The sequence below is a fragment of the Coregonus clupeaformis genome, chromosome 19, assembly GCF_020615455.1.
Source record: "Coregonus clupeaformis isolate EN_2021a chromosome 19, ASM2061545v1, whole genome shotgun sequence".
Classification (NCBI taxonomy): domain Eukaryota; kingdom Metazoa; phylum Chordata; class Actinopteri; order Salmoniformes; family Salmonidae; genus Coregonus; species Coregonus clupeaformis.
The window spans coordinates 46870277-46940267 of NC_059210.1; the positions used below are offsets into that span (position 1 = coordinate 46870277).

At 47.1% G+C, this 69991-nt stretch overlaps 1 protein-coding gene and 1 long non-coding RNA gene across 2 annotated transcripts; both read left to right on the forward strand.

Moving 5' to 3' along the window:
• Positions 1-18485: 18485 nt before the first annotated feature.
• On the forward strand, positions 18486-57205 carry LOC121531216 (genetic suppressor element 1-like). Its single transcript, XM_041836471.1, has 15 exons — positions 18486-18595; positions 25465-25635; positions 26185-26387; positions 40193-40365; positions 40576-40770; positions 41401-41562; positions 42009-42214; positions 48103-48394; positions 51016-51644; positions 51749-51861; positions 51950-52232; positions 52804-52917; positions 53016-53648; positions 53825-53928; positions 56402-57205. The coding sequence occupies exons 2-15, from the start codon at positions 25467-25469 to the stop codon at positions 56537-56539; spliced, it is 3414 nt and encodes a 1137-aa protein (XP_041692405.1). The 5' UTR covers positions 18486-18595; positions 25465-25466; the 3' UTR covers positions 56540-57205.
• Positions 35064-37311, forward strand: LOC121532177. The gene is made up of 3 exons (XR_005994250.2): positions 35064-35131; positions 35764-36802; positions 37049-37311. It is a non-coding gene; the product is annotated as an uncharacterized LOC121532177 (long non-coding RNA).
• Positions 57206-69991: the final 12786 nt, after the last annotated feature.

A 69991-nucleotide genomic window follows, 5' to 3' on the forward strand; every position in this document is an offset into this window, starting at 1 on the left:
AATACTTTCCAAAGGCACTGTATACACACACATACAAACACACTCAGGAGTATAGAATTACACAATGTGTGTCAGTGCGCAGTTTATCAGCATGTGCATGTGTGCGCACACTCATGTGATCTCTCACCACATCTTTCCGCTTCTGACTTCATTGGCATAATCTGCATAACGAGCCTGGTTGTAATTGCTCCATCCCACCCTCCCTCCTCCTCTCCCTGCTCCCTGCTCCATCCCACAATCCCTCCTCCTCTCCCTGCTCCATCCCACCCTCTCTCCTCCTCTCCCTGCTCCATCCCACCCTCCCTCCTCCTCCTCTCCCTGCTCTATCCCACCCTCCCTCCTCCTCATCTCCCTGCTCCATCCCCCCTTCCCTCCCCCTCCCTCTCCCTGCTCCACCCCACCCTCCCTCCTCCATCCCACCCTCTCCCCTCCTCTCCCTGCTCCATCCCACCCTCTCTCCTCCTCTCCCTGCTCCATCCCACCCTCCCTCCCTGCTCCATCCAATGTAATTGGCCATGGCCAGGTATAGGAGATCATGTGGTTTAGTAGGAGATGATAATGATGTCACTAATTGGCCAGACCATAAAAAGCTGCTCCTCTACATCTACCTCTCATCTGGAGAGGAGGAGGGAGGGTGGGTTTGAGCAGGGAGAGGAGGAGAGAGGGTGGGATGGAGGAGGTAGGGTGGGATGGAGCAGGGAGAGGAGGAGGGATTGTGGGATGGAGCAGGGAGAGCAGGAGGGAGGGTGGGATGGAGCAGGGAGAGTGAGGCGGAGGGTGGGATGGAGAGTGAGGAGGGAGGGGGGTAGGATGGAGCAGGGAGAGTGAGAGGGAGGGTGGGATGGAGAGGGAGGAGGGAGGGGGGTAGGATGGAGAAGGGAGAGTGAATGGGAGGGTGGGATGGAGAGGGAGAGGGAGAGGGAGGAGGGAGGGAGGGTAGGATGGAGCAGAGAGAGTGAGGGGGGAGGGTGGGATGGAGAGGGAGGAGGGAGGGAGGGTAGGATAGAGCAGGGAGAGTGAGGGGGAGGCTGGGATGGAGAGGGAGGAGGGAGGGGGGTAGGATGGAGCAGGGAGAGTGAGAGGGAGGGTGGGATGGAGAGGGGGAGGGAGGGAGGGTAGGATGGAGAAGGGAGAGTGAGGGGGGAGGGTGGGATGGAGAGGCAGGAGGGAGGGAGGGTAGGATGGAGCAGGGAGAGTGAGGGGGAGGGTGGGATAGAGAGGGGGGAGGGAGGGAAGGACGGAGCAGAAGGAGAGTGAGGGGGAGGGTGGGATGGAGAGGGAGGAGGGAGGGAGGGTAGGATGGAGCAGGTAGAGTGAGGGGGAGGGTGTGATGGAGAGGGAGGAGGGTAGGATGGAGCAGGGAGAGAGTGAGGGGGAGGGTGGGATGGGAGGGAGAAGGGAGGGAGGGTAGGATGGAGCAGGAAGAGTGAGGGGGAGGGTGGGATGGAGCAGGGAGAGTGAGGGGGAGGGTGGGATGGAGAGGGAGGAGGGAGAGTGAGGGTGAAAGGGAAAAGGAAAGGGAGGAGAGAGGGGAGGAGATGTTTGAGGGGGATGAGACAGGAGTGGAGGGAAAGAGGGAGGGAGAGGGGGAGGTAGGGAGGGACGGGAAGAAGAAAAGGACAAGGGGAGGAAGATGGATGGAGAAAGGAGACGAGATGAGAGAAGAATGGGAAGGAAGAGAGGAGGGAAAAGGAGAGAAGAGAATATAATTAATCCCTCTAATGTACTGCTGTTGTCATGCAGAAAAATCTATCTGCATAAAGACCATAATACAGGGATCCATATTTTTCTTAATCACTCTCTCTCTCTTCTTCATCTCACACACACTCCTTCGTTCCCTCTATCTTTATCTCTGTGTGTGTGTATGTGTGTGTGTGTGTGTGTGTGTGCGTGTGCGTGCGTGTGTGTGTGTGACATTGCCACTGTATCTGCTGCTCAGACAAACAAAGGAATGTAATTCTCTTTTTATAGGACACGGACAGTCCTCTTCAAAAGAGCAGAGCAAACACACACCCACACACACTCCTCCCCTTTATTCTCCCTTAGCCCCAGGAGTAAGCTGTGTGTGTGTGGAGGGCAGGGGTGTGTGGGGAAGGGCAATGAACAGGATTAGAGCTCATCTAACAGCAGTGTGTGTGGCAGTGTGTGTGTGTCGCTTGAAGATAAACAGCACAAGCAGCTAAACCCATTAGTTGAAACAAAGACTGTTGAAAATATCAAGAACTATCCCTCTCTCTCTCTCGCGCTCCCTGCTGATGTTTAGGCTTAGGTACGTATCGTTTTTGTGTGCTATAGGGCAACAGCATTTAGATTTAATTGATATTTGTGGTCCTGGCAACTGGACCTTTTTTGGAACACCTTTTTTGCTGCTGTAGGCCCTCCTTGGTTGGTGACAGAAGCACCCGATCATCAGCAAACAGTAGACATTTGACTTCAGATTCTAGTAGGGTGAGGCCAGGTGCTGCAGACTGTTCTAGTGCCCTTGCCAATTCGTTGATATGTATGTTGAAGAGGGTGGGGCTCAAGCTGCATCCCCGTCGCACATCATGGCCCTGTGTAAAGAAATGTTTGTGTTTTTTGCCAATTTTAACCGCACACTTGTTGCTTGTGTACATGGATTTTACAATGTCACATGTTTTTCCCCCAACACCGCTTTCCATCGATTTGTATAGCAGACCCTCATGCCAAATTGAGTCAAAAGCTTTTTTTAAATCAAAGCATGGGAAGACTTTGCCTTTGTTTTTGTTTGTTTGTTTGTCAATTAGGGTGTGCAGGGTGAATACATGGTCTGTCGTATGGTAATTTGTAATTGGAGAATCCAGTGGGTTCTTGTAGTCTTTAATAAACCGGGCCGGTTAGGGCGGCAACGGTGGAAGTCCCGAATTAGATTGAGGTCCAGAACGTCCCCAGCCGGAACCCAGCTCCTCTCCTCAGGACCATACCCCTCCCAGTCCACCCGGTAATGGAGCCGTCCCCCCATGGAACCTGGAGTCCAGCAGGTCCCTCACCGCATTTGCTGGACTCCCGTCAATGTCCAGGGGCGGAGGAGGCGTACCCCGGGGGACGGCATCCGCAAGAGGACCAGGAACCACCAGCCTGAGGAGAGACACATGAAAAGTGGGTGAGACACAGTAGTGAGGGGCGAGTAGCAGCCGGTATGATACCTCATTTATCCGCCGGAGGACCTTAAACGGCCCCACAAACCGGGGGCTCAGTTTCTTGCAGGGCAGGCGGAGAGGGAGGTTTTTTTTGGCAGCCAGACACGTTCCCCAGGCTGGAATACAGGGGCCTCACTGCGGTGGCAGTCGGCTTGGTCCTTCTGCTGACAAATGGCCCTCTGAAGATGGACATGGGCGGCGTCCTAGGCCTGTCCGGCCCAGTGGAACCACTCATCGACAGCGGGCGCGTCGGTCTGGCTGGGTGTCCAAGGGATCAGAGCCGGCTGGTACCCCAGGACGCACTGGAAGGGAGTGAGCCCCGTGGAGGAGTGAACAAGGGAGTTCTGGGCATATTCTGCCCAGGGAAGAAACCTCGCCCACTCACCCTGCCGGTCCTGACAGTGGCAACAAAGAAACTTCCCCAGCTCCTGGTTCATGCGCTCCACCTTCCCATTCGACATCGTCTCGGAAGTGAGGCTGGCCGTTGCCCCAATCTTCTCCAGGAAAGCCTTCCACACTCGGGAGGTGAATTGGGGGCCACGGTCCGAGACGATGTCCTCCGGAAGTCCATAATGCCGGAAGACCTGTTGGAACAGGACCTCAGCGGAGAGCAGAAGGAAGACAGTTAGTGGCAGAAAAACGGCATGATTTGGAGAACCGATCTACGACCACCATGACTGTGGTGAAGCCGTCAGAACGTGGAAGGTCGGTGACAAAGTCTATGGACAGGTGTGACCAAGGTCGCTGAGGCACTGGGAGAGGAACTAGTTTGCCTGCCGGGGCGTTCCGAGGTGTCTTCGTTTGGGCACATACGGAACAGGAGTTGACGTAGCGGGAGACATCAGAAGCCAAGGTGGGCCACCAGTATTTTTGGGCTAGAAAATGCAGGGTGCGCGTAATACCAGAGTGCCCTGCCGTAAGGGTGGTATGCGCCCAGATCAGCAGGCGGTCATGGACACTGGTGGGTACATACACATGCCCTGGAGGGGCGTTGGCAGGTGCTGGGTCCTCCTGTGCCGCCAGGTGGATGTGTTTGTCCACATCCCAAACGACAGGAGCAACGATGAGAGACGAGGGCAGGATAGAACCCCCCAGATCCTTCCTTTCTCCGGTATGGTGCATCCTGGAGAGTGCGTCAGCCTTCACATTCAGGGATCATGGGCAGTAGGACAGAATGAATTGGAAGCGAGTGAGAAATTGGGCCCACATGGCTTGACAAGAGTTCATCCGTTTCGCTGCCCGTATGTGCTCCAAATTCCGGTGGTCAGTAAGAATCCGGAATGGATGGACTGCGCCCTCCAGCCAGTGTCTCCATTCCTCCAGAGCGAGGACCACTGCCAACAGCTCCCTGTCTCCAACTCCATAGTTCCTCTCTGTGGGGGTAAGCTTTTTAGAGAAAAAGGCACAGGGAAAGGCACCCACGCCCTCCTCCGATGCGTCCACCTCCAGGATGAAAGGACGAGATGGATCTGGGTGTTTTAGGATGGGCGCTGTGGTGAACCTCTCCTTCAGCCTCTTGAAGGCAGCGTCAGCCTCAGGGTTCCAGGCCAGCTTCTGAGGCCCACCCTTAAGGAGAGAGGTGAGCAGGGCGGCTATGGAGCTGAAGGACCTGATGAAACGCCGGTAGAAATTAGCGAAGCCCAGGAAGCTCTGTAGGCCCTTGATGGTAGTAGGAACTGGCCATGACCTGACGGCGTCCGTCTTCACTCCTTCCATGAACACCCCCTGAGGACGGATCCGGTATCCCAGGAAGGAGATGGCCTGTTGGTGGAATTCACATTTCTCCCCCTTCACCAACAGGCTGTGTTCCCTGAGGCGGAGTAGGACAGCTCAGAAGTCCCTGACGTGCTCCTCGAACGTAGCCGAGTAGATCAGGATATCGTCGATGTACACCACCACCTGAATACTCAGCATGTCCCGGAACACGTCATTGACGAAGGACTGGAACACAGAAGGTGCGTTGGCGAGGCCGTAGGGCATGACGCAGTATTCATAGTGGCCTGAGGTAGTGCTGAATGCCGTCTTCCACTCGTCTCCTTCACGGATTCGGATCAGGTTGTAGGCACTCCTCAGGTCCAACTTGGTAAAGTACCGGGCCCCTCATAGCTGCTTGATGGCCGACGGAACCAGAGGGAGGGGGTACGGGTACTTGGTGGTGACTGCGTTCAGCCCCCTGTAGTCAATGCATGGTCTCAGTCCTCCATCTTTTTTGGCTACGAAGAAGAAGCTGGCGGAGGCAGGAGAGGTAGAGTGTCTGATGAACCCCTGTTTCAGGGTCTCCGCCACATACTTCTCCATGGCCTCAGTCTCCGCCATGGAAAGGGGGTAAATGTGACTCTTCGGGGGGTGTTGTCCCTCCAGCAGGTCAATGGCGCAGTCCCAGGGCCTGTGAGGAGGGAAACACGTAGCCTTTAATGAAGAGAAGACATCGGAGAGATCTGCGTACTCACGTGGAATGTTGGGCTGGAGGGGGTACACTGGACTCTCCACTGACATGGAACAACAAACCACCGGCAGGCAGGTCTTCCGGCATGAGGTGGACCAGGCTGTGATCCTCTTGGTGCTCCAATTGATGGTGGAGTTGTGTAGTCTGAGCCAGGGCAATCCCAAGACAATCCGGTGAAGGGTTGACGTGACGATGTGGAATGACAGCTGCTTGTGGTGCTCTGGTAGTGTTGGGAATGGTGATGGGGAGAGTGACGTGCGTAATGGTGCCTGATCCAAGGGGTTTATTGTCCAGTGATGTGACGTATAGCGGAGATGGTAGTGGCACGGTGGGCAACCCCCATTCATAGACCAGCTCCCTATCTATAAGGTTCCCCGCTGATCCGGAATCTATCATTGCGGTAGAAATGGAAGAGAAGGAATAACCAGTCACCGTTATGGGAACTAAAAACTATGGTTTTGTGATAGGGGCTGACGTAACACTCACGGAGCAGCGACAGGAGTCATACCGCCTAGATAGGGAGCCGCCAGGAGATCTGTGGTCCGTGGTGGTGTAGGGGGTGCTGCCCACCTCCATGGGTGAGGACTCGGAAGCAGGGCGGCTTCCATAGCTCAGATGGGGTGAGCGTCGAGGCACCGGGAGGTGTTGGGAACACCGTCTCTCTCTCAACATGTCGTCAAGATGGATGGATGTGGTGATGAGGGTATCAAGGTCCATCTCGTCGTCCCGACATGCGAGTTCTGTCTTGTTGTCCTCCCGTAAGCCTCTCCTGAAGGCCGTGCGCAGAATACGCTCATTCCAGCCGGAAGACGCCGCTACTTTGCGAAAGCTCAGAGCGTACTCAGACGCGGGCCCCTCTCTCTGTTGTAGATGGAGGAGACACTCACCCCCGTCCTTTCCCTCCGTGGGATGATCAAACACCGTCCTGAACCTAGCGAGGAAGGTGGGGTAGGGAAGTGCCACTGCCTCCTCTCCTTCCCAGACTGCCGTGGCCCAATCCAGCGCCTTTCCATTAAGAAGCGAAATCACCAGCGCTATCCTGGCTTGGTCAGATGGATATGCCCCAGGCTGACGCGCCAGATAAAGGGAAACCTGTAGCAGGAAGCCGCTACATTAAGTAGTTTAACATCATAGTGCTCCGGTAGGGTCGAGGGTTCCTGCAGGAGTTGTAACGATCCCGGCAGTCTGAGTCGGGTCCTGTCTGGTGACTAGTGTTTCCTGTTCGTAGTCTCCAGTTTCCCGAGGGTTCGGGAACGCTCCGGGGAGCTCTCTTGTTTTCCGCACCTGCATCCCGTCAGCAATCTGCACACCTGGCCCTCATCATCACCCTTTTTAGGCTCTGGCCAAACATCCAGTTCCTGCCGGATCGTTAGCCATGAACAGTAGGTGTTCTGTGTATCAGTTTAGAGAGTTCTAGCGTGAGTTTTGTTATTTTGTACTTTGTTGAGTTTTTGTGTTCTTACCTCCGTTTTTGTTCCACCTGCAGTCACACGTCCGGAACCTTCACCCCACCTCTGCCTGATGGTCGGCGGCTGCCGAGCCATCACTGGACCCAGTACTGCACCCCCAACTACTCAACCACGCCGCCCGCTCTGTCCCTGGATTATTCTGCACCTTTTGTCGTATCTAATAAACCCTCACCTTCGTTCAACTCTCCTTGTCCTGGTCTGCTTTTGGGTTCTGGCTGAGGGAACTGTGACAGAACGATCCGGCCAAATATGAACCCAGCGGACCTGGACTCTGTTCGCCATGCCATTACCCAGCAGGAGAAGATGTTGGGCCATCATAGCATGGTACTACAGGAGATCGCGTTGTCAGTTCGGAACCTTTCTACCGGCCTGACGGAGGTCCAGAACCAACGCCAGTGTCCGGTGGAGGACTCACTACCGGTTTCACCCATCTCGCCTGCCGCTTCTGAAGTTGTGTCCCTCCGTGAGCCCAAGGTTCCGACGCCGGAGAAATATGAGGGGAGCTGGGAAGATGCCGTTCCTTCCTTATGCAGTGTGGATTAGTGTTCGATCTACAGCCCTACTCTTATGCCACTGACAAGGCTAGGATAGCCTTTTTGATTGAGTTGCTGCGTGGTCGAGCGCTGGAGTGGGCTTCAGCCGTTTGGGAACGACAGGATCCCTGCATGGCTTCATACCAGGGGTTCACGGCCGAGATGAGGAAGCTCTTCGACCATTCCGTCCGAGGGAGGGACGCAGCTAGGCGTCTGTTTTCTCTTCACCAAGGAACTCGCAGCGTGGCCGACTTCGTGATCGAGTTCAAGACGTTGGCTGTGGAGAGTGGGTGGAACGAGAGTCTTTGCAAGCGGCCTTTTACCAGGGCCTGTCGGAGCAGCTCAAGGATGAGTTGATCTCCTATCCGAGCCTAGTGACCTGGACAGCTTGGTAGCCTTGTCTATTCGGGTGGATAATCGAGTCCGAGAGCGAAGGAGGGAGAAGCAATGGGGTCCGTCCAATCGATCAGCTTCTCAGTTCCCAGTCGGGTCGGGTGGTGGACCAGAACACGTCGATCATTCTCCACCACTAAGGATTAGTGGAGAGGACCTCTCTCCCGATTCTGAACCCATGCAAGTGGGGCGGCACGGGTTAACCAAGGAGGAGCGTCAACATAGACGTAAGACCAACTGCTGCCTCTACTGTGGTCGCTCGGGACATTACATCTCCACTTGTTCCCGGCGGTCGTCAAACTGTCCGGCTCGCTAAAGTTGGGAGGACTTTTAGCGAGCCAGTTTCAACCTCTCAGTACCTCTGTCAGACCCCGCTTCCCGGCTACCCTTGTGAACAGGAATCAGAGCTTAGCGCTTAACGCTTTTATCGATTCAGGTGCCGATGGAAGCTTTCTTGATGCCGAGTTGGTGGAACAGCTGGGGCTTTCCAAGGAGCAATTGCCGGAAGCCATTGAAGCGACCACTCTGAACGGCAGTAGTCTGGCACGTATCACGATGAGGACTGAACCGGTTAAGATGCGGTTGTCGGGGAATCATTCTGAGATGATTTCATTTTTCATTCTGCCGTCTTCCCATGTTCCTCTGGTCCTTGGATACCCCTGGCTGAAGGAACACAATCCCACGTTCGATTGGGTGACGGGCAAGGTAACGAGTTGGAGCCTTGATTGTCATGCTAACTGTCTCAAGACTGCCTGCCCCAATTCGGTTCCCAGTCAGGTGATTGAGGCTAAACCCCCAGATTTGTCCCTGGTTCCCGAGACATATCACGATTTGGGGGAAGTTTTCAGTAAGCAGAAGGCTCTGTCACTTCCTCCCCACCGACCATATGATTGTGCCATCAACCTGGTTCCTGGAGCTGTCTACCCCAAGGGAAGGTTATACAGTATCTCCCGACCTGAACGTGAGGCGTTGGAGACCTACATCAAGGAGTCCCTAGCTGCTGGTCTCGTTCGTCCCTCGTCATCACCCCTGGGGGCAGGATTCTTCTTTGTGGGAAAGAAGGATGGCTCTCTTCGACCGTGTATTGATTATCGGGGGTTGAATGACATCACGGTCAAGAACAAGTATCCCCTGCCCTTGATGAGTTCTGCCTTCGACTCCTTACAGGGTGCTACAGTGTTCACCAAGCTAGACCTACGCAATGCGTATCACCTGGTCCGGATCAGAGAGGGGGACGAGTGGTTGACGGGTTTCAATACACCGATGGGTCACTCGAGTATCAGGTGATGCCGTTTGGACTGACCAATGCTCCAGCGGTATTCCAGAGTATGGTGAACGACGTCCTGAGAGATATGATCGGTCTCTTCGTGTTTGTTTACCTGGATGACATTCTGATCTTCTCGAAGGAACCTTCCGACCACGTCCAGCATGTCCGGCAGGTTCTGCAGCGATTGTTGGAGAATCGCCTGTTCGTGAAGGCCGAGAAGTGCGAGTTTCATGCCCACACTACATCCTTTCTCGGGTACATCATCTCCAGGGGTGAGATTAGGATGGATCAGGAGAAGGTTAGAGCGGTTCTGGAATGGGTCCAGCCCGGCACGAGATTGCAACTCCAGAGATTTTTGGGGTTTGCGAATTTCTACCGCAGATTCATCCGGGATTACAGCCGTGTGGCCGCTCCATTAACTGCCTTGACTTCCAGTATCAGGACCTTCAAGTGGAATCCGGAGGCGGATCGAGCGTTTCTGGATTTGAAGAGGCGATTCACCAACGCACCGATTCTCTCTCAACCGGACACGGCCCGTCAGTTCGTCGTTGAAGTGGACGCGTCTGATGTGGGAGTTGGCGCTATCCTGTCGCAGCGATGCTCCACGGACAGTAAACTCCATCCCTGCGCCTACTACTCTCGTCGCCTTTCGCCTGCAGAGAGGAATTACGATGTGGGTAACCGGGAGCTTCTCGCGGTGAAACTTGCCTTGGAGGAGTGGCGCCACTGGTTGGAGGGGGCGGAGCAACCGTTTATTGTCTGGACTGACCACAAGAATCTTGCTTACGTGCAATCGGCTAAACGTCTCAACTCCCCGTCAGGCCAGGTGGGCGTTGTTTTTCGGACGATTCAAGTTTGCCCTGACGTTCCGACCTGGATCTAAGAACGGCAAGGCGGACGCCTTGTCCCGGATGTTCTCCAAGACGGAGGAGAGTGGGTCCAAGACCGAGACTATTCTCCCCCGGAACTGCGTCGTGGGAGCAGTGATGTGGAAGATTGAGGAGGAGGTGCTGGCGGCCCTTCGGACTCAGCCCGGTCCCGGTAACGGTCCACCCGGTCGGTTGTTTGTGCCTGAGTCGGTTCGTCCTGCTGTCCTCAAATGGTCCCACGCCAGCAAGATGGCTTGTCACCCGGCGTGGCTCGGACTATGGCGTTTCTTCGCAGACGTTTTGGTGGCCTGCCATGGCCGAGGATACTCGGGGTTTTGTTGCTGCCTGTCCAGTGTGTGCGCAGAATAAGAGTACCAATCGGCCCAGCTCTGGACTACTTCACCCCCTTCCTATTCCCCGGCGTCCATGGTCGCATCTGGCCCTGGACTTCGTCACGGGGTTGCCCGCCTCTGAGGGGAACACGGTCGTTCTGACTATCGTGGACAGATTCAGCAAGTTCGCCCACTTTGTGCCTATTGCCAAGCTTCCCTCTGCCTCGGAGACGTCCGAGCTCCTGGTTAGGGAGGTTTTCAGGGTCCACGGTTTGCCCAGTGATATCGTTTCCGACCGTGGCCCTCAGTTTACCTCTGCTGTCTGGAAGTCCTTCTGTTTGGCCATTGGAGCTACAGTCAGTCTCACATCTGGTTTTCACCCCCAATCCAATGGTCAGGCGGAGAGAGCCAACCAGAAGATGGAATCCACGCTACGCTGTCTGGTCTCTTCCAACCCCACCTCCTGGGCCTCTCAGTTGCCTTGGGTTGAGTATGCCCACAATACTCTCCCTACATCTGCCACTGGGATGTCTCCCTTCCAGTGCCTGTATGGCTACCAACCTCCCCTGTTCCCTTCTCAGGAGAAGGAGCTATCAGTGCCTTCTGTTCAGGCTCATATTCGTCGTTGCCACCGGACCTGGCATCGGGCCAGAAAGGCACTCCTTAGAGGTTCGGATCGGTATCAGCTCCAGGCGAATCGTCGCCGGATCCCCGCTCCCACCTATACCATCGGAGATAGGGTTTGGTTGGCCACACGGGATCTTCCGTTACGGACTGAGTCTAGGAAGTTGTTACCGAAGTTCATTGGTCCGTTTGTGGTGGAGAAGGTGATCAATCCGGTGGCAGTTCGACTCAAACTACCGAGGACGCTCAGAGTCCATCCCACCTTTCATGTCTCCTGCCTCAAGCCTGTCTTCCTCAGTCCTCTGTTGCCTCCTCCGCCTCCTCCTCCTCCTCCTCGGATGATCGGAGGTGGTCCTGCCTACACGGTGCGTCGCATCATGGATTCCAGACGGCGGGGCCGGGGTTTCCAGTATCTCGTGGACTGGGAGGGGTATGGTCCTGAAGAGAGGAGTTGGATTCCGCGGCGACAGGTCCTAGATGCTGACCTCATCAGGGATTTCTACCGCCTCCATCCTGGCGCTCCGGGAGGTCCGCCCGGTGGCGTTCGTCGGAGGGGGGGTACTGTAACGATCCCGGCAGTCTGAGTCGGGTCCTGTCTGGTGACTAGTGTTTCCTGTTCGTAGTCTCCAGTTTCCCGAGGGTTCGGGGAACGCTCCGGGGAGCTCTCTTGTTTTCCGCACCTGCATCCCGTCAGCAATCTGCACACCTGGCCCTCATCATCACCCTTTTTAGGCTCTGGCCAAACATCCAGTTCCTGCCGGATCGTTAGCCATGAACAGTAGGTGTTCTGTGTATCAGTTTAGAGAGTTCTAGCGTGAGTTTTGTTATTTTGTACTTTGTTGAGTTTTTGTGTTCTTACCTCCGTTTTTGTTCCACCTGCAGTCACACGTCCGGAACCTTCACCCCACCTCTGCCTGATGGTCGGCGGCTGCCGAGCCATCACTGGACCCAGTACTGCACCCCCAACTACTCAACCACGCCGCCCGCTCTGTCCCTGGATTATTCTGCACCTTTTGTCGTATCTAATAAACCCTCACCTTCGTTCAACTCTCCTTGTCCTGGTCTGCTTTTGGGTTCTGGCTGAGGGAACTGTGACAGGAGTGGGTGATAGCAAGGGAACAGGTGGATTGGGGGCACTTGCCACTCCCTGAGGTGGAACCGGAGCGCGGGCCGATTATGCAGAATCTGGAGCACTTCCTGCATGGCGGCGTTCAACTGTGCAAGCTGCTGCTGGTGCTGGTCGAGGCACTGGGAAACTCCTGCTGCATCCATTGTCGTTTGGTGTGTGATTCTGTGACGCGAAGGTAAACAATCACACACAACATCATCCAAAACAGTCCAGGGCTAAATAGGGGTGGTGATGAGATGATGAGGTGCAGGTGCGCTGGAAGTGATTAGGGTGCGTTGGATATCCATTCCGGTGTAGTTATTTCAGTTATTTTTACAATTCAGTTATTTTGGCTTTGATGCCTCATGATTGAGTATTGCTCTGTTCAAGTAGACTGTGATTTTATTGTGATCTGATAGCGGTGTCAGTGGGCTGACTGTGAACGCTCTGAGAGACTCTGGGTTGAGGTCAGTGATAAAGTATTCTACTGTACTCTCTCTCTCTCTCTCTCTCTCTCTCTCTCTCTCTCTCTCTCTCTCTCTCTCTCTCTCTCTCTCTCTCTCTCTCTCTCTCTCTCTCTCAATTCAATTCAACTCAAAGGGGCTTTACTGGCATGGGACACGTGTTTACATTGCCGAAGCAATGCTCTCTCATTCTCGCTGCGTGGTTTTCCTTAGTAATGGCTACAGTAATGTCTCAGGCATTTCTCTCTTCTTGGCTAGGTTAGTTAGACTGCATCTCAACAGTTTAACATGACATCCCTTTCTTGTTTTCTTCCATCTCTCTCTAAAGGTTACACTATTCTCTCTCTCTCTCTCTCTCTCTCCTCCACCTCTCTCTCTCTCCTCCACCTCTCTCTTTCTCTCTCCTCCACCTCTCTCTCTCTCCTCCATCTCTCTCTCCCTCTCTCTCCTCCACCTCTCCCTCTCTTCCATTTCTCTCTCTCTCTCTCTCTCTCTCTCTCTCTCTCTCTCTTCCATCTCTCTCTCTCCTCCACCTCTCTCTCTCTCTCTCCACCTCTCTATCTCTCCTCCATCTCTCTCTCTCTCTCCTCCATCTCTCTCTCTTTCCCCATCTCTCTCTCTCTCTCTCTCTCTCTCTCTCTCTCTCTCTCCTCCATCTCTCTCTCGTTCCTTCATCTATCTTTCTCTATGTCTATGTGTCTAGCACAACACGTTGCAGCTGCCAGTGTTGAATGATGAGGGGAAAACAGAGAAATGAAGAAAAGGAGAGGAATAGAGAGTGAACAGAGAGAAAGTCAGATGAGAGCGAGGGAGAGAAAAATAGAGACTGGAAAAGGGGAGAGAGGGGGGGAAGAGAGAGAGAGCTTCTGTGGCAGTGCTTGCTGTCATTTGCCAAATCAATTATGTGTGTCCTCCACCCCTGCTGTAGGCTAAGTTACTGTGTGTGTGTGTGTGTGTGTGTGTGTGTGTGTGTGTGTGTGTGTGTGTGTCCGTGTGTGTGCGTGTCCATATGTGAGTGTTTCTTTGTGTGCTTGTCTGTGTGCCTGTGTGCGTGTGTGCGTGCGTGCGTGTGTGTGTGTGTGTGAGAGAGAGGTTTATTTGGGGGGTTCATGGGTGTAGTAGGCTAATGACTGGGTCTACAGCAGCAGTAAGACTATTAATGTTATTATTACCTTTGTAGATTTACACAGTATAATGGCCTCAGTTACACACATCTTAAAGGAGGGCACACACACACACACACACACACTGTGATCCCTGTGTGTAGAAGGTCAAAGCGGAGTAGAGAAGGTTGGACCCCCACCTCTCTGAGGGGAATAGAGAGTGTCTGCCTGCACAGCTACACCATTAATCATCTCTGTGGCTACTCTCTGCAGGCAGGCACACACACGCATGCACGCAAACAAACACACACACACATCTGTTCCTATTCTGTGGCAGATCCTACTACTTATATGCTTCTCTCTCTCTCTCTCTCTCTCTCTCTCTCTCTCTCTCTCTCTCTCTCTCTCTCTCTCTCTCTCTCTCTCTCAATTCAATTTCAATTTAAGGGGCTTTATTGGCATGGGAAACATATGTTTACATTGCCAAAGCAAGTGAAATAGATGATAAACAAAAGTGAATTAAACAATAAAACAATTAACAATAAACATTACACTCACAAAAGTAAAAAAAAATAGCATTTCAAGTGTCATATTATGTCTATATACAGTGTCGTAATGATGTGCAAACAGTTAAAGTACAAAATGGAAAATAAATAAACATAAATATAGGTTGTATTTACAATGGTGTTTGTTCTTCACTGGTTGCACTTTGCTTGTGGCAACAGGTCACAAATCGTGCTGCTGTGATTGCACACTGTGGTATTTCACCCAATAGATATGGGAGTTTATCCAAATTGGATTTGTTTTCGAATTCTTTGTGGGTCTGTGTAATCTGAGGGAAGTATGTGTCTCTAATATGGTCATGCATTTGGCAGGAAGTTAGGAAGTGCAGCTCAGTTTCCACCTCTTTTTGTGGGAAGTGTGCACATAGCCTGTCTTCTCTTGAGAGCCAGGTCTGCCTACGGCAGCCTTTCTTAATAGCAAGGCTATGCTCACTGAGTCTGTACATAGTCAAAGATTTCCTTAATTTTGGGTCAGTCACAGTGGTCAGGTATTCTGCCACTGTGGACTCCCTGTTTAGGGCCAAATAGCATTATAGTTTGCTCTGGTTTTTTGTTAATTCTTTCCAATGTGTCAAGTAATTATCTTTTTGTTTTCTCAGGATTTGGTTGAGTCTAATTGTGTTGCTGTCCTGGGGCTCTGTGGGCTCTGTTTGTGTTTGTGAACAGAGCCCCAGGACCAGCTTGCTTAGGGGACTCTTCTCCAGGTTCATCTCTCTGTAGTTGATGGCTTTGTTATGGAAGGTTTGGGAATCGCTTCCTTTTAGGTGGTTGTAGAATTGAAAGGCTCTTTTCTGGATTTTGATAATTAACGGGTATCGGCCTAATTCTGCTCTGCATACATTATTTGGTGTTTTACGTTGTACACTGAGGATATTTTTGCAGAATTCTGTATGCAGAGTCTCAATTTGGTGTTTGTCCCATTTTGTGAATTCTTGGTTGGTGACCTTCTTGCCTTGTCTTTCAGATCATTCACAGCTTTGTGGAAGTTACCTGTGGCGCTGATGTTTAGACCAAGGTATGTGTCATTTTTTGTGTGCTCTAGGGCAACTGGACCTTTTTTGGAACACCATTATTTTTGTCTTACTGAGATGTGCAGAAGATCTAGGTGTTGCTGTAGGCCCTCCTTAGTTGGGGACAGAAGCACCAGATCATCAGCAAACAGTAGACATTTGACTTCAGATTTTAGTATGGTGAGGCCGGGTGCTGTAGACTGTTATAGTGCCCTCGTCAGTTCGTTGATATATATGTTGAAGAGGGTGGGGCTTAAGCTACAGCACTGAAATAAATCTATCTTTCTCTGTCTCTCTCTGTCTCTCTCTCTCTGTCTCTCTCTCTCTCTCTCTCTCTCTCTCTCTCTCTCTCTCTCTCGCTCTGTCTCTCTCTCTCTCTCTCTCTCTCTCTCTCTATCTCTCTCTATATATACAGTATCTCTATCTCTCTCTATATCTATACCTCTCTCTCTCTCTCTCTCTCTCTCTCTCTCTCTCTCTCTCTCTCTCTCTCTCTCTCTCTCTCTCTCTCTCTCTCTCTCTCTCTCTCTCTCTCTCTCTCTCTCTCTCTCTCTCTCTCTATCTCTCTCTCTTTCTCTCTCTGAATGTGTGTATGTTTGAACATCCTTTCTTTTCTCTTTCTTGCTACTTGTTGTTTTCACAAAGGGAGAGTGGGGGGGGGCTCTGATTAGTGTGTGTGTGTGTGTGTGTGTGTGTGCGTTTGAGAGAGTGAGAGAGAAAAGAGGAGGGCATTCATGCTCTTACTCAACAGGAAGGAAAAAGGGGGAGGGAGGTAGGAAGGAGAGAGAGAGAGAGAGAGAGAGAGAGAGAGAGAGAGAGAGAGAGAGAGAGGAGAGAGAGAGAGAGAGAGAGAGAGAGAGAGAGAGAGAGAGAGAGAGAGAGAGAGAGAGAAGAGAGAGAGAGAGAGAGAGAGAGAGAGAGAGAGAGAGAGAGAGAGAGAGAGAGAGAGAGAGAGAGAGAGAGAGAGAGAGAGAGAGAGAGAGAGAGAGAGAGAGAGAGAGAGAGAGAGAGAGAGAGAGAGAGAGAGAGAGAGAGAGAGAGAGAGAGAGAGAGAGAGAGAGAGAGAGAGAGAGAGAGAGAGAGAGAGAGAGAGGAGAGAGAGAGAGAGAGAGAGAGAGAGAGAGAGAGAGAGAGAGAGAGAGAGAGAGAGAGAGAGAGAGAGAGAGAGAGAGAGAGAGAGAGAGAGAGAGAGAGAGAGAGAGAGAGAGAGAGAGAGAGAGAGAGAGAGAGAACTGGAATTATGAGGGGAAATATATGCAAAACAGCGGCTATATAGCTGCTCAGGAGACAGAGAGAGATGGAAGGATGGAGAGAAGGAGGAAGGGGAGGGACATGTGAAGGGAAAGAGAGAGGAGGGTAGGTAAGGTACAGGAGAGGGAACGGACAGACGGACAGATAGACTAACAGAGAGAGAGAGAGAGAGAGAGAGAGAGAGAGAGAGAGAGAGAGGAGGCAGACATCTCAGGAGAGATTGAGGAGATGATAGGTGAGGCAGATTATGAAGTGTACGAGGTGGGATCATGAAGAAGGCATCCTTTCATTTATTCATTTGCCATTCATTTATTTTACATGGCTTATGCAGCTGATCCCCAGAAATTGAAGTTTGTGTTCCGCCTCTTGATAACACACTCATCAATCTCTCTGCCAAGGGTCCATCACTATACTCTAATACTGTAACTGATGTATAGCCCTTTATAGCTCTTTTACTATTAGCTTACCTGGGACACATAGAGATAAGTTATACATGTACCGGGTGTGAGTGTTACCAGATAGTTACTGCCTGGCCATGCTATTACAGCAGAGTTATATCAACCCTAAAACACACATGGGCCTTGTAGACTTGGCACACATTACAGCCAGACATTTTGGCTCTGTACAGGGTTGTAAAACGTTATTATTCTTTGCCTGTCTCTCCTATCGAGCTCTCTGCATTTTTTGCCTATATAGTAACTGACTGCATGGAGATTATGATGATTATATTTACATGTAAGCGACTTTGTTTTCACTGGAATTCTGTAGCATAGCCTCTGAAGCAATGGGCCTGCCTCTTTAGCCTACACATTGTGTTTTGTTTTTGTTTTTGTAGAAATGAGAGTGGTGACTGATAACTAATGATAATACAGGATTATAAAATACTGATGATTTCTTCCTCACATTGGGCTTCGCCCATAGACTCTCAGTAATAGGCTTTATTGCTACACATCAAATTGGCCAGTGTTACCTAGTGTTGATTTTTCAATGTAACATTTATAGTGTTTATTCAAGAGTTAAATTAACTATTTAAGTGTTAAATTAACACTCATTGGGGTTGGTGTTAATAACCAGAGTTAAACCATCATTATCATATTTCCCAGCATACCATGTTGCAGGTTGATTTTTAGAATAGTTTTGTTTCAATATATGTTTTTTGCATGTACATTTATTGATTAATTAACCTTATGCTACTCAAATATAAATAACATACATTTTTCTAAACTAATCCAATCTGTTACTTGGATTTATTGCACCCATTACTGAAATGGTTGTTCCAGTTTAGATGGTTTATATAGTCTCATATCTTAGTCTCCACAACCCTTGAAGTCATTCTGAATGCAGGTTGCGGATGACTAAAATGTCCAAATGTTGGATATGTCCACTCTGGCTTGATTCCAATAGGAATTACACATCACTTTGCAAGTCAGCATAATAGGACTTGCAGGCCTGATGTGGCCTGTAAATCATGAGCCACTGTATTAGGGTAAAACTAGGCCTCCAAAATAAGGACATATTATATTGTCTTAAACTAAAGAATTACATTTTTATGATAATATATAGGCTTAGGATCTCACTTGGTGAATGCCACAGCACTAAAAATAAATGAATGCAACAGCTATGTCTCTGTCACTAACAATTAACAGTGAAAATGTTGGACACTATAGACACTGAAACAGTGTTAAATGTAACACTGTGTTGATTTTACACTGGAGAATTTGCTGTGTATTTTATCTGATCTATCAATCTGTGTCCTCGATGTCAGCCTGCAGCTGTGTCTCTAGGGGCGTGTCCATCTGAGCAGGTGCTTGCCCTCCCACCCTGCAAAGAAGAGCCGCCTCTTCGATCGCGCAGCCAGAGAGAGAGAGAGAGAGAGAGAGAGAGAGAGAGCGTGTGTATGTTTCACACATCACTTTCATCTGAGTCTACGCCAAGGAACAGCGGTAGCCTATGGATATTTTTCTATACTGGGATTAATGTAAAAACGGGGATTTGCGTTTACGTGGTAAGTAGCCTAAAGTAGTTGAAGTAGTATATGGGCGATTAATGTTACCCCTCGTTAATTTCTGTTGTTATCCTACGTGTGAAATGTGTGTTATCGCTCCAGAAGTTGATTACATCAGATAGAGGGAAAAATACACACTGCTGATGATGCCGCCGCCGTCTTCATCTCTGCTCTTCTCTATGTAGACTACCGCTGTGTGCTTTGTCTGAAGTGAGGGGATGGATCTCTATCTCTCTCGCTCTCTCGTTCTTGTTGTGTGTTTTATATGATTAATTTAATACCCATGTATGATTATATTATAGAATGTAAACCTATTGCCTATAATAGCTTGTGTGTCAATTTTTGCTGTGGAAGTTCAGTGGCTGCCAAACTAGTCCTTGCCAGAGGGCCAAGCAAGTCGCCTTGTTTAACTGTGTGGTTGGAAAGTCATTACTCCATGAAGAGTAGCTGCTACTCTTTAGGTTATATGTTACATGAGTTCGTCTGTAGATAGACGGGACCTTAACAGCACCACTTTGTTTATCTGAGTTAATGCCACCCGCCTCATGTTGCGGATCGTGTCGCGTTGTTTGTCGGCCTACACAGTTTGCAGGTGGAGCTCATGCACGCACACAAACACACACTCTCGTGTGCCATGTGCTGCTGACCTGCTAGAGCAGCTGTTCAGCAGGGGGTAGAGTAGCCTACACTAAACCACAACAATTCTGTCTTCTCCTGTAGGCTCTGGGGCCTCATTTATAAACGTTGCGTAAAAGTAGCCTAGCCTTGTGCAAATGGGGGATATATGATGGCACTCTTATTCCTAACAAAAAAGGTAGCTAAATATTATAACAAGAGGCAATCATTTGCCATTAGTGAGAACAGCGAAAATCGATTTATTGTATCTTTGCATTCTAAAATAATTACAAATAAGCATCTGTTTCCTATTATTTAGTTCATTTCCATGATCATTGCAGAATAAATTCCTCACCTTTTCTGTCTGTGATGGTTTCATACGGGTGAAATAGCCTATAGGCCTACAAGTGAGGATAGGCTACCATTCGTCCCATCTCTCACTTAATAATTAGACCCACTTCACAGTAGTAAATAGATAAACTAGTTCAAGTATTTTACTCTATGCATCCGATCCGAAGCACAGTTTAACGGTAGAACAGAGGTTCACCTTTTCCATTGACATTGTAGGCTACATCTTAATACTGTAATGTCAAATTTCTCTAGTAGACAATATTTAATTTAGAAACATAATGATGTCGCGCTCTATCGCACAGCAATACTGTAGCCTACCCACACTGTCAAATATTTTACATAAACTACCGGTCTATGTACTGTGTTGGCAGAATGTTTTAATCTTTAGCAGTAACTTATGCTGTATCTGGAAAAGGACTGTGTCCGTTTCTGAATGAGAAAACAATGGCAAATTGTCATGGACCTATCAGCAGAACGTTTGAATTCAACAATGATTTATATCCCCCATTTGAACAAAATGCTTACTTGCCAGCTTGCAATACAATATTTAAACCACTAGCAAATGTGTGTACCCATGACCTAAAGTTTGCGGGGAGGTGAGCACATTCTCACATCAAGTACATTTTTTATAAATGGCAACTTTTGTGTGAAAACTGGCACATGCATATTTTTGGGTATATTTTGTACATACGCACGGTTTATAAATGAGGCCCCTGGTGTCTGCCTGGACTACACTGGTGCTTTACCTCTCACTTCAATTTACAAAACTGTATAGGCCTATTCTATTTGAATCCCTACCTTTGCACTTTGATATGGTATGATAATGATTGATTTACAAACAATTTATAAATGGTAAACAAATGAACTAATAATGGTTTATAAACAGGTTATAAGCATACCATCTAATACATTGTTCTAGTTATGCTTTATAGTTCTTTATTCAAAACGAATACAGTACCAGACTAGCTTCCTGTACCTCTTAGTAGTCTCTGTATTAAACACCTGTCTGTGGGCAGCGGATTGTGTGTGGAGACAAGATGAGGACGATTCCGCTATAGACTGCTGAGATACAGACAGTCAGTCCTAGGCCCTAAGGCTGGGTTATACCAGGTGGCTACCCACTGTGGTTAGACCACAACCTCCTGAGCAAACACAACACACATACACACTCAGAGAATGAGAGAGAGAGAATATAGCACTGCTTCATGAGAACTCTCCTAATCCTAGAGACCATAAGAGAAGCAGTGATAGCAGTCTGATTGCTGACAAACTGCCCATAGAAAGGTTTTGTTCTGTTATCTTTCCTCAATGGGAGACTCCAGGAACAGAACCATAGCTATATCACAATTCTACAACTTCCCCTCACCCTTCATTGCTCTCTCCTTTCCTGGCTTAGGGTTAATTGCTCATGGGCACATAAACAGATTTTTCACCTAGTCGATTCGTGGATTCAAACCAGCAACCTTTTGGTTACTTGTCCAACACTCTTAACTGTTAGGCTACCTGCTGCTGTGTCCAGCAGAATAGATTTAACCTATCTAGTCCTGCCAGATCAGTGTTCAAAACAGAAGAGAACATTGTCAGGGAGGATGAGGAAAGGAAGCGATTCAAAACTATTAGGACACAGCCGCCTGTTCTGATGACTGGCCAGATATCCATGCAGGTCCCTTGTGGGCCATGTTTTACTAGCCTCCTCTCCTCTCCCCTCTCTCTCTCTCTCTCTCTCTCTCACAGCAGTAATAATAGTGTTATTGTTGTTTAAATGGCTACAGGCCATAACAGGGTTTATAGTAGTTTCATTTATAACTTTGTTATTATCAAGCTCTATATTGTTAGTTTTTTTGTGGTATGTTTTGTTTGTCCTGTAAAATAGTTATGGCTGTACAGTAAAAAATAGAAAGACTCAAAACACCATGATTGTGTAATGACACCATGAAAAGTAGTGCATTTAACCTAAGGTCTGGTGTTTGTAAGGTGTTTGAATGTAAACCCAATGTAAGTGTTATGATACACAGAAAGTGTTTTAAAACAGAATTGAAGTACTCTGAAACACTGAATATTGGTGTTTTTAAGAGAGTTTTCAGTGCATGTAAAGGCAGCATCAAAACACATAAAATATATTTTTTGCAGACTGTGTCTCTCATACAATCAAATGGTTAGGAAATGCAAATGTTTTCTAACCTAAATATTGATTGATGATAAGGGCCTATGGATAATTTTTTTGTGTGGAATTGCACCTTCATTTTTACATTTTTTATTTAGACAGATTAGAAACAGGGAATTGGACCCCCGACTTCTGGGGCGGTAAAATGGTACATTTCATTGGAATTTCTTTGGATTTTTTGTTGTTGTTGAATAAATCCAACTTAATATGTTTCTCAAAATGTACATATATTTTATATGAGGATAACCAAAGATAGAGAAAATTGAGTGATTTAACTAATTAGAAGTATATTAATCTCCTTACACTTCCTATCTTGTCACGTGGCTCTGTTTTTAAACGATTGTGGGTATTTCAAATTTTTTTAACACTACGATTGTTTTACACAATGTTGTATATGCATGTTTGAAGAAAGAAAAGTATACTTCTATATTAGTATTAATCAGCTTGTTGTGCCATGAGGATCATGATGAACGGACATAAAAACCGTCAGGTTCAATGATGAGACGACCCATTCCCACATTTCCAACTTTGAATTCTTGCTGTAAAACCTCTAGTCCGCCTGCCAAAATGGGTTAAACTGGCAAATGATTAGATACATACATCAATGAAAATACTCCAGAAGAAGTGATCTAATTCTGCACTAGACAGGATTTGAAACACCAAAATTGTGTTTTCAACCTTTTCCGGTAGTGCTCCCAGTCCCTGGCAACATGTTGCCCAACACTTGAGTAAATGGTGTTACAACACACCGTGTCATGTTTCAAAACATCTCAGCATGATGTGTTTCAATACTCCAGCAAAGATAAGGTTTAGTCTCCTTTGCATTGGTAGCAGCTCAGTTGCCACTAGCTTTGGTGTTACAAAACACTTCATTTTAACAGTGTACATATCGGTGGGGGGTTTCAATGTTTCAAAAGTGTTGCAAAAGAGGGTGGCAGGTAGCCTACCACTTACATTTTAGTCATTTAGCAGACACTCTTATCCAGAGTGACTTACAGTAGTGAGTGCATACATTTTCATACTTTTTTCCCATACTGGTCCCCCGTGGGAATTGAACCCACAACCCTGGCGTTGCAAGCACCATGCTCTACCAACTGAGCCACACGGGACCCCCATTGGGCCAGTGACCAAAAGGTCGCTGGTTTGAATACCTGAGCTGACAAGGTGAAAAATCTGTCGATGTGCCTTTGACCCTAATTTTCTCCAGCGGCGCCGTACTACTATGGCTGACAACGAAGAAGGCACAGTGATGCCGAAACGTTGGTGGTTTACCCAAGAAATTACTGGGAGTTTATAAATTTTTGTTTTTATAGCTTACAGCGTATTCACCGTTAGTCAGCACCTCTACACTAAATAATTTTCTCTGGGTGTGCGCCAGCTCATGCTTTTTATTTGACCCTGTAAAACAACACATTTCATTGCACCTATCTGGTCTATGTGACAATATATATATATATATATATATATATATATATATTTTAAAATTATGTATGCACTGTATGTTTAGTTATCTACTATATTGTGTTTGCTAACATGCTACTGTATATGTACTCTACCCTACTGTAGATGTACTATACCCTACATTTCCCCAGCTGCTCAGGGCTGAAGATGCTAGCTGGCAGTGTTGTCCCTGGAGATCAGATGATTAGGGCCATAGGTTGTGTGATGAATGATGCACAAGTACTGAGTCAGCAGGTAGTGTATGTGTGCGTTTGCGTGCCTTCGTGTGTGTGCTTAAGATGTCAGTGTAACTGACGTCATCATGTTATGTGATTGTGAGGCTGTTAACTCAACAGATTAAAATTCCCCATGCACACACACACATTGTACTGAATGATATTATAGACATGTTTACGAGGGTTGTAAACGTGTTTGGCTCAGACTCTACTCTCTGAGTCAGTGGAACATAAAATGCCAGCTACTGTATAACACTGACATGGAGGGAGATGTGTTTACAGAGGAGGCAGATGTGTTTACAGAGGAGGCAGATGTGTTTACAGAGGAGGCAGATGTGTTTACGGAGGTGGCAGATGTGTTTACGGAGGAGGCAGATGTGTTTACGGAGGAGGAAGATGTGTTTACGGAGGAGGGAGATGTGTTTACGGTGTGTGTTTGTGTGTGTGTGTTCCATTCTCTTCCGTGGTGTAATGACAGAGCAGGAAATAACATACACATACACTGTAATTGCTTGTTCTCCAATCCTAATGACACACACTCACACGCGTACACACACTCACACACGCGTACACACTCTCACACACACACACACAAACACTCCAGCTTTTATGAGCTGAGAGGGCAGAGCAGGTCCCCTGCCACACAATGTGTTTATGTGCGAGAGACAGAGGGCTGAGTCAGATTTTGTTTATACTGTATGTGTCTAAAGTGCTGGGCTGTCATGTTGTCCACTCTAAACACTTCACCGTCCCTCGTCAGCCCCTGTCCCCCTGGCCACGCATAGACTCAGGGGTTAGAGGTCACTGTCAGGGCCCCTGCAGCAGACAGGTTTGATGGGTGGAGACAGAGTGATGGATGAAGTTTACCCCTCCTCCTCCCTCCATCCACTTCCTCCTCCTCCTTAGGAGTGTGTAAGAATGAGGGGGGAGGAGAGAGGGAGAAGAGGGGAGTGGAGGTATGTGAGGGAGGGAGCAAACAGGAAGGGGGAGTAGGAGAGCGGGGGAGAGAAAGCGAGAGAAGGAGGGGTATGAAGATAGAAAGGGAGAAAGAGAAGGGAGGGGGACAGAATGAGGGAATCACGTGACAGTGTAGCAGCTGCACAACTGAGAGGGCTGTTCCTGGAGGAGGGAGGGAGAGAGAGAGAGAGAGAGAGAGAGAGAGAGAGAGAGAGAGAGAGAGAGAGAGGGGATGAAGCGGAGAGAGCGAGAGTGTGAAAGGGAAAGAGAGTGTGAGGGAGAGAGAAAAGATAATGCAAGCAAGAAGAACACGGAGCCAGCTGGTGAGTGTGTTTGTTTGTTGTATGTCAGTGTGTATGTGTGCATGGTGTGTGGGTGTGGTGAGCAAGTGTATCAGTGTGTATGTGTTTGGATGAGAGAGAAAGAGACACTGAGTGTGAGAGAGAAATGAGCCAAAGAGAACATGGAAGGGAAATATGTGTGTTAGAGAGTGCAGATGTTTTTTTGCTAAATAAGCATGTGAGTGAAACAGATTAACAGAGAGAGAGGAGGGTGAAGGTGGGGGATAGGAGGGAGATAGAGGGAGAGATAGAAGAGGGTACAGGAGGGAGAGGAGAGAGAGGATATGACGATGTCTCAACAAACAGGCAGCTGTAAGGATCTGAGCCTTTGCTGTGTGTGTGTGTGTCTAAGTGGGTGTGGGGCAGTAGATAGCTGTATGTGGGTCACTGGGAGGGCAGTGGGGGAACACAAATTATGTTAGGATTGTGCGTGCCTTTGTGTGCGTGTGTGTAAGTGTGTGTGCGTGCCTTTGTGTGCACCTGTGTGTGTGTGTGTGTGTGTCACGGCTCACAGACTAACCGACCTCTGACCTGATACTTGACCTCAGTGTCCCCTCCTTCCCCCTCTCAGTGCTGTCACACACACACACACACACACACACAGCCTCTCAGTAGCTCCCTCGCTTTCTCTTTCCCACACACATATTGTTTTATTATGATAGAGAGAACACAAAAAGGCTCAATATTATTTTTCCTTTCTTTCACTACCCTACCTTCCCTCATTTCACTTTTTTGTCAACCCTTCCACCCTCCGTATCGCTCCAGGTATGAGCCATGAGTCAAAGTTGCGGTCATTAGGAATGATCTCCACACCAACTCGCGCCACGGTCAGCCCTCTCACCCCGCTAGCCAATGGGAGTGCGGCTGCTCAGTCTGCTCAGTCTGGATTCGCTGCTGCCCTCCGTCAATTGGCCAAACAGGCTGAAGAACCCAGAGGTAAGCACTGTGACCCCGCCTCTCTCCTCTTACCTCAGGACAGCAATAACATCTATTCTATTTACACCCAAAATACATTCATCATCCACAGTCTCTTCTCTCCTACCCCCTCACACTTCCCCTCTTTCCTTTACATCGACCTGACATCAGATTCCTGTCCAACCCTGCTGCTATTGTGCGTGTGTGTGTGTAGGTGTGTGTTTGTGTGTTAGCTCCTAATGGAGGTAATTACCCACAATTACACTCTCCTTCTCTCCCTCTCTTATACTCTCTCCCTTATACTATCCCACTCTCTTTCACTCATCTCTTCCATTTGTTTTTCTGGCATCACTCTCCCATGCCCCCCCCATTAGCTGCTTTTGTGTGTGTGCGTGTGTGTTGATTAGTGTGATGTCTCGTTTTTACAGTAATGGCTTTCTGATGGCCTTTCTTCCTTGCTATTCCTCCTCCCCCCATCTCTCTCTTTCTCTCTCGCTCGCTCTCTCTATCTATCCAATTTTATCTGTCACTCTCTCTCTCTGTCGCTCTATCTATCTATCTATCCCCTAGGTTCTTCTCCCAGTAGTGAGTCTTCAGACTCCTCTCCAGCCACCTGTCTCAGTACTTCAGTCACCACTCCTAAGAGGGGGTTGTCAGGGCCGCTCCAGACCTCAAGTGGGGGGGGCAGCCTTCCCTCCACCCCTCCTGTTGTCACCATCGCCCCAACTCACAGCAAGACCAGCAGCATTCTCTGGAGAGGAGAAGGGCACCAGGTAAGAAGAAACAGTCCAGCTTTATTTGAAGTGCATCTTATGAAGGCTTTATAAAGCACTAACTACATAGATGCTTCACAAATAATCTATATCCGATTATCATGCTCTATAAAGATTCATAATGTGGCATAACTGTGTGACATAACCATCCATTTAGTTGTTCACATTTATTGATCCTTTATAGAGAATGAAATACAGTTGTAGATTATTTGTGACCCATTTATGTAGTGCTTATGGAGCCTATATGAATGCTTTATGAAGCCTTCATAAGATGCACTTCAAATAAAGAGAGAGGGAGAGAGTGAGTCACCCAGTGGACCCATACTGGAAAGAAAAGCGGTAGCTGTAAACACGGTCTCCTATTGTGTTATGTATGTGTGTATGTGTGCAGTATTCTGTGAAGAGTGAGCTTTGTGTGCATTTTCTTGTGTCCCTTGTGTCCCAAGAGCCCTGTGTGTATTTGTGTTTGTATTTAAGATGGAGTGAGGAACCAGGCCCTCTAACAATCCAGGGGTTAGCCCCCCGAGCAGCCTTTCTCCCCCTCACAAAGAGCAGTCTGTCTGGCTCAGCCTCCTACCCTGGGGCTCCTATTCAGAGAGGGGGTGTCAGTGGAAGAGAGAAATGGAGAGCAAGGAGAGAGGGTTAAAGAGAGGGAAAGGAAGGGGGGGGGGGAATATAATCTGATGGAGTTGGACTGACAGCATTTTAGCAACATTAAATATTATTAAAATCTGTTCATATACATCCCCAGGAAGAATATTACACGTTTTAAAACATTTTCTGATAAGCAAGCACTTAGATATGGTCATTTCCACGTTAAAAAAATTCTTAGAATGTTTGGGAATTAAGTATACTAAGGCATTTGTGAAATTCTATAGCAATATAGAGTGGGAAAGCGGCCATGCGTTTGGACAATTAATAGACACTGCAATAAATAAAACCTAATAAAAACATCGGTCTCGTCCAAGACCGGAGTCTACGCAGACCGGTGCACCACAGCCAATCAGAAATACAGTAGGCCTTTATGCAAACAAGCCATTTGCCACACAGGCCTGCCATCATCCACTTTGAACTGGACTGTGTGTTTACAGGCATTTGCAACAGTGCAACATTAGATAATTAGAACGCATTCGCCAAAAGCTACAAAATACACCTGAAAAGTAAATACCACGGGAGTACTCTTACATTTGGGAACGTTACAGTCCTATTGAAAAGGTAGGCTCTCTCTCCCTCAGTTATGCACATCAACAACAACAAGATCAACAACTAATGCTAGCCAGAGCAAGATGAACTAAAATCTAACGAAGGAACATTAGATAAACCCTCTCAAACTTTCTCATCTAGTTGCCCGTCAAAATTGCACTGATAAACGATGGGGAATGTAGCTTACTCGTCCTTCAGCAGCTTGCCTGCCAATGCATTCATTCTTGTCCCAACCATTCACCCAAGCTAACTGGCTAAAGTTGGCTAGCTTGCTAGCGAGCTACTTCCAGACACAAATGAGAGAACACCTCACTCTGACCATGTTACTCGCCGTAGCAGAGCTGGTTAGGCTATTTACATGTTATCTAGAGTGTTCTTGACTAAATATAACTTTTTTCCCCCTAGGTTTACTGACACCGGGCATATCTAGCGGGTGTTGCAAATTCATAAATTCATCAGCTATTCTGCGCTCTCAGACGAGAGTGCTCTGAAATCAGAGTAGATAGCCAGAGTGAATTTGCAAACGCAAGAGATATGCTAACTGGATAACAGTCGTTCAAGTTCTTGCTAGCTAACCAAATGACACCTGCATCTCTAGCTGTGTATAGCCACCGAAAAACGATATGAGGGGAAAAAGTCAGTCACTCACCCACTCCTCCAGTGACATTACATGACATCCTCCTAGCAGCTAGCTATCTAGCTAACATTAGGCTCCGTGTTTTTAGCTTGCTACTTAAATAGATACGCTAGCCTTTTAGCCACGTTATGACTGAATTGTGATCATTGCGCTTGCTAATTTGATTGTATTGACATTCCCAGCCTTAGTTACATTCGTCAGTTTTTGTCCAAAATATTGAGTCATTGAAACTGAAACAGTGCATCCCGAATGGAGGCAGCAAACAATGTACCAGGCCAGCTGTGATTTACAACCCGATAGCAATATTCTTTGGACTACCAAGAAATGTGTTGGTAAATTATATTAATCATGCAGTGAACTGCATCCATCTATTCTGCCAACAATGCCTTAGTGTACGTCATGGAATGTTGAGTCAAATCGAACCTATTTTATAAAGTTGGTTTTGTAGCATAAATTGGGAATTTGACATTTTTGACTGATATTATGATTGTCTGTTTGTTTCATATCTGCAAAGTAGTTAAAACGCTGTCAATTCCACTTTAAGGTTTGAAAGGATGTGATGTTTTGACTTCCTCTACATTGATGTAGCAGGTGTTTCTATTCAGAATGACTCCCAGAACACAACACATCCAGTCAGAGTACAACTATGAAATAACACATTTGGAATCATGTAGGAACCAAAAAAGTGTTAAACAAATCAAAATATATTTTAGATTCTTCAAAGTAGCCACCCTTTGCCTTGATGACAGCTTTGCACACTCTTGGCATTCTCTCAACCAGCTTCATGAGGAATGCTTTTCCAAAAGTCTTGAAGGAGTTCCCACATATGCTGAGCACTTGTTGGCTGCTTTTCCTTCACTCTGTGTTTGGAACCAAAAATCTCACATTTGGACTCATCAGACCAAAGGACAGATTTCCACCGGTCTAATGTCCATTGCTCGTGTTTCTTGGCCCTAGCAAGTCTCTTCTTATTATTGGTGTCCTTTAATAGTGGTTTCTTTGCAGCAATTTGACTATGAAGGCCTGATTCACGCAGTCTCCTCTGAACAGTTGATGTTGAGATGTGTCTGTTATTTGAACTATTTGAAGCATTTATTTGGGCTGCAATCTGATGGCAATTAACTCTAATGAACTTATCCTCTGCAGTAGAGGTAACTCTGGGCGGTTTCCTATGGCGGTCCTCATGAGAACCAGTTTCATCATAGCGCTTGATGGTTTTTGCGACTGCACTTTAAGAAACTTTCAAAGTTCTTGAAATGTTCTGTATTGACTGACCTTCATGTCTTAAAGTAATGATGGACTGTCTTTCAGTTGTGTAAAGTAACGAAGTATAAATAGTAAAGTACCCTTACCCAAAAAAACGACTTAAGTGAGGTAACGAAGTAGAAATACTTCGTTACCTCACTAAAGTCGTTTTTTGGGGTATATGTACTGTAGCGACCCGCACAGACAGCTGTGTGTTATGTGTTAGGCTAGTAGATGGTTGTGTTGTACCTACCAGTACCCAGTGTTCGCGGGGTCCGACATGTCAATCAACCTGCTATCTGCCAATCACGGGAATGCCTGGAATGTTCTGATGCCGGGCATCCTGGCGGTTGGCGGAGTGGCGTGGAGGGGGGTTGGGCAGGGGGATGGAGCATTGGAAGTTAAGACCAGGTTTAGCCTTTGTTCTCTCTCTTTACGTCTGGGCTTCACAAGAGAAGGTCACGATTGGCTTGTGGGTTATCTTTCATTTATTTGGCGTGGGCTACGGCCAAACAGTAGCCTGTGTAAAGTTGGTTTAATAAACCGTCCATTCGTAAACTCAATCCTCTGTCTGGACAGTTGTTCTTTTCTGTTCTAGTCAGGTCATTACATTGGTGTCAGAAGTAAAAACGTTGATAAAAGTTAGCCAGCTAGCTAGCTGACTTCTGTGGCTAGCTACCGTAGGTGAGAACGGGGGTTGAAGATGCTTCGAGGGAATCCGAAAGTGAAGGTGGAGGTAGGGGACGATTATGGCCAAGGAGGTGCGTGTGCATGGACGTCGGGGGTTCTGGCTGAGGAGATCGCCAGGGCATCGGAGCCCAGAGGCCGCTTGAGGGAGGACGTTAGAGTGATGGCGGCTGAAGCGGGCATGAGTGCTTCGTCGACTGTGTTTCGCGCGGATTCTGGTGGGCGGACCGAAGGGGTGACATCGACGCGGCAGGACGAGGAATCTGGGCCTCAGGATGTAAACAAACATGGCGGCGCCCAGTTCCCGGCTGCGTCCGTATCCGTTAAGACCCCGAAGTATTCCGGTAAGGCGGATTGGGAAGCTTTTCATGCTCAGTTTGAACTGTTAGCTCATTTTAGGGGGTGGTCGGATGAAGATAGGGCACTGCAGTTGGCTTTATGCCTCACGGATGAAGCTCTGGCCTGTTTGATATTGATTAGCCCCGAGGACAGACGTGATTATGGTGCTTTAGTGGGAGCACTGAGGAGGCGCTATGGACAGTGTGTACAGCCCGGGCTACTGCGCTCCGAACTGAGTAATAGACGCAGGCAGCCTGGAGAGCCTCTACGGGTGCTAGCTAATGACATTGAGAGCCTCTCTCGGCGGGCATATGCTCACATGCCCCCCTCTGTGCAGAGCGAGCTAGCACGGGACCAGTTCATACAGGCGCTCTCTCCTACGGAGCTGCGCATACAGACCCAGCTGGCTCATCCTGAGTCATTGCAGGTAGCCTTGGAGATGGCTTTGGAGAGGGAGCTGGTGTGGGCTGGGGCTTCAGCTGGGGCTTTGGTGGGGGTGCAGGGAGACAGACCCTCTGTGCGAGCTGGGGGGCAGAGCAACCCGGAGCCGGAAAAGCCTGCATGGGTGGCTGAAATGACAGAACTCATTCGTGCTGTGTCGCTACAGGCGGCACGAATCACACGCCCTGGTCCCAGGGTCTGCTGGGGTTGTGGCCAGCCAGACCATCTGCGCCGAGATTGCCCCATGTCCCCCAGAGCTCAGGGAAACGGCTCGGGGTCCGCATAGACCGGGTAGTGCGGACCCCTGGCTTTCTATCCCAACCACCATCTTCTTCAGGAGGAGCCCACCGGCACAGACGGGGAAGCAAGGCTCCACTTCCCCCAGAAGCAGACGAGGGCAAGCGGATGGAGCCTGTTGTTGTGGTGGGCCGGACCTGTGTTGGGGACTTTTGTCATGTCCCTGTCACTGTGGAGGGGGTGCCCTGCTCCGCCCTGGTGGACACTGGGTCCACAGTAACCCTGGTGAGGCCAGATATTGTGCCAGGTTGGACTCAGTGTGAGCCTACAACTGTGCAGCTCCGCACAGTCACAGGTGAGCTGGCACCCATGAAAGGGAAGGGAATAATGACTCTGACAGTAGGGGGCAGGACTGTGCGTCATCCTGTGTGGGTGGCGGCTGTGCAGGACCCTTGTATCCTGGGGTTGGACTTTCTTAGGAGCACAGGCTGCCAGTTAGACCTAAATAGGGGCACACTGAGCTTCCAGGGAGGGCCGGAGGTCACCATGGCCCCTAATGTCACATTCACTCAACCCAACAAACCCTTTACTCCAACAGTTAAAGCAGCAGAGACTCATGGCTGCCCCCCCTCCCCCACATCTGGGTGTGACTTTTCCCCAGCCCCCCTGTCACCTACGGCGTTGTGTTACATTCCCCCATCTACCTCCACGACACAGCCCTCTGTGAGCCCGGGCCGCGCCCCCCCAGCCCAGCTACCCCAGATGCGAGGGGAGAGGACACTGTCTGCAGTGAGGGAGATATGGGGGAGGAACTGTGTTGATCTTGACCCCGAGCAGCAGGAACGGTTGAGGCAGTTGCTGTTTGAATTCAGAGACAGCTTTGCGCTGAGTGAGGAAGAGGTGGGTCAGACTAATCTGGTGCAGCATGAGATCGACACAGGTGATGCTCGACCTATCAAGATGCGTCCCCGCCGTATCCCGCTGGCACGCCAGGAGGCGGCAGACAAGGCTGTGTTGGAGATGCAGCGGGCAGACTTCATTGAGCCCTCAGACAGCCCCTGGGCGGCGCCAGTCGTCATGGTTCCGAAGAAGGGGGGCAAGCTGATGTTCTGTGCGGACTACAGGCGGCTGAATGAGGTAACCAGGAAGGACTCATACCCCATACCACGTATCGATGAGTCGCTGGACCTGGTTAGGGGATCCTCCTGGTTCTCCTCACTAGACCTCCGCAGTGGCTACTGGCAGGTGCCCCTCTCCCCAGAGGCCAGAGCCAAAACTGCGTTCTCCACTAACAGAGGACACTGGCAGTTCAAGGTCCTGTGCTTTGGCCTGTGCAACGCTCCAGCTACTTTTGAGCGTTTGATGGACAGGGTGCTGGATGGCATCCCCCGACAGCAGTGTCTGGTATACCTCGATGACATCCTGGCCCATGGCAGCTCCTTCCAGTCAGCCCTGGGGGCGCTACGGTGTGTGCTGGAGAGGGTGGCTGCCGCAGGTCTGAAGCTTCACCCCGAGAAGTGCCACTTCATGAGGAGAGAGGTGTCCTTCTTGGGCCACCGAGTGGGGAAGGAGGGGATCAGCACCATGGAGGACAAGGTAGCGGCTGTCAGAGACTGGCCCACCCCCACCGACCAGCGTCAGCTGAAGAGCTTCCTGGGCCTGGCCTCGTACTACAGGAGGTTTGTACGGGGCTTCTCAAGCGTTGCTGCTCCACTGAACCGCCTGCTGCCGAAGGACAAGGCTTTCACTTGGACAGTGGAGTGCGAGGAGGCGTTCAACACCCTCAAACGTGCACTGATCGAGGCCCCCGTGCTCGCCCCCCCTGACCTCACATTGCCCTTTATCCTGGACACAGACACGAGCAATGTGGGCATGGGTGGGGTGCTGGCCCAGGTGGGGCCAGAGGGGGAGAGAGCGGTGGCGTACTTCAGCAAAACATTTGACAAACATGAACGCCGCTACTGTGTCACCCGGCGGGAGCTCTTGGCTGTTGTGGCTTCCGTCAAACACTTCAAGTACTACCTGGGTGGTCTGCCCTTTACTGTAAGGACTGACCACTCTGCTCTCCAGTGGCTCATGTCTTTCAGAGAGCCAGAGGGGCAGGTGGCACGCTGGTTGGAGGAGCTTCAGCCGTATGACTTCACGGTGGTGCACAGGGCAGGGGCACGCCACTCCAACGCCGACGCCATGTCCCGTCGGCCCTGTACTGCAGACGGCTGCCGCCACTGTGAACGGAGAGAGGGACGGGAGAGAGCTGTGTGCAGAGGAGGGGGTCTGTGCCACAGTGTGTCGGGCGAGCGGGCCTGTCTGCTGTGAGCTGCAGACTGTCGACGTGGCTGAATGGGGGCAGCAGCAGGGACGGGACACAGACCTACAGCCAGTGCTACAGTGGGTAGAGGCGCAGGTGAGGCCACCATGGGAAGAGGTGACAGCGCTCTCACTCGCGACCAAAGGGTTGTGGTCAAAGTTTGAGCGACTGCGGCTGGCTGATGGCGTGTTACAGCGGGCATGGAAGGAGTCAGCTACGGGGGAGGAGAGGTGGCAGGTGGTGGTCCCAAAAGCATTGCGGGAGGCTGTGCTCCAGAGTACTCATGGGGGGTGGGGACTGGACACTTTGGGGTCACAAAAACACTGCGCCGCCTCCGTCAGGGCTTTTACTGGGGGCAGCACAAGAGGGATGTGGAAGACTTTTGCCGCCGCTGTGACAACTGCACAGCGAGAAAGGGCCCCCAGGCCGCTCTCATGCTCAGCTCCAACAGTTCCCAGTGGGGGCTCCCATGGAGAGGGTGGGAGTGGATGTAGTTGGGCCGTTCCCCACCACAGACAGTGGAAACCGCTGGGTGCTCACGGCCATGGACTATTTCACTAAATGGCCCGAGGCCTATGCTCTGCCTGACCAGGAGGCAGAGACCATCGTCGACGCCCTGACAGCGGGGATGTTCAGCAGGTTTGGAGCTGCAGAGTCCATCCACAGCGACCAAGGCAGAAACTTTGAGTCCCGTGTGTTCGCCACCATGTGTGAGAGGCTGGGTATGCACAAGACCCGCACTACTCCTCTCCATCCTCAAAGTGATGGCCTTGTGGAGCGCTTCAACAAAACGCTTGGACAGCAGCTGGCCATCGTCTCTTCCAAACACCAGCGTGACTGGGACAAGCACCTGCCTATGGTCCTCATGGCATGCCGCTCCGCTGTCCAAGACTCCACCTCCTGCACGCCTGCCCTCCTCATGCTGGGGAGAGAGATCCGTACCCCTGCGGAGATGGCGTTTGGTCGGCCCCTGGATAGCCCTCATGTTTCCCCGGGGCCGGAGTATGCCCGGAGACTCCAGGACCGCCTGGAGACAGCTCACACCTTCGCCAGAGAGCAGCTGCTGAATGCAGGTGTGAGGCAGAAGAGGAACTATGACGTGCACACCCGGGGAAGGCACTTTGTGGCTGGGGAGCTGGTCTGGGTCTACAGCCCGCTAAGGAAAAAAGGCAGATGCCCCAAGTTGGACAGTCACTGGGTGGGACCCTGCAGTGTCCTGGAGAGGGTAGGGGAGGTTGTTTACCGGGTGCAGCTTCCTCCCAGGGGGAGAAAGGTGACACTGCACCGGGACAGGTTAGCCCCATATAGAGGGGCCTCTTCTCCCCAAACCCCAGGAACCCCCACAATTCCCCTCTCTGGCAATGACACCCCCAGGTGCCGCAGACAAGGCTCCAGACAGCCCACTCCCCCTGTGTCACCGCGTGGTTCCCCAGAGCCACGGACTGTATTACCCATTCCCGCTTCCTTGTCCCCCATGTCCTTGCCTTCATCCCCTGGTTCCCAGAGGGGCACTCTGCGGCCATCACAGCCACGCAGGCAAAGGAGACCTCCGGGTCGCTTCAGAGACTTTGTTTGTTATGTTTACCAAAAGTTCAGGAAATACTAGCGTTCAAGAACTCGCCTTCGAACCTAAAAAAACACATTGAGGTAAGCCTACTGTTAGCTTGCTAGCTAGAATAACGTTGCTAATTAGCATGCTAGCTAACATTAGCTAACCTAGCTAGCCCACATTTGCTAATGCAACAAGCAGTGTTAGTTGATGCTAGCTAATCCTATATACCTAAATAGTTCACAAGCTAGTAGCTACCAACTTTAGCTGGCTAGAATGTTCCCAGATTCGGAAGCTTTGTTAGCTAACGCAATCTAACTAAACTGACACAAGCTAACTTGCTAGCTTGTTAACAAGCTAGCTAACTAGTAGTTTCCGAATCTGGACACATTCTAGTCAGCTAACGTTAGTCTAGCCAAATACCTTTTCTCTAAACACCTGGTCAAGCTAGCTAACTAACTAATGTTAGATTCGGGTGTTATTCCTTGTGTTAGTTGATAAAGTTGTTCTTACCTAGCTAATTACTGTAGACTTAAGTTATTGACGTAACCTACTAGCTAGATCAATTAACATATTTTTTTTGTCATTGTAATATTAAATGGTGGTCACAAACTCTCACTTAACTCATGTTTATAGCTTTAGAATTAGGATCCTATACCTTAAGTATTTGGTGATGGTGGTTATGTAGCTAAGTAACTGTCTTTCTCGTTTCCTTTTCTTCTTATTTCAGAGAAAGCATGTACACCATCTTAAGAAGTATGAAGAACTGACGGCAAACACACTGAAGAGAAAACATGCCCCTGAGACACCATCAAGCAGAGCACATTACTGAAGACAGTGTCTCTCAAATCCATTGACAAAGCTGTGGTGAAGTATGTGGTCCAAGGGCTCCAACCATTCACTGTTGTAGAACAAGAACCGTTCAGAGAGTTTATCCAGGATCTGCAGCCTAACTCAAAGATCTTATCAAGGCCCACACTGCGCTCCAGGATTGATGAAGCCTCCACGGAAATTAAGAAGAAGGTGACTGAGGCAATGAGAGGAGTTGACCACATCGCCACCACCACCGACTGCTGGTCTGCAAGAAGATGGAGCTTCATTGATGTTACAGCCCACTGGATAGACCCTGATAGTCTCAACAGATGCTCTGCAGTCCTGGCCTGTAAACGGTTGAGAGGATCGCACACCTTTGATGTGTTGGCAGGCGCCCTAAATGACATCCATTCTGAGTTTGAAATCCGGGGTAGGATTGTGAGAACAACAACAGACAACGGCTCTAACTTCTTGAAAGCTTTCCAAGTTTTTGGAGAAGATGAAAACAACGAGGCAGTGGAAGCAGTGGGTGGTGAAACAGCTCAGCCTGGACAGGAAGATGATCAAGAGGAGAGTGAAGAAGTGGAGTTTGTTGATGTGGCAACGATCCTGAATGAAGATGATGGTTTTGAGTACCAGCTGCCGAAGCACCAGCGCTGTGCTTGCCACCTACTCAACTTAGTATCTACAGTCGATGCCCTGAAAGCAACATCCATTGAGGCTTACAAAAAAGTGTCCCGTTCAACATTTGGCAAGTGCCAAGCACTTTGAAACAAATGCGGAAGATCCACACTTGCAGCCAAAACGGTTGAAGATGCTTGCGACCTCCAGCTGCTACGCCCGAATGCTACAAGGTGGAACTCCTGGTTCATGGCAGTAGAAAGAATCCTGAGGATCGTCAAAGACAAAGGAGGGGCGGCCGTCAGAGTTCTCTGCACAGACTTCGAGGTTCCAATGTAAGTAAGGATTATGTATTATTTTGTCATAATTGAAGGTCTTGAATGTTGTCTAAATCTGTTGCAGTGTATCCTGCCCCTTTGCTTGGGGACTATTAACTGTTTCACATGTTGTAGCCATACACTATCATTGATCCATTTAGTCAACTACTCATCCAGCCATTGATTACTGTAGTTAAATCAGGTGAAATGGTTAGTGGTTCCCTTTGAATAGGTTAAATCCAGCTGAACTCGCCTTCCTCACAGAGTATGCTGCCACCATGAGCCCAGTTGCAAAGGACATCAACATCCTGCAGGCTGAAACCAATGTCCAGATGGGGTGGCTACTTCCAACTGTCAACCTGCTGATCACAAAACTTGACCGAATCAAGTTGTCCCTGAAGTACTGTAAGCCTCTGGTGGATGCGCTACAACTGGGACTGAAGATGCGCTTCAGCCACATTTCATGTAGTCCCGTGTAGCTCAGTTGGTAGAGCATGGCGCTTGCAACGCCAGAGTTGTGGGTTCGATTCCCACGGGGGGCCAGTATGAAAAATGTATGCACTCACTAACTGTAAGTCGCTCTGGATAAGAGCGTCTGCTAAATGACTAAAATGTAAAATGTAATGACCCTGAGCTGATCGCAGCTGCAATCCTTCTCCCCAAATTCAAAACAACGTGGACAAAAGATGATGGCACCATCAGAATGGGTAAGACAACGTGGTTAATTAACAGTATTTTATTATTCATAAACAACTTTATAGTGTACATTTTGACACTTCATAGATTTAAGAACCACCCATTTAAACTACAATCTTGACTTTGTGGTTCAGTCCAATGGGTAGCCTACTTGGTTTATATAGATGAGGGATGGGGATGGATTAATGTAGGCTCACAATGGCATGATTTCTATTGTCATCTTCCTTGTACTTCAGGAATGGACTACATCAAGGACCACCTGGAAGAACCCTTGCTGCAGCTAGGTGATGGCACCAGTTCATCAGATGAGGAGGACTTCTTCTCTGCCATGAAGACGTCTCAAGCACAAGAAAGCGCCAAACAGCTGGACGGATACCTGGCCTGTTCAGCTAATCATATGGAGTTGCTCAAGTCCTTCCCGGCAGTCTGTAAGCTGTCTCTGAGGCTAAACACACCCTTACCTGCATCAGCTGCATGTGAAAGGCTGTTCAGCATCGCATGACTTGTTTTCAGTCCCAGGAGAGCAAGGCTGGATTCCAGAAACATTGAAAACCAGCTTTTATGAATATGCCTTGTTACAAAGGCATGACCTGACACACTGATTTCTAATACAGTTCTATCAGTGGTGATGTCCTCATATTCCTACAGTGTGGTTGTGTGCAGTTCTGTACATGTACTTTTGATAAGCTCATTAAAAAAATGTTGGGGGGGGGTTCTCTTATAGGATGTTTTTTCTAAAGCAAAGTGACTGTGATTGTAAGTGCTTACGTTTACTGGCAATATTCCTTCTGCTTATCTGACTCATCAAATAATCTGTTAATGATTTGATTCTTTGAGGCCCCGTGTAGCTCAGTTGGTAGAGCATGGCGTTTGCGATGCCAGGGTTGTGGGTTCGATTCCCACGGGGGGCCAGTATGAAAAATGTATGCACTCACTAACTGTAAGTCGCTCTGGATAAGAGCGTCTGGTAAATGACAAAAATTTAAATTATTAAGGCATAATTCTATTTTGTCTGTAAGAGATTTATTTTGAAGTGTTGCCCATTTGAGAATCCACTTTATTTTTTTTATCTGAGCTCTTGTATCTCAAGTAGTATTCTAATGGGTGACTTTCACTTTTATTTGAGTCATTTTCCAGTAAGGTATCTTTACTCAAGTATGATTATTGAGTACTTTTTTCACCACTGTACTTAAGTACATTTAAAAACAGATACTTTTAGACTTTTACTCAAGTAGTATTTTACTTGGTGACTTTCACTTTTACTTGAGTAATGTTCTATTAAGGTATCTTTACTTTTACTCAAGTATGACAATTGAGTACTTTTTCCACCACTGCTGTCATTTCTCTTTGCTTAGTTGAGCTGTTCTTGCCATAATATGGACTTGATATTTTACAAAATAGGGCTATCTTCTGTATACCACCCCTACCTTGTCACAACACAACTGATTGGCTCAAACGCATTAAGAAGGAAATAAATTCCACAAATTAACTTTTAAGAAGGTACACCTGTTAATTGAAATGCATTCCAGGTGACTACCCCATGAAGCTGGTTGAGAGAATGCCAAGAGTGCAAAGCTGTCATCAAGGCAAATGGTGGCTACTTTGAAGAATCTGAAATATAAAATATATTTGGATTTGTTTAACACTTTTTGGGTTGGAATGCAAGGCTTTATCGTTGTTGTTTTTACAGCAATGTTTGGTGATCGACTAGGAATGCCTTGGATTGCGATCGACCAGTTGGTGAACACTGCTCTAGACTGTATTATTCAACTCGGCTTAAGCCTAGTCATTAGCACTGGGAGCTAATATGTCCTCAGCAAGGTTACTCATGTGTGGGAGTAGTTTGGTAGAGTGAGTGGGTGGGTGTTTATACTTGATGGAGAAAGAGTTAGACAGCAGAGAAAGATTAAGGGGGTAGTAGAGGAGGATGAGTTTTAAGATGTTCCCTCCTGCCCTGATCTTGACTTGCTCTGACATATCAGAAGCACTTCTCCACCCGGGTGGGCTTTTAGCTCGCAGCTGAGAGGTCATCTACCCTCCCTTTCCCCGCTCATCTATTTCATCCTCCTCTACTCTCCCACTCTCCCTTCTTTTCCCATTCTCCCCTACCCTCCCCGTCTCCTTCCTTTCCCCCTCCTCCACTTTCCCCTACATTCTCCTTCTCCCCTGTCCCCCTCTCCCTCCGTCTCCCTCTTCCTTTGCTCCCCTCTCCCTCCGTTCCCCTCCCTCTCTGTTCCCCTCTACCTCTGTCTCCCTCTTCCTTTGCTCCCCTCTCCCTCCGTTCCCCTCTCCCTCCGTTCCCTTCTCCCTCCGTCCTCCTCTCCCTCCGTTCCCCTCGCCCTCCCTGCCTCAAGCTCTTAGAGCTATTAACATGAGAGTCTCTTGCTGTGACCTAGAAGAAGGTGATGTGTGTGTGTGTGCGCAGGCGAGCGTGTGTGTGTGTAGGAGAGAGACATGACAGGGGTGTCAGAGTAGTAATGAGAGCATTGCTGGCAGGGGATTCAGTGATGTGTGTTCAAAACAGAGTGGGGGGTTGGAGAAGCTACATTGCTAGCCTATGACAGTGTTAACATGCTATGGCTAGCTCAACATTAAGGGACAAATCCTGACATGAAAATAGTTTCACATGTTGTGAGTGGGAGATTTTAATTTTGCTTAACAAACATTATCTATTTCCGTCTCTCTCTCCCTCCCTCTCCCTATCTCTGTCAGGCTGAGTCAGGTGTTTGGGGAGTGAGTAGGGAGCGTGTGGGGTCTGAGCTCAGCCCTCCCCAGGAGAAAGGGGGTTATCCTGTCCCCTCTCTTCACGTCCTGGCTCACCCCTCCTACCCCTTCAGCCTCACCCCCAGCTCTGTCATGCAGGACCGGAGACTACAGGGCCTTAGGTGAATCACTCCTGGATGTCTATACTCCCACACACACGTACACAGATACACGCAGAGTCACAAACATATACCACAAACACACACACAAACCCATCTACAGTGCAACAGATAAGTCTTTCTAGCATAAACCACATATGCACTACCTCCGTTCACGCCAAAACAGCAGACTCAAATTTGCAATCTGATCCCCAACTCCTCCCCCTCCTGTAGTCTACCTGGTCAGGTACACCCTGCGGTTCCCTTGGGGGCGGTCCCAGAGGAGTACCTGAGAGGACTCCGCCCCTTCGCTACCTCAGACGACCTCCGCCTGCCCTCGCTGCCCCTGGGGCTCGACCCCGTCACCGCTGCCCACGTTACTGCTGCTGCTGCCTACTACCACCCTGCCTACCTCCACCACCTACACAGGTGAGTCTATAGACCACCCTACCTACCTACCTACACCACATACACAGTTCAGTCTATAGACCACATTTCCTACCTCCACCACCTACACAGGTCAGTCTATAGACCGCCCTGCCTACCTCCACCACATACACAGGTCAGTCTATAGACCACCCTTCCTACCTCCACCACATACACAGGTCAGTCTATAGACCGCCCTTCCTACCTCCACCACATACACAGGTCAGTCTATAGACCACCCTTCCTACCTCCACCACATACACAGGTCAGTCTATAGACTACCCTCCACCACCTACACAGGTCAGTCTATACAGGTCAGTCTATAGACTACCCTCCACCACATACACAGGTCAGTCTATAGACCACCCTACCTACCTCAGTCTGACTCTGTAGAATCAGTGTTCTACAGATGAGACAGAGACACAGAGAGACAGGCAGACAGACAGGAAGACAAAGAGACAGACAGGGACACAGAGAGACAGAGGTTTGAAGCAGCCTGTGTGTTTGTGTGTCCGGGTTGGGATGTATAGATGGCTACTGAACCCCAAAATGTGCCTAAAGGTTGAAATTCATTGCTCCCTCTCTCTTTGCCTCTTACCCTCCATTCCTTTCCCCCTTGTCTGTGTGTTCCAGGATGGAGGAGTCTCTGTGTCTGTCTGCACTGCGTTCTCAGTTCTACTCTGTACCAGCAGGGGGAGCCTTCTCTCCCCTCCACCCCTCTGCCCTCCACATGCACCTGCCTGGGGCACGCTACCCTGGGGAGCTCAGCCACACACACAGCGCATTGGCTGAGAGGTAACACACACGCTTATGATACACACACACACACCTGCACCTGCCCTTAGGGCTGCTACCTTCGGAAGCTGAACAATCACTCTGGCTGAGAGGTGTTACACTCATACATGTACACACACTTTGTAATCTCTCTGCAGGAAATGCACAGGTTGCTGACTGTGTTATATTTTTAGACCACTCCTCACGGTGCTACCATATACACATCACGCACACACACCAATACACACATAGGTGTCTGTGTGTGCTTATATCCTGTGGTTACCTATTAATTGTTCATCTGCTCTTGCTCACTCATGCTGTCTTACATGCTCTGTGTGTGTGTGTGTGTGCATAGGTGTGTGTGTTTAACAGTGTGTGGTTAATCTGCCCAATGTTGGGTGTTGCATCTCTCACCATCTCTCCCATGTGTCTGTGGTATGTGTGTGTATCTTTTAACCTCCCCACAGACTACAGATGGAGGAAGAGCTTCGCCAACGAGAGAAACAGAGGGAGCTTGAGCTGGAACGGGAGAGAGAGAGGGAGCGGGACAGAGCGAGGCAGAGGGAGATGGTGAGAGCGGTGGAGACTGAGTACCTTGCTGGACTGAAGGCTCTCAAGACTCCGCCGCAGGACAGGGTCAGACCTGGGGAGAGGCTGACACCCAACAGACTGGGTACGGTGTACACACATACACACACACACATATACACGCACACACACATATACAGTATAGACGCAATACACACACTGATTGGTTGATTTCCCGTTAATTAAGCACCAGAGATTTATCTTGAAAGTAGAGCCTGACCACCATCCATATCATTTACATCATTTAGCAGACGCTCTTATCCAGAGCGACTTACAAATTGGTGCATTCAACTTATGATAGCCAGTGGGACAACCACTTTTAATTTTTTAATGGGGGGAGGGGGGAGGGGGTAGAAGGATTACTTTATACTATTCCAGGTATTCCTTAAAGAGGTAGGGTTTCAAGTGTCTCCGGAAGGAGACACTTGAACTACTTCTCAGATAGAGTTCAGTGTGTCAAATCGGAGGGCCTGTTGTCTGGACCTATGGCAGTCTCTATGGGGGTGCCACAGGGTTCAATTCTTGGGCCGACACTTTTCTCCGTGTATATCAATGATGTCGCTCTTGCTGCTGGTGACTCTCAGATCCACCTCTACGCAGACGACACCATTTTGTATACATCTGGCCCTTCATTGGACACTGTTAACAAACCTCCAAACGAGCTTCAATGCCATACAACACTCCTTCAGTAGCCTCCAACTGCTCTTAAACACTAGTAAAACTAAATGCATGCTTTTCAATCGAACGCTGCTGGCACCCGCCCACCCGACTAGAATCACCACTCTTGACGGGTCTGACCTAGAGTATGTGGACAACTACAAATACCTAGGTGTCTGGTTAGACTGTAAACTCTCCTTCCAGACTCACATAAAGAATCTCCAATCCAAAGTTAAATCTAGAATCGGCTTCCTATTTCGCAACAAAGCCTCCTTCACTCATGCTGCCAAACATGCCCTCGTAAAACTGACTATCCTACCGATCCTTGACTTCGGCGATGTCATTTACAAAATAGCCTCCAACACTCTACTCAGCAAATTGGATGTAGTCTATCACAGTGCCATCCGTTTTGTCTCCAAAGCCCCATACGCTACCCACCACTGTGACCTGTACGCTCTTGTTGGCTGGTCCTCACTACATGTTCGTCGTCAAACCCACTGGCTCCAGGCCATCTATAAATCACTGCTAGGCAAATCCCCGCCTTATCTTAGCTCATTGGTCACCATAGCAGCACCCACCCGTAGTCTGCGCTCCAGCAGGTATATCTCACTGGTCATTCCCAAAGCCAACACCTCCTTTGGCCGCCATTCCTTCCAGTTCTCTGCTGCCAATGACTGGAACGAATTGCAAAAAATCTCTGAAGCTGGAGACTCTTATCTCCCTCACTAACTTTAAGCATCAGTTGTCAGAGCACCTTACCGATCACTGCACCTGTACACAGCCCATCTAAAATTAGCCCACCCAACTACCTCATCCCTATATTGTTATTTATTTTGCTCTTTTGCACCCCAGTATCTCTATTTGCACATAATCTCTTGCACATCTAGCATTCCAGTGTTAATACTATTGTAATTATTTTGCACTATAGCCTATTTATTGCCTTACCTCCATAACTTGCTACATTTGCACACACTGTATATATATTTTCTGTTGTATTCTTGACATTATGTTTTTTACCCCATATGTAACTCTGTGTTGTTTTTATCGCACTGCTTTGCTTTATCTTGGCCAGGTCGCAGTTGTAAATGAGAACTTGTTCTCAACTGGCTTACCTGGTTAAATAAAGGTGAAATAAAATAAAAAAAATAAATAAATAAAAGGTGGTCAGTGACTCCGCTGTCCTGGCGTCGTGGGGCAGCTTGTTCCACCATTGGGGTGCCAGAGCAGCGAATAGCTTTGACTGGGCTGAGCGGGAACTGTGCTTCCGTAGAGGTAGGGGAGCTAGCAGGCCAGAGGTGGATGAACTTAGTGCCCTCGTTTGGGTGTAGGGTCTGATCAGAGCCTGAAGGTAAGGAGGTGCCGTTCCCCTCACAGCTCCGTAGGCAAGCACCATGGTCTTGTAGTAGATGCGAGCCTCAACTGGAAGCCAGTGGAGTGTGCGGAGGAGCGGGGTGACATGAGAGAACTTGGGAAGGTCGAACACCAGACGGGCTGCAGCGTTCTGGATAAGTTGTAGGGGTTTAATGGCACAGGCAGGGAGCCCAGCCAACAGCGAGTTGCAGTAATCCAGACGGGAGATGACAAGTGCCTGGATTAGGACCTGTGCCGCTTTCTGTGTAAGGTAGGATCGTACTCTGCAAATGTTGTAGAGCATGAACCTGCAGGATCGGGTCACCGCTTTCATGTTAGCGGAGAACGACAGGGTGTTGTCCAGGGTCACGCCAAGGTTCTTTGCACTCTGGGAGGAGGACACAATGGAGTTGTTAACCGTGATGGCGAGATCATGGAGCGGGCAGTCCTTCCCCGGGAGGAAGAGCAGCTCCGTCTTGCCGAGGTTCAGCTTGAGGTGGTGATCCGACATCCACACTGATATGTCTGCCAGACATGCAGAGATGCGATTCGCCACCTGGTTATCAGAAGGGGGAAAGGAGAAAATGAATTGTGTGTCGTCTGCGTAGCAATGATAGGAGAGACCATGTGAGGATATGACAGAGCCAAGTGACTTGTTGTATAGAGAGAATAGGAGAGGGCCTAGAACTGAGCCCTGGGGGACACCAGTGGTGAGAGCACGTGGTGCGGAGACAGATTCTCGCCACGCCACCTGGTAGGAGCGACCTGTCAGGTAGGACGCAATCCAAGAGTGAGCAGCGCTGGAGATGCCCAACTCGGAGAGGGTGGAGAGGAGGATCTGATGGTTCACAGTATCAAAGGCAGCGGATAGGTCTAGAAGGATAAGAGCAGAGGAGAGAGAGTTAGCTTTAGCAGTGCGGAGAGCCTCCGTTACACAGAGAAGAGCAGTTTCAGTTGAATGACCAGTCTTGAAACCTGACTGGTTTCGATCAAGAAGGTCATTCTGAGAGAGATAGCAGGAGAGTTGGCTAGAGACGGCACGCTCAAGAGTTTTGGAGAGAAAAGAAAGAAGGGATACTGGTCTGTAGTTGTTGACATCGGAGGGATCGAGTGTAGGTTTTTTGAGGAGGGGTGCAACTCTCGCTCTCTTGAAGACGGAAGGGACATGGCCAGCGGTCAAGGATGAGTTGATGAGTGAGGTGAGGTAAGGGAGAAGGTCTCTGGAAATGGTCTAGAGAAGAGAGGAGGGGATAGGGTCAAGCGGGCAGGTTGTTGGGCGGCCGGCCGTACAAGTCGCAAGATTTCATCTGGAGAGAGAAGGGAGAAAGAATTCAAAGCATAGGGTAGGGCAGTGTGAGCAGGACCAGCGGTGTCATTTGACTTAATAAATGAGGATCGGATGTCGTCAACCTTCTTTTCAAAATGGTTGACGAAGTCATCCACAGAGAGGGAGGAGGGAGGGGGAGGAGGAGGATTCAGCAGGGAGAAGAAGGTGGCAAAGAGCTTCCTAGGGTTAGAGGCAGAGGCTTGAAATTTAGAGTGGTAGAAAGTGGCTTTAGCAGCGGAAACAGAGGAAGAGAATGTAGAGAGGAGGGAGTGAAAAGATGCCAGGTCCGCAGGGAGTCTAGTTTTCCTCCATTTCCGCTCGGCTGCCCGGAGCCCTCTTCTGTGAGCTCGCAATGAGTCGTCAAGCCACGGAGCAGGAGGGGAGGACCGGGCCGGCCGGGAGGATAGGGGACATAGAGCGTCAAAAGATGCAGAAAGGGAGGAGAGGAGGGTTGAGGAGGCAGAATCAGGAGGTCGGAGGGAGAAGGATTTAGCAGAGGGAAGAGATGATAGGATGGAAGAGGAGAGAGTAGCGGGAGAGAGAGAGCGAAGGTTGCGACGGCACATTACCATCTGAGTAGGGACAGAGTGAGAAGTGTTGGAGGAGAGCGAGAGAGAAAAGGATACAAAGTAGTGGTCGGAGACTTGGAGGGGAGTTGCAGTGAGATTAGTAGAAGAACAGCATCTAGTAAAGATGAGGTCAAGCATATTGCCTGCCTTGTGAGTAGGGGGGGACGGTGAGAGGGTGAGGTCAAAAGAGGAAAGGAGTGGAAAGAAGGAGGCAGAGAGAAATGAGTCAAAGGCAGACGTAGGGAGGTTAAGGTCACCCAGAACTGTGAGGGGTGAGCCATCCTCAGGAAAGGAACTTATCAAGGCGTCAAGCTCATTGATGAACTCTCCAAGGGAACCTGGAGGGCGATAAATGACAAGGATGTTAAGCTTGAATGGGCTAGTGACTGTGACAGCATGGAATTCAAATGAGGAGATAGACAGATGGGTCAGGGGAAAAAGAGAGAATGTCCACTTGGGAGAGATGAGGATTCCTGTGCCACCGCCGGGCTGACCAGATGCTCTCGGGGTATGCGAGAACACATGGTTAGACGAGGAAAGAGCAGTAGGAGTAGTAGTGTTTTCTGTGGTAATCCATGTTTCCGTCAGCGCCAAGAAGTCGAGGGACTGGAGGGTAGCATAGGCTGAGATGAACTCTGCCTTGTTGGCCGCAGAACAGCAGTTCCAGAGGCTGCCAGAGACCTGGAACTCCACGTGGGTCGTGCGCGCAGGGACCACCAGATTAGAGTGGCAACAGCCACGTGGTGTGAAGCGTTTGTATGGCCTGTGCAGAGAGGAGAGAACAGGGATAGACAGACACATAGTTGACAGGCTACAGAAAAAGGCTACAATAATGCAGAGGAGATCGGAATGAAATGAACTAAACATCTGGGAAAGCGAGAGAGCGGGGCCTCCCTCACTTACGTTTCACTGAAACACTCAAATATAACTCTCCCAACTTCCACTTTAGAAATTATAATTGTTGTAAACTACAGCGGTTCAATGTTTTCTAGGAATAGACTCTAACTTAGTTTATTCAGCTAGCTAACTTGGTACAGTATTCTTCCGTGAAAACCGTCCAGGGCACCGAATCCTATGACGCCAAAGCCAGCTAGCATGCCAGCCTCCAATAACATGGTTTAGCACCAATACTCGGTTACAACAAACCACCAGTGTGTTAACACGCCAAGCAGATCATTCGTGTCCGTGTCTAACGTTGTGTAAAGTTTTGGGTTAGTTTTGACAGTTTGAGTGAGTACGTCGTCAACTTATTCAGCCAGTTAGTTAGCTAGAATAGTTAGCATACTAGCTAGCCATTGCTCTCTGCCAACGAACCAACCCCTCCTCCCACAGAGAGCCAAGCTAACGTTAACTAGTCACCCATGTCCCGAATTCCCTTGAACGACTCTGGTTACCAGTATGTAAAAACAAAACAAAAATAAATGTAGGTTATAACTTACCCTTAGTAGCTACTGTTAGCCAGTTAAGTGCAAAGCTAGCCACTGAATCGATTCAGCCAGTTAACGTCTGTCCCAACGGAGAGAAAGCGTCTCCAAATATTAAAGCTAGGTCGTTCCAGCTATTGTTTAGTTAGCTATCCAGGTAGCAACAAGCTAGCTACATTTCGAGTACAGTAGCTACTAACTACATAACGTTAACGCTTCAGATAATGAGGTTAGAAAAACAGCTGAATGGTAGGTAGCTAGCTGGCTTAATTACAGGTACTCTTAAGCGTGAAATAACATTGGAAACAACTATCCACAGTTGCTAATAGTTACCAGTAGCTACCCGCTAGCTAGCTAGCTTTATTGGTCCAGGTAGTGAGTTAGCTAGCCTCGTGCTTCACCGGGCTCAGCCGAATACAATACTTACCTACAATAATTACCTACAATAACCTACAATAACTACCTAGATAAACTACCTACAATACCTAACTACAATACCTATCTACCTACAATCTAAATACATGGTTTAAGCTTTACTCGACACCATATACACCATATAAGCCTAGCTTACCTCCCGCCAGAGAGAGACACAACCTCACCCGACGCATAATGTAGTGTTTAATTTAATTATAATACTTTTCCCCAGGTAAGCCCACCCTCCCTGCCCTCCCAGTCCCTAAACCTCTACAGCCAGACCTCCAGTCCTCCAGGGGGTCAGCCTCTCACCCCATTCCCACCCTGGTGCCCTCTCAGACGGTGAACAACGCACACACTGTCTCAGCCTCTACCAGGGGGCTCCATGGAACACTGGCCTCTGCCATGAAGCTCCAACAGGCCAATGGGGAGAAGCGCTGGTTGTCAAAGCAACGCCGGCAAGGGCAGGAGAGGGAGGCGTGGCCACATGGGGAAGGGGTGGAGCCTAGGAGACACAGCTACAGGTGAGTGTCTAATCAGGCAAGGAACAAGCAATTGAGAAATGCATATGTTTATCAGTTTCCCCAGCAGTCTGTTTGTATGTGCGTCAGTACTTAATTTGAGCCAGATCCTGCCGGAACAGGATCCGGCACCTTTCAGTTTTAGAATGTTTAGTTCCAGAACCCATTTGCCAGGATCCGGTACCTCTTATCACCAGTGGTGTGAAGTACTTAATTAAAAAATACTTGAAAGTTATCCTTAAGTGTTTTTTTGGGGTATCAGTACTTTACTTTACTATTTATATTTTTGACAACTTTTACTTCTAGTTCACTACATTCCTAAAGAAAATTAAGTACTTTTTACTCCATACATTTTCCCTGACACCCAAAAGTACTTGTTACATTTTGAATGCTTAGCAGTACAGGACAATGGTCTAATTCACACACTTATCAAGAGAATATCCCTGGTCATCCCTACTGCCTCTGATCTGGTAAACTCACTAAACACATGCTTTGTTTGTAAATGATGTCTGAGTGTTGGAGCGTGCCCCTGGCTATCCATACATTTAAAAAACAAGAAAATGGTGCCGTCTGGTTTGCTTAATATAAGGAATTTGAAATGATTTATACTTTTACTTTTACTTTTGATACTTAAGTATATTTTAGCAATTCAATTTACTTTTGATACTTAAGTATATTTAAAACCAAATACTTTTGGACTTTTACTCAAGTAGGATTTTACTGGGTGACTTTCACTTTTACTTGAGTCATTTTCTATTAAAGTATCTATACTTTTACTCAAATATGACAATTGGGTACTTGTTCCACCACTGCTTATCACTGTTTGCAATGTAAAAAATATAATAAAAATGATCAGAGTTCATTAAAGTTGCCTCGTCTGTAATTCTCCTGCCCCCTAAAAACGTAATGTGAATAGTGCCTGATATTCTAAGAATTGATTCATGTTGGGCCGGCCGGGGTTTATGGTTTGCGCAACATTGTAGCGTGTGTCAAACTCATTCCACGGAGGGCCGAGTATCTGTGGGTTTTCGCACCACCCTTGTACTTTATTGATGAATTAAGGTCACTAATTAGTAAGCAACTCCTTTTCACCTGGTTGTTTAGGTCTTGATTGAAAGGAAAAAACTAAACCCTGCAGACACTCGGCCCTCCGTGGAATGTGTTTGACACCCCTGTTGCAGCCTATAGACCCCTCAAACTTAACTCTGGAACTCGAAGCCGGTTCCACTGCATTTTGTCATTGTTCCCCTCTAGTCAGGGACTGATTTAGACCTGTGACACCAGGTATGTGCAATTAATTATCAGGTAGAACAGAAAACCAGCAGGTGCCGGACCTCGTAAGGTAAGAGTTAAGTACCCCTGCTATAGACCAACGCGTGGTCATTGCTGTGGTGACAGAGAGAAGTGCGTCTGTATCTCTCACAGAACTAGAATGAGATTCACTTTCTATGATCTCTCTCCTTCTCTCTGCTCTGATAGACATGAGCCTGCAACTCTCATCTCTCCAGCATTGCACTTCGTCATTTATTTCCTTATATAATCATAGGGTGCTGGAGGTGCCACAGCACCCCTGATAAATTGAAATACATTTGCCAAAGTTATATTTACATTTTCGTCATTTAGCAGACGCTCTTATCCAGAGCGACTTACAAATTGGATAATTACTGCTGTCTGTTCAGAAATAAATGAAATCATTCAGAATTCTACACCAGGAGTAGGCCTATGCCTATAATTTAGCCACAGAGGATAAATAGCGTGGCAAATCTGTCAGTGAACAGCATCTAGCGAAAACAGGCCTTTCGCAATATTTCAAATACAATCGCTGGAAAATACAGGTTGGAAAGCATATGGCTCCTGCTGAAAAGAGAAGACTAATCTGTCTGTAGGCTACCAAAATATGTTATCAACTTCCAAATAGGCCTATTGAGTGAACAGCATTGTTTTACAAAGTAAAATACAAGAGAGAGATAAGCTTTTGGCACGAGCGCATCGGCCATCGCCGGTTAGTGAGGTGTGCATCATTGGCTGAGTCAGTGAAACTGGAAAGCTTTTTTAGGACTATAATTTCCTCGTCATATTGTACAATATGTGTGTCTCCACACACCTAGGCCTAAACTATTGATGGATTCAAGACAAGGTTGTTTTTATTGATCTCAGATTCTCAGTTTGTCGGTGTCAAAGTAGCCTGTCATTTCGATAATTTGTGAGGTATTAAAAAAAGATTCTGCTGAAGTCTCCAGTCATCAAAAATTATGTAGAATTACGTGAAATTCGTTTCTAAAAGGCAAACATTTTCCCCGATCCTAGGCTACAATTCCCCCCGGCTACAATTCCCCCATGTATGCAACTTCTGCAAGCACCTCTACTCTACTGCTCTATGCCAGTACGCAAAAGCAATGATAATGCATCTTGGGCTCACTTTTACAAATTAAACACTGATGTGCGTGCGTTAATGCGTATATACATGGATTAAGATAACACTGCAGTATCCTCAGAGTCAGTACTCTCTCTACTCTGCTGACATCTGCTTTTAGCTTGGCTGCATCATCAAGGTCAACATAAAACCCAGTGTGTTCGTGTGTGTGTGTTTGTTTGTGACTACGCTTTTTTTCTTGTTTTCACAGGTCCAACGCCAGCCAGCATGACCCAGGCAACAGAGAGTCTCAACCCTACCTAGGAGCCCCACCTCCACTCATCTCCCCCAAACCTCACCCTCACCTCCTCCACCACCCCCCTGACCCTCCCACCACCCTCTGGAACCCTGCCTCTCTCACAGAGACCCCCCCAGACCCCCGTCGCAGGTTTGACTCCCCTGTTCCCCCCTCCCGCCCCCCTCCTGGCCTGACCAGAGCTGAGTGGCCCCCCAGCTCGGAGCGGGGGGAGGAGGGATGCAGGAGGATGGGGGAGGGCCCAGAGAGGTTCTCCTCCGTCAGGGGACCCATTCTGCAGGTTTCTGGCCTCTGGAGCATGGCTGAGCTCGAAAGATCCACTCACAGTCTCCACCACCAACATAACCATAACCACCTCCACCAGAGGGGCTCACTGCTCCTGTCCTCCCCCAGCCCCAGCTCTGACCTGGGGGTCCAGCGCCCGTCCAGCTCCCCCTCTTCCTCCAGGGACCTCCAGAAGTCTGAGCGGCCAGGCCAGGAGCCTCAAAACCCAGTGGTGTACGATGAGATCCTTCTGCAGCAGCACAGGCTGGTCAGCAAGCTGGACCTGGAGGAGAACAGGAGGAGAGAGGCCAGGGAGGGAGGTAAGAAGAAAGGGGACGTAAGAGGGAGGAAGGGAGGTGAGGAGAGTGGGCATTCAAGAGAGGATGAGACGAAATCTGGTTCTCTCTCTTTCCCCCCCCCCCAGGTTATTACTATGATCTAGATGAGTCGTATGATGAGAGTGATGAGGAGGAAGTGAGGGCCCACCTCAGAAGGGTAGCAGAGCAGCCCCCCCTAAAACTGGACACATCCTCAGAGGTAACTTGCCACACACATAAACAATTGTCACTTGTGCTTCTATAATATTGTTGTATGATTTCATTCTCTTTAATCTGTCTCTCTGTAGAAGGTGTGTTTTCTGCATGTGTGTGGCCTGACTACGCTGGCCCATCGTGACCAGCTGCTTCATCAGAAGAGGAGGAAGAGGAGGAGGATGCTGAGAGAGCGCAGCGTCTCCCCTCCATCTGTACAAGGCAAGAGGAAGACCCCTCGTCCTACTGTGGCACCCCTCCCCCCCCTCAGCACCACTCTCACCCCTGAGGAGCTGAACTGCTTCCCCCAACTGGAGGACAAGAAACACTTCCTCAACATGCTTAGCCTGTCCCATGTGACCATCCAGCAGAGGAGAGGTAACGTACAGTACACTAACCCCAACACAGTACACCCTAGCTCTTATTCTCTAACCCCTATCCACTACAACCTAGTATACTCTAATGCCCTATCCAAGGGGTATTAAAATCTTACCCTAGGAGTTCCGGAGTACTGCTGTGTTTCTGTTCTACCTGATAGTTAATTGCACCCACCGGGTGTCTCAGGTCTAAATCAGTCCCTGATTAGAGGGGAAGAATAAAAAAAGCAGTGGAACTGGCTTTGAGGTCCAGATTTGAATTTGAGGTCCAGATCTCTCTCTCTCTCTCTCTCTCTCTCTCTCTCTCTCTCTCTCTCTCTCTCTCTCTCTCTCTCTCTCTCTCTCTCTCTCTCTCTCTCTCTCTCTCTCTCTCTCTCTCTCTCTCTCTCTCTCTCTCTCTCTCTCTCTCTCTCTCTCTCTCTCTCTCTCTCTCTCTCTCTCTCTCTCTCTCTCTCTCTCTCTCTCTCTCTCTCTCTCTCTCTCTCTCTCTCTCTCTCTCTCTCTCTCTCTCTCTCTCTCTCTCTCTCTCTCTCTCTCTCTCTCTCTCTATATATATATATATATATATATAGATAAGGAGAAGATGGAGGGGTTGCTGAAGGCTATAAAGCTAAAGAGTGTGACGTTGGACACCATCAGATACAACCCATTACCCCTCTGTAGCAGCACCCCTGTTCTCTCAACTGGTAAGACGCGCACACACACACACACACACACACACACACACACAAATATATACACAGAAAGGGTAACACCCATGAGATCCTTATGTTTATGTTTTCAGGCGACGACTCACCTGTCCTCCCAGCCTGCAAGTCAAACGGACTCCACTACCCAGATTCCCCAAGCCCCTCGTCCCCCTACCCCCACCATCCCGACAACCTTCACACAAACCCACTAAACCCCCAACCCCCTCCACCCCGCCACCCCTATCCCCTGGCTCTCCACCCCGACAGGGCAGGATTGGGCGAACGTCACCCATCTAAGAGGCTCCAGGATCTCCAGAACGGAGCAGGCCACCTTGGCCATCCTCCCCAACCGAAGGTGCCCCTGGATGGGCAGAACAAGCCCTGGGAAAGATTCATCCGGGAGGACTTCGCCCAACACTTCCACCAGGCTGTGTTGCAGTCTACCCACAAGACACTGGGTGGCTCCCCTTGTGTTCCAGAATCCAGTATAAAGTCTGAGCCCTCAGCGCCCTACAACATCCCCCCTCTGAAGAGACCAGACCCCCTTCACACACCCCCACACCCCACCAACGGGCATCTTCCGTACCCTTCTCCACCCCACCATGACCCTGATGGTGTACGGGATGAGCTGTCAGAGGAAGAGGAGGACGAAGAGGAGGAGGACGAAACCCCTAAGAAGTGGAGGGGCATAGAGTCAGTCTTTGAGGCGTATCAGGAGTATGTGGATGGTGAGTTAACCTTTCATCTACAAATAGTTTTTAGTTTTTGTCAAATATTCTTTATCTTCCCCCCACACACAATTTCTCATCCTCTATGCCCCTCTCCCTCTATGACCCCATGTCTCCCCTTTACCCTCCTGTTGCTCTCGCTATATCTCTCTTCCCCCCTCCCCCCTCTCTCTCAGAGCGGGGTATGGAGAGACAGGTTCTCCACAGTCAGTGCCGGAGGCTGGAGACTCAGAACTACACTCTCAGTCTGACAGCTGAACAACTCTCACACAGCATGGCGGTAAGAACCTCAGGGCCCATATCCACAAAGTGTCCACAAAGCTCACATATCCACAAAGTGTCCACAAAGCTCACATATCCACAAAGTGTCTCAGAGTAGGAGTGCTGATCTAATCAAATCAAATTGTATTTGTCACATGCTTCGTAAACAACAGGTGTAGACTAACAGTGAAATGTTTACTTACGGACCCTTCCCAACAATGCAGAAATAAAAAATATAATAAATACACAATGAGTAACGATAACTTGGCTATATACACAGGGTACCACTACTGAGTCGATGTGCAGGGGTACGAGGTAATTGAGGTATATATGAACATATAGGTAGGGATAAAGTGACTAGGCAACAGGATAAGAAAAGGGTCAATGCAGATAGTTAAATAGTTAGCCAATAGCTACCCAGACTAACTATTTAGCAGTCTTACAGTGAGGGAAAAAAGTATTTGATCCCCTGCTGATTTTGTACGTTTGCCCACTGACAAAGACATGATCAGTCTATAATTTTAATGGTAGGTTTATTTTAACAGTGAGAGACAGAATAGCGACAAAAAAATCCAGAAAAACGCATGTCAAAAATTTTATAAATTGATTTGCATTTTAATTAGGGAAATAAGTATTTGACCCCTCTGCAAAACATGACTTAGTACTTGGTGGCAAAACCCTTGTTGGCAATCACAGAGGTCAGACGTTTCTTGTAGTTGGCCACCAGGTTTGCACACATCTCAGGAGGGATTTTGTTCCACTCCTCTTTGCAGATCTTCTCCAAATCATTAAGGTTTCGAGGCTGACGTTTGGCAACTCGAACCTTCAGCTCCCTCCACAGATTTTATATGGGATTAAGGTCTGGAGACTGGCTAGGCCACTCCAGGACCTTAATGTGCTTCTTCTTGAGCCACTCCTTTGTTGCCTTGGCCGTGTGTTTTTGGTCATTGTCGTGCTGGAATACCCATCCACGACCCATTTTCAATGCCCTGGCTGAGGGAAGGAGGTTCTCACCCAAGATTTGACGGTACATGGCCCCGTCCATCGTCCCTTTGATGCGGTGAAGTTGTCCTATCCCCTTAGCAGAAAAACACCCCCAAAGCATAATGTTTCCACCTCCATGTTTGACGGTGGGGATGGTGTTCTTGGGGTCATAGGCAGCATTCCTCCTCCTCCAAACACGGCGAGTTGAGTTGATGCCAAAGAGCTCGATTTTGGTCTCATCTGACCACAACACTTTCACCCAGTTCTCCACTGAATCATTCAGATGTTCATTGGCAAACTTCAGACGGGCCTGTATATGTGCTTTCTTGAGCAGGGGGACCTTGCGGGCGCTGCAGGATTTCAGTCCTTCACGGCGTAGTGTGTTACCAATTGTTTTCTTGGTGACTATGGTCCCAGCTGCCTTGAGATCATTGACAAGATCCTCCCGTGTAGTTCTGGGCTGATTCCTCACCGTTCTCATGATCATTGCAACTCCACGAGGTGAGATCTTGCATGGAGCCCCAGGCCAAGGGAAATTTACATTTATTTTGTGTTTCTTCCATTTGCGAATAATCACACCAACTGTTGTCACCTTCTCACCAAGCTGCTTGGCGATGGTCTTGTAGCCCATTTCAGCCTCGTGTAGGTCTACAATCTTGTCCCTGACATCCTTGGAGAGCTCTTTGGTCTTGGCCATGGTGGAGAGTTTGGAATCTGACTGATTGATTGCTTCTGTGGACAGGTGTCTTTTATACAGGTAACAAGCTGAGATTAGTGTGCTCCTAATCTCAGCTCGTTACCTGTATAAAAGACACCTGGGAGCCAGAAATATTTCTGATTGAGAGGGGGTCAAATACTTATTTCCCTCATTAAAATGCAAATCAATTTATAACATTTCTGACATGCGTTTTTCTGGATTTTTTTGTTGTTATTCTGTCTCTCACTGTTCAAATAAACCTACCATTAAAATTAGAGACTGATAATTTCTTTGTCAGTGGGCAAACGTACAAAATCAGCAGGGGATCAAATACTTTTTTCCCTCACTGTATGGCTTGGGGGAAGATGCTGTTCAGGGTCCTGTTGGTTCCAGATTTGGTGCATCGGTACTGCTTCCCATGCGATAGCAGAGAGAACTGTCTATGACTTGGGTAGCTGGAGTCTTTTGACAATTTTTAGGGCCTTCCTCTGACACTGCCTGGTATAGAGGTCCTGGATGGCTGGGAGCTGGGCCCCAGTGATGTACTGGGCCGTACGCACTACCTTCTGTAGTGCCTTGTGGTCGGATTCCAAGCAGTTATCAACTTTTTGAGGATCTAGGATCTGTCCATACAATTTTATTTATTATGATCTAAAAGTAAAAAACTAAAGCTTGATCAGCAGTCTGTCTGTCTGTTTGTGACTGTTTGTTTACACTGATGTGCTTTGTTCACCCCCACTCACTCTTTTAGTAACTCTCTCGCTCTTTATCTCGCTCTTGCTCCATTCCCTCTCTTTCTCTCTCTCTCTAGGAGCTGGTGAGTCAGAGACAGAGGGTGAGAGATGAGAGAGAGAGGCTGCAGGCTCAGCTAGAGCACTTCAGGAAGTGTCTGACCCTTCCCAACGTGCACTGGGGCAAGGGGCAGGTCAAAGGTCGCCTCCCCCGGTGACTCCCTGCCCTGCTCCTGACAGGTTGACAGAGACAGACAGTCAGACTGACTGACCTCTAGAGAGAGAGAGGGCACTGGATTGGTTACCAGTCAGAGGCAGAGATGGAAGAGAGCTCTGGACGGGGAAGGAAGAGAGGATGGTAGAAAGGGAGGAGTGCCACGCTCCTAGACTCTGTAGTGTGGTCAGACTCACCACTGGTGAAAGACTAGAAGTCTAAAAGCTAGAGGTCTTAGCTACATAAGAGTATGGCATAATATTGGGACCCACTTTAACCAATTCTAGAATTTGGGACAAATACAATGACCACTATGTCCTCCTTTTCTCTCTCCATGATTTGGAAGGGTTTGGAATCAACCAATAGCCAGCCCAAAAGGGAATGCACAACCAATAGCAAGCCAACCAACCACAGAACTGGAAGGACTTGAATCAGCCAAGATGCACTTAAAGACCTAGAAGAGCTACTAGTGATCATACTAGTGACAGTACTGTTAGAACTATCTAGAACAGTAAACACTGTGTTATAGAGATATTACTATTCTGGAACTTTTTTCACTTGGGTTCATGGACTTGCAAAAACATTAGTTGTAGAATATTTAAGACAGTGTTTCTATAAGGAAATAACTGGAGGTTGTGAAAATGTTTAAAAATATATATATACAGTTGAAGTCGAAAGTTTACATACACTTAGGTTGGAGTCATTAAATCTTGTTTTTCAACCACTCCACAAATTTCTTGTTAACAAACTATCATTTTGGCAAGTCGGTTAGGACATCTACTTTGTGCATGACACAAGTAATTTTTCCAACAATTGTTTAAAGACAGATTATTTCACTTATAATTCACTGTATCACAATTCCAATGGGTCAGAAGTTTACATACACTAAGTTGACTGTGCCTTTAAACAGCTTGGAAAATTCCAGAAAAAGATGTCATGGCTTTAGAAGCTTCTGATAGGCTAATTGACATCATTTGAGTCAATTGCAGGTGTACCTGTGGATGTATTTCAAGGCCTACCTTCAAACTCAATGCCTCTTTGCTTGACATCATGGGAAAATCTAAAGAAATCAGCCAAGACCTCAGAAAAACAATTGTAGACCTCCACAAGACTGGTTCATCCTTGGGAGCAATTTCCAAACGCCTGAAGGTACCACGTTCATCTGTACAAACAATAGTACGCAAGTATAAACACCATGGGAACACGCAGCCGTCATACTGCTCAGGAAGGAGACGCGTTCTGTCTCCTAGAGATGAAACTACTTTGGTGCGAAAAGTGCAAATCAATCCCAGAACAACAGCAAAGGACCATGTGAAGATGCTGGAGGAAACAGGTACAAAAGTATCTATATCCACAGTAAAACGAGTCCTATATCGACATAACCTGAAAGGCCACTCAGCAAGGAAGAAGCCACTGCTCTAAAACCGCCATAAAAAAGCCAGACTATGGTTTGCAACTGGACATGGGGACAAAGATCTTACTTTTTTGAGAAATGTCCTCTGGTCTGATTAAACAAAAATAGAACTGTTTGGCCATAATGACCATCGTTATGTTTGGAGGAAAAAGGGGGTAGCTTGCAAGCCGAAGAACACCATCCCAACCGTGAAGCACGTGGGTAGCAGCATCATGCTGTGGGGGTGCTTTGCTGCAGGAGGGACTGGTGCACTTCACAAAAAATATGGAATTGTGAAAAACAGAGTTTAAATGTATTTGGCTAAGGTGTATGTAGATGTCCGACTTCAACTATATATATATATATATATATATATATATATATATATATATATGTATATGTATATAGTACCAGTCAAAACTTTGGACACACCTACATTCCAGGGTTTTTCTTTATTTTTACTATTTTCTACATTGTAGAATAATAGTGAAGACATCAAAACTATCAAATAACACAGATGGAATCATATAGTAACCAAAAAAGTGTTAAACAAATCAAAATATATTTTATATTTCAGATTCTTCAAAGTAGCCACCCTTTGCCTTGATGACAGCTTTGCACACTATTGGCCTTCTCTCAACCAGCTTCATGAGGTAGTCACCTGGAATGCATTTCAATTAACAGGTGTGCCTTGTTAAAAGTTAATTTGTGTAATTTCTTTCCTTAATGTGTTTGCGCCAATCAGTTGTGTTGTGACAAGGTAGGGGGGGGGGTATACAGAAAATATCCCTATTTGGTAAAAGACCATATTATGACAAGAACAGCTCAAATAAGCAAAGCGAAATGACAGTCCATCATTACTTTAATACATGAAGGTCAGTCAATACGGAACATTTCAAGAACTTTTAAAGTTTCTTCAAGTGCAGTCGCAAAAACTACCAAGCGCTATGGTGAAACCTGCTCTCATGAGGACCGCCACAGGAAAGGAAGACCCAGAATTACCTCTGCTTCAGAGGATAAGTTCATTAGAGTTACCAGCCTCAGAAATTGCAGCCCAAATAAATGCTTCACAGAGTTCAAGTCACAGACACATCTCAACATCAACTGTTCAGAGGAGACTGGGTGAATCAGGCCTTCATGGTCGAATTGCTGCAAATAAACCACTACTAAAGGACACCAATAAGAAGAAGAGACTTGCTTGGGCCAAGAAACACGAGCAATGGACATTAGACCAGTGGAAATCTGTCCTTTGGGCAGATGAGTCCAAATGTGAGATTTTTGGTTCCAACCGCCGTGTCTTTGTGAGACACAGTGTAGGTGAACGGATGATCTCCGCATGTGTGGTTCCCACCGAGAACAATGGAGGAGTAGTGATGGTGCTTTGCTGGTGACACTGTCAGTGATTTATTTAGAATTCAAGGCACACTTAACCAGCATGGCTACCACAGCATTCTGCAGCGATACACCATCCCATCTGGTTTGGGCTTAGTGGGACTATCATTTGTTTTTCAACAGGACAATGACCCAACACACCACCAGGCTGTGTAAGGGCTATTTTACCAAGAAGGAGAATGATGGAGTGCTGCATCAGATGACCTGCCCTCCACAATCCCCCGACCTCAACCCAATTGAGATGGTTTGGGATGAGTCGGACGGCAGAGTGAAGGACAAGCAGCCAACAAGTGCTCAGCATATGTGGGAACCCCTTCAAGACTGTTGGAAAATCATTCCAGGTGAAGCTGGTTAAGAGAATGCCAAGAGTGTGCAAAGCTGTCATCAAGGCAAAGGGTTGCTATTTGAAGAATCTCGAATATAAAATATATTTTGATTTGTTTAACACTTCTTTGGTTACTACATGATTCCATATGTGTTATTTCATAGTTTTGATGTCTTCACTATTATTCTACAATGTAAAACATTTTTAAAATAAAGAAAAACCCTTGAATGAGTAGGTGTGTCCAAACTTTTGACTGGTACTGTGTGTGTGTGTGTGTGTATATATATATATATATATATATATATATATATATATATATATATATATATATATATATATATATATATATATATATACACAGTTGAAGTCGGACGTTTACATACACCTTAGCCAAATACATTTAAACTCAGTTTTTCCACAATTCCTTACATTTAATCCTGGTAAAAAGTCCCTGTCTTAGGTCAGTTAGGATCACCACTTTATTTTAAGAATGTGAAATGTCAGAATAATAGTAGAAAGAATGATTTATTTTAGCTTTTATTTCTTTCATCACATTCCCAGTGGGTCAGAAGTTTACATACACTCAATTAGTATTTGGTAGCATTGCCTTTAAATTGTTTAACTTGGGTCAAACGTTTCAGGTAGCCTTCCACAAGCTTCCCACAATAAGTTGGGTGAATTTTGGCCCATTCCTCCTGACAGAGCTGGTGTAACTGAGTCAGGTTTGTGGGCCTCCTTGCTCGCACACGCTTTTTCAGTTCTGCCCACAAATGTTCTATAGGATCAGAGCATATGAGCGGAGTGGAGCGGTGAGAATCTCAGCTCCTCGCTCACGGAGTTGTTCACCCCTCCGCTCCCCCCGCTCAAAGCCACATCAGGCCAGTCCGCTCATTATCGCTCAGCGCTCAACGCAGTTTGCATCGCGCTCCACTCAAATCGCCCCCGCTCACTCCAAAAAAGGAACAAAATCTGCATGTATTTCACTTTTAGCTTAAACCACAGCCTTACTTTATCTCCCCGAATTTGTTGCATACAGACTCATCTCGGATTATCCATTCTGTCTTGAAACGGGGATCTAACACTGACGCTAAAATGAGATGTTAATCAGTATAGTATATTCCATAGCGAATTGACACGTTGTTTGCCAATGTTTCTGCAAAAGCAGCGATGCCCATTGGAAGTGCAGCGTGAGTGTAATCGGTGAGCAGGGATTTGATTTCTGTGACAGCAGGGAGGATCATCCCCAGGTTCCCCAGCTCCTTCTGCATTTTGTCTGTGAGGTCTGCTAGTGGTGTCAGCACACGGACAAGGTGCGTCAGCTGCGGTACTTGATTCAGGGTGATGTTAACAACATTAGACTTGAGTTTGTTTTGCCATAACGGGTCTTTTTGGAACAACCGGATGAACGACTGAATCATCCACAGCTGGCTGCTCCATCGAATGGCGCAGGCATTTGTGGGGCGGACACCTAATTGGTCGGTTTCCTCTGTGCTCTTGCGTACACTTTTCACCAGGTGCCCGACTTTCACTAACAGCCTATTAATGTTGTCGTGCTCGTTAACGGCGTTTTTGATCGCCAGCTGAAGCATGTGAATGGGGCATCTCAGATGTAAATTTGACAAAGTAAAGTACTGATTTATCATAGTTTCTTGGGGGGGTGTAGCCCGGTTGAGCTGCGCTGGCGAAGTGTTGCATCCCTTCGCGTTCTCCTTTACTCAGCGGTTCATAGTCCATGAAAATCATTTTTAAAAATGCTACATCCAGCTCTCTTTTTCTCTCCCTTGTTATGGTTGGGCCTTTGCCTGCAGTGAATAAGCTTTTGAATTCCTCAACGCTTTTCTCTTGTTGCTGCTGCTGCTCCTCGCTCTATAAAATACAAATTCTTGGACGACACAAATTAAATTAAACAGATGGATTCTGGGTCAGGCTTGAGCATGCTTCAGACTCTTGGTGTGAGCGAGCGAAATTGGAGCGGGACATAGGGCGACGCTCCGTCCTTTTAAAAATGCCGCTCTGCGCTCTGTTCAAAATCCGTCCGCTCACGCTCCACGCTCGCTCCCGCTCCACTCCGCTCATATGCTCTGTATAGGATTGAGGTCAGGGCTTTGTGATGGCCACTCCAATACCTTGACTTTGTTGTCCTTAAGCCATTTTGCCACAACTTTGGAAGTATGCTTGGGGTCATTGTCCATTTGGAAGAACATTTGCGACCAAGCTTTAACCTGACTGATGTCTTGAGATGTTGCTTTTAATATATCCACATAATTTCCCTTCCTCATGATGCCATCTATTTTGTGAAGTGCACCAGTTCCTCCTGCAACAAAGCAACCACACAGCATGATGCTGCCACCCCCGTGCTTCACGGTTGGGATGGTGTTCTTCGGCTTATAAGCTTCTCCCTTTTTCTCCAAATATAACGATGGTCATTATGGCCAAACAGTGATATTTTTTGTTTCATCAGACCAGAGGACATTTCGCCAAAAAGTACGATCTTTGTCCCCATGTGCAGTTGCAAACGGTAGTCTGGTTTTTTAATGGCGGTTTTGGAGCAGTGGCTTCTTCCTTGCTGAGCGGCCTTTCAGGTTATGTCGATATAGGACTTGTTTTACTGTGGATATAGATACTTTTGTACCTGTTTCCTCCAGCATCTTCACAAGGTCATTTGCTGTTGTTCTGGATTTGATTTGCACTTTTCGCACCAAAGTACGTTCATCTCTAGGAGACAGAACTAGTCTCCTTCCTGAGCGGTATGACGGCTGCGTGGTTCCATGGTGTTTATACTTGCGTACTATTGTTTGTACAGATGAACGTGGTTCCTTCAGGCGTTTGGAAATTGCTCCCAAGGATGAACCAGACTTGTGGAGGTCTACAATTTTTTTCTGAGGTCTTGGCTGATTTCTTTTCATTTTCCCATGATGTCAAGCAAAGAGGCACTGAGTTTGAAGGTATACCTTGAAATACATCCACAGGTACACCTCCAATTGAATCAAATGATGTCAATTAGCCTATCAGAAGCTTCTAAAGCCATGACATCATTTTCTGGAATTTTCCAAGCCGTTTAAAGGCACTGTCAACTTAGTGTATGTAAACTTCTGACCCACTGGAATTGTGATACAGTGAACTTGAAGTGAAATAATCTGTCTGTAAACAATTGTTGGAAAAATTAATTTTGTCATGTACAAACGATAGTTTGTTAACAAGAAATTTGTGGAGTGGTTGAAAAATGAGTTTTAATGACTCCAACCTAAGTGTATGTAAACTTCCGACTTCAACTGTGTGTGTATATATATATATATATATATGCTTATATGTATAAGGTTATATACTGTTAAATCTTTATAGGATTTAAAAGTCACAATAATTTTTATCGTTTTGATAATGTAAATGCTAATTAAGCCAGAATTGTGTGTTTTTATTATTTTAATTATAGTTATTTAAAAGCCTGCGTTAGAATACAAATTAGCGGTAAAACAAGATACTTGGGATATTTGTACTGCTGCTGGTCAGTATTTAAAGAACAGGAAGTTGGTGTCACCTTAATTGGGGAGAATGGGCTCGTGGTAATGACTGGAGCGGAATCAGTGGAATGGTATCAAATACATCAAACACAAGGTTTCCAGGTGTTTGATGCCATTCCATTGCGCCGTTCTGGCCATTATTATGAGCCGTTCTCCCCTCAGCAGCCTCCACTGATTTAAAGATAAATACAAATGTTAGAAGAGCTGTATGTGGAGTGTCCCCAACTTAAGGAAATCATTTTGGGGAGGTGAGGAAGAAATACACTGCAGGTGGGGGACAGAAAGGGTCATATTTTGATAATGATAGCTATTTTATATTATTTAAAGCTGAGTCCCAGCCACAAACCCCTCATAACCTGTCTGTCATTGAGACATCTTCTGCCACAGGACAGAAGTGCCAAAGTCACACAGCAAATTGTAAACAGATTGTCCCCAATATGCCACAGGTTTTCCCACAGAAGCCTATACATCTAGTCAGGGCTCTACAGTGCTGCCATTTTGGGACATATTTTCCAACATATTTTGCTATGCTACCTGGAATGTTAATTTGGGAGCACCAGTGCCCCTAGAAAAAAAAATTGGCCAGGTAATAATTGTTGTAATGATATCTTTGCTGTCCCATAGCCTCAGTAGTATGCAAACATGGAGATGAGCTTCAGGAGATGAGCTTCAAAAGAAGCTAGGATTCATAGGCCCAATCAAAATTTTAAAAATCTAACTTTCTGGTGCTTCTAAACCCTGTATTTTGTAATTGCTGGCAATTCTTATCATTAAAGGGACACGCTGCAGTTACTACATACATTCTGACTTATAAATGAATGATATACTGTAAATCCTTTGATTATTGAAGAGTTTAAGTTATAAATGCCCCATGAGCTTAGTTCAACTCGTACGCCATCAGAAGGCAAAATATAGGTCTCTATTCAATCTGTATCGCTGAAGCGTTACAGATTGCGCGATAGAAATATAAAGGTAATTTCTGATTGAGCCGACATATGCAGTGTTTACAGTGAATGCAGTCTCCGCTAATGCGGGAACATTGCCTTTAAATTTCAATCACGCTGTAACGCTGAACTTCCGTGATATGGATTGAATATAGCCCATGAGCTTGTTTTTCCAATGTTTGTAAACAAAGTGAATGTAAACAAACACTGTATAGCCTCCAAACATGGTTAAAACTATAATCATGGATGAATTGTCCTTGCATCTATCCATAGCTCTGTCAATGAATTTGAGTGTGGTTACATTTCTCCAGGCCCTTAACCTTTTACCGAAACAGTGGTGAAGAAAATGCTTTATTGTTTCAACTGCGGATTGCCGCTTTAATAACTCATATTTGTAATTGTGCTCCTAAATTGTTCATATTAGGAGCAGATGTGTCACGTAGAGCCCTGCTGTAATGACAGGTCATCTCTCTACATCCTATTGACTCTAGAGGAACTCAGCCCTGTCCATTGCAGATACCCAGTCTAAGGCCAAAGTATGCCCGCTCTACCTCACGCCTACCCTAGCCTACCTACATAACCACTATCTGCCCCCCCCACCCCCACAACTGACAAACAAATACACACATATGCTGTGAAATCATGTTTCTACATGCTCTAGTTTTTTATATTTTGCTTACAGTAGGCCTATCATGTAATATACAGTGCCTTCAGAAAGTATTCATACCCTTGACTTATTCCACATTTTGTTGTTAGAGCCTGAATTAAAAATGGATTAAATAGATTTGTTATCTCACCCATCTACACACAATACCCCATAATGGCAAAGTGAAAACATGTTTTTAGAAATGTTAGCAAATGTATTGAAAATGAAATACATAATGATCTCATTTGCATAAGTATTCACACCCCTGGGTCAATACACGTTAGAATCACCTTTGGTAGCGATTACAGCTTTGAGTCTTTCTGGGTAAGTCTCTAAGAGCTTTGAACACCAATATTTGCACATTTATTATTTAAAAAATTCTTCAAGCTCTGTCATGTCTTGCCATAGATTTTCAAGCCAATTTAAGTCAAAACTGTAACTAGGCCACTCAGGAACATTCAATGTCGTCTTGGTAAGCATCTCCAGTGTATATTTGGCCTTGTGTTTTAAGTTATTGTCCTGCTGAAAGGTGAATTCATCTCCTAGTGTCTGGTGGAAAGCAGACTGAACCAGGTTTTCCTCTAGGATTTTGCCTGTGCTTAGTTCCATTCCATTTATTTTTTATATGAAAAACTCCCAAGTCCTTAACAATTACAAGCATACCCATTGCATGATGCAGCCACCACTATGCTTGAAAATATGGAGAGTGGTACTCAGTAATGTGTTGTATTGGATTTGCCCCAAACATAAGACTTTGTATTCAGGCTTTAATTGCTTTGCCACCTTTTTTCAAGATTACTTTAGTGCCTTGTTGCAAACAGGATGCATGTTTTGGAATATTTTTTATTCTGTACAGGTTTCCTTCTTTTCACTCTGTCAATTAGGTTAATATTGTGGAGTAACTACAATGTTGTTGATCCATATTCCGTTTTCTCCTATCACAGCCATTAAACTCTGTAACTGTTTTAAAGTCACCATTGGCCTCATGGTGAAATCCCTGAGCAGTTTCCTTTCTCTTCAGCAACTGAGTTAGGAAGGACGCCTGTATCTTTGTAGTGACTGGGTGTATTGATACACCATCTAAAGTATAATTAATAACTTCACCATGCTCAAAGGGATATTCAATATCTGCTTTTTTATTAATTTTTTACCCATCTACCAATTAGGTGCCATTCTTTGTGAGGCATGGAAAGCCACACTGGTCTTTGTGGTTGAATCTGTGTTTGAAATTCACTGCTCGACTGAGGGACCTTACATATAATTTGTATGTGTGGATTACATAGATGAGGTAGTCATTCAAAAATCATGTTAAACACTATTATTGCTCAGAGAGTGAGTCCATTCAACTTATTATGTGACTTGTTAAGCACATGTTTACTCCTGAACGTATTTAGGCTTGCCACAACAAAGGGGTTGAATACTTATTGACTCAAGACATTTAAGTTTTTCATTTTCAATTAATTTGTTTAAAAAAAATCTAAAAACATAATTCCACTTTGACATTATGGGGCATTGTGTGTAAGCCATTGACACAAAAAGTCAAGGGGTGTGAATACTTTCTGAAGGCACTATATTATTTTTATTGAACATTAACAATGAGCTATTTTGGAAATACTGCTGTAATTTTCTAAAGAAAACTTTGTAAAATGTAGAACATGTCTGGATCAATTTCAATGGGACTCACCTGGAGAAATAAAGAATAATTGTAATCGATAAAATGGATCATGTTCAAGTTGGTTGACAACATTTTACACCTCAGCTATACTACGTCTCCTTTCCTCCATCTGCACTGAATTTGCATGTATTTTCAGATAAGTGCAGATGAGGGAGAGGAGACAAGGAAACTGCCAAAATAAAGGCAACACCAACATAGTATCTTATTAGGGTGTTGGGGCACCATGTGCCGCTAGAACATCTTCAATGTGCCTTGGCATAGATTCTAAGTGTCTGGAACTCTATTGGCGGGATGCGATACAATTCTTCCACGAGAAATTCCATAATTTTGTGTTTTGTTTGGGTAAACGTTGGAAAACGCTCTCAGGCGCCGCTACAGAATTTCCCATAATAAGTGTTCAATTGGGTTGAGATCTGGTGACTGAGACACACAACCTTTAAACCCCTCTTGCTACTTTGAGTCACCTCTTTCAAAGTCACCGAGGTCTTTTTTTCTAGCCTTGGTAGCCAAAAGAATGGGCAACTGGGCATTTTTATACATTACATTACATGCGCGAGCGTTGCAAAAATAAATGTACACGTTATTCAAGCATTTCATCCAAACTGCTCGCGCCCGTCTGCTAAAATATTTACATTTACATTTTAGTCATTTAGCAGACGCTCTTATCCAGAGCGACTTACAGTTAGTGCATACAATTTTTCATACTGGCCCCCCGTGGGAATCGAACCCACAACCCTGGCGTTGCAAACGCCATGCTCTACCAACTGAGCTACATCCCTGCCGGTCATTCCCTCCCCTACCCTGGGCCAATTGTGCGCTGCCCCATGTGTCTCCCAGTCGCGGCCGGCTACGACAGAGCCTGGATTCGAACCAGGATCTCTAGTGGCACAGCTAGCACTGCGATGCAGTGCCTTAGACCACTGCGCCACTCGGGAGGCCAATTCTTGTCAAATCCGTGTGGTCTATATTTATTGTTTTCAGCAATAGTAGCAGTACTTATTCAATTTATGAGAAGGTGTTACAGCAGGTCGCACGCACGGGTCCGCATACCTCAACTGAAGGTCAGACCTCCACCTAGCATAGCGGCTTGCCGCCCAAGAAACCCTAGTGGACCGATGAGCGATTGCAGACTATCGGCTTGCCGCTGACGGCGTGCCACCAAAAAACGCTGGCGGACCGACAGGTCATTGTTAGCTGGGCAACAACTCACAGCTACAGTGCAGGTTGGCTATAGCCTACATGAGATTATTATGGGCAAAAGAGCAGATTATTTGTATTTGTCAAACAGCAGCCAAGATTCGATCATCGTGTCACCAGAATAAGACCCTCGAGTAGTTGTGACAGAGCGAGTGTCATCATCACTTTTGCGCAGATGTGGGATATACATTTTAAAATTAAAATATGTAGTTTGTTTAATTTTGTCCTATCATGATGGAACGGTGCCAACCCTATATCCTAGACACCAGTGTTGTAGTACTCCAGACGACCACATATTGAGTGTCTCGGTCTTGTCTCGGTGTCGGATAACTTTGTACTCGGTCTTGACTCTGTCTCAGACAGTGAGAACAATAGTTACCCTGCCGGCCATTCCCTCCCCTACCCTGGACGACGCTGGGCCAATTGTGCGCCGCCCCATGGGTCTCCCGGTCGCGGCCGGCTACGACCGAGCCTGGATTCGAACCAGGATCTCTAGTGGCACAGCTAGCACTGCGATGCAGTGCCTTAGACCACTGCGCCACTCGGGAGTCAAATATAACTTGGTTCTATTTTTGATGTATGACGCGCTGCAAGTCCCGCCTCTCTCCTCATTGGTTTTTAGGCGCATATTCCCACGTGGGTGATGAAAGATGAACTGAGGTCCACATTCCAGTCTTGTTGGTGGTGGTAATGCACCTTAAAATTGGTTGCCAACCGCCATAATAAATCAAAAGAAGAAGAAGACTGAAGGAGTAGAGATTGCTAGAAACTAACTAGGTTTACCCTTTTATCTGTGGATTAATTGTCGGATTAGAGGATTTTGTGCATTTCAGGTAAAATAACAACCCAGGACAAATTAGCTAGCAACAGCAAGCTAGGCCATGAATGTTTCATGCGTTTCAAACTGTCCCCAAATTAAGTAAATAAATAATAAATATAGTTGGTTCAGAGTTCGTTTTTATATTTCAACCTGCTTGACCTGATTGAGTCTGGTGTGGATGGACAAAATCAACATGCGTGCCCATTCTAGTCAGCATGCTTGATAGGATGTTAATTGCTTAATTAACTCGGGAACCACAACTGTGTTGGAGGCACCTGCTTTCAATATACTTTGTATCACTCATTTAATCAAGTGTTTCCTTTATTTTGGCAGTTACCTGTATGTACACGCTGATCTGAGGATAGGTCTAACCAAAGCCAGGAAAGAGGCTTATAGTACTTACATGTAGTTTATGCCCTCTGCTGGGCAGACCCGGTATGACATGGAATTATCTTATTCTGGTGTTGCCGTCTGTCAGGGCAGTGTTTTAAGAAATATGGTAGAAAATTCCTCTAGTGTGGTTACACTAATCAAAATGCTTTAAAACTCACAAGGGGGCGTGAGCAGATGCAAACTTCAGGGAGAATGGGGAAAATCGGACCGCAGAACAGTAGTGAAACAAACAATTTTGAAGGAGTTTGTTTTCCTATTTTTGTTTATTTCTTTACTAACGTTACAAGGGAAGCACATTTAATTATTCACTTATTTGCCTTTACAATTGTGGGTATTTCTGGTCTTGTACATCCTTGAAGTAAGGGTTAAAACAGTCAAACAAATAACATAGGTTTCAAATATCTCATAATTCAATCATACTGTAATGACTGTGTCCTGATGCTAAATAGTCATAGGAAAAGGGTAATGTCTGCTCACTGACCACATTTACATGTGCACAGTATTCCTGATAGTAGCTCATATTCTGCTTAATTATGGTCTTACTCGGGATAAGCGGTTTACATGCACTTTTGATATCTCGCTCACGAGTATCCCTGCATCAATTAATAAACAGAATATTCCTCAATGACGTTCATGTGGGTTAAATGGAATAATAACTGAAATATGGACACTGACTGTAGGCCTATAACCTCTCACATGTATCAGAATATAATATGAACTCATGCAGAATTATGCATTTCTTGCAGTAAAACGATACAAGAAATGTTAATTTTGTCCCGGAAACAGGAGTGGAGAAATATGATTTATTTATTTCAGCATCTAGCTAACACTTTACTGGTGTTAGCTAGATTACTAATGCATTCATTCCATCAATGTAAGATATTATTCTGGTCAGTACTACTTTAGTCATCTGGTGTAACAAGTTGGAGGCTATCTAAGACAAACAAATGGTCTACCAAATGACGGAAATTATATGGCCTACCAAATCTCGGAAATTATAAGCAGAATGTTGTCAAAATTAGGGGTGAGTAGCCAGTAGGCTATGTGGTCCATTACCGAGTATAAGCAAAATAAATAATTATGGTGGATCGAACTGCGCAGGTAGCCTACTTTTTGGAGTGATTTGTTTGACAATCAGATGAAAACATCACAG

Bases quoted from the DNA above. Each gene is read 5' to 3' on its own strand.
- LOC121531216 (XM_041836471.1), top strand. From the start codon at position 25,467: ATGAGCCATGAGTCAAAGTTGCGGTCATTAGGAATGATCTCCACACCA. The intron at 26,388-40,192 runs GTAAGAAGAAAC...TATCTCTGTCAG, and splicing joins GGAGAGGAGAAGGGCACCAG to GCTGAGTCAGGTGTTTGGGG. The intron at 51,645-51,748 runs GTAAGAAGAAAG...CCCCCCCCCCAG, and splicing joins GAGAGAGGCCAGGGAGGGAG to GTTATTACTATGATCTAGAT.